The 72,089-nt window shown below is 45.9% G+C and overlaps 3 protein-coding genes across 4 annotated transcripts; 1 reads left to right on the top strand and 2 right to left on the bottom strand.

Moving 5' to 3' along the window:
- The first annotated feature begins 6,400 nt into the window (after positions 1–6,400).
- On the top strand, positions 6,401–19,021 carry LOC132387988 (gastrula zinc finger protein XlCGF26.1-like). 2 transcript variants are annotated; one of them, XM_059960323.1, is made up of 2 exons: positions 6,401–6,426; positions 16,611–19,021. In XM_059960323.1, exon 2 carries the CDS (start codon positions 17,015–17,017, stop codon positions 18,338–18,340), a length of 1,326 nt encoding a protein of 441 aa, XP_059816306.1. In that variant the 5' UTR covers positions 6,401–6,426; positions 16,611–17,014; the 3' UTR covers positions 18,341–19,021. The 2 variants fall into 2 exon arrangements, with proteins under 2 accessions (XP_059816306.1, XP_059816305.1); XM_059960322.1 differs by lacking the exon at positions 6,401–6,426 and adding an exon at positions 15,565–16,512.
- Positions 19,022–31,262: 12,241 nt separating this feature from the next.
- On the bottom strand, positions 31,263–33,323 carry LOC132387989 (ribonuclease inhibitor-like). Its single transcript, XM_059960324.1, has 5 exons — positions 33,164–33,323; positions 32,838–33,008; positions 32,512–32,682; positions 32,189–32,356; positions 31,263–32,027 (listed from the first exon to the last, which is right to left on the bottom strand). The coding sequence occupies exons 2-5, from the start codon at positions 32,933–32,935 to the stop codon at positions 31,940–31,942; spliced, it is 525 nt and encodes a 174-aa protein (XP_059816307.1). The 5' UTR covers positions 32,936–33,008; positions 33,164–33,323; the 3' UTR covers positions 31,263–31,939.
- Positions 33,324–37,204: 3,881 nt separating this feature from the next.
- LOC132387990 (uncharacterized) lies at positions 37,205–62,323 on the bottom strand. The gene is made up of 7 exons (XM_059960325.1): positions 62,218–62,323; positions 57,131–57,303; positions 53,797–53,888; positions 51,798–51,964; positions 45,362–45,533; positions 45,198–45,263; positions 37,205–37,566 (listed from the first exon to the last, which is right to left on the bottom strand). The coding sequence occupies exons 3-7, from the start codon at positions 53,804–53,806 to the stop codon at positions 37,205–37,207; spliced, it is 777 nt and encodes a 258-aa protein (XP_059816308.1). The 5' UTR covers positions 53,807–53,888; positions 57,131–57,303; positions 62,218–62,323.
- Positions 62,324–72,089: the final 9,766 nt, after the last annotated feature.

Raw genomic sequence — 72,089 nt, 5'->3', positions numbered from 1 at the left:
CAGTGAATGAAACATGCAGAAACTATTGCAGAGAAAAAAGACATTGTCCACCCACAACGAGAGGACGTGACAGATCCGGATCTCACTGCCTTGTCTGAATGGGGAAAGATGAAGCTACACGTACACATAGAACAGTGACCCGCAGATGCTGCAGATCTGCGGAACAACATGAACAGGAAACGGGATCAGGTGACGGGTGGAGGGACTCCCTCCTGAACCGGTGACTCTGCTCCTCGCCCCTCACACGCTGTCCTACCCATCCGCCGCATTCCCCACATTATTCCATATTCACCCCAGATACATGATTATTTTTCCACACCATATCTTCCCCGATCCTTTTCCCTCCACCTCCAGGTCACAGAGTCAGCGGCTCAATTCCCATCCAGGTCCAAAACATAATTCAGACGCAAAAAGGAAATGTTCACGTTTCATTTAAATCAGTTCAGTGTTTATAAACACTAATTTCTATTCACATTCCTCCAGAGCCTTGCTGGACAGGAACACTGAAACATCAAGTGAGAAACAGCAGGAGGCAATTCAGCCCCTCATAACATATGGCGGCTGCTCACCCATCTCAGCCACGTGTTTCTCATTTCCTCGATCCCTTCGGACTCCACACATCTGTTTTACGTGCGGACGATCACTGAGTCTTCACCGCCCTCTGTGGTGGGGATTTATAAACATTCACCACCCTCGGAATGGAGACATTTCCCCTCATTTCAGTCCCGCACAGTCTATCCCTGTTTCAGAGACTGAGATCCCTGGTTCAACCGGTAATGATGTTGTGCATTTCAATGTTCACCTCTCAGTCCTCGATTCTCTAAATGAAAGGGTTATCACATTTGATCTTTCTTCATATGATGACCCCACCACCCCAGGGATCAGTCTGGTGAATCTTCATTGCACTCTCTATAACAAATACTCTCTAACCTCTTTGTTAATCCTCTGTGGAATTAACTTCCATCTTCTGCAGCCCCGTGTTGCCCCAACCACTCACCTCCCACCCCTGTCCCTATTTCCACCTTCCCACCTCCCCCTCACCTGGATCCACCTCTCACTCCCCAGCTCTTGCACCATCCCCACCCCTCACCTCTTTTCTCTGACTATTTCCCCTCCACTCTCACTTCGGAGGGAGGGTCTCGGCCCGAAATGTTGACGGTCCATTTCCCTCCACAGATGCTGCCCGACCCACTGAGTTCCTCCGGCAGTTTGTTCTTTGGTCTGTATAACCCGTGTTAGTCTGGGGAGCGGGATTTTACACCATATTCCAGGTACAATCTCAACAAAGTACAAATAATTGTCACTTTGCCCGGACCATTAGCCCCGCTTGCAGGGCAACAGTCTGCCGGAGTTTGCCCCCCATGTGGTGAATCCCTCTGCTCGACACCACCGTGGGCTCAGACATTTCCACAGATGAGCCCCTCCTGTCCCCACCGGGACAAACATCCTGTCCGCCCCCTCTCTCACCATCTTCATCCTTTCAATACAATCCCTCCCTCCCCGGGGAACCGGCATCGAACCGACGGGCCGAGCGGTCTCCTCCTACCTCTCAGCGATACATCAGACTCCGGCCGCAGGAGACGCTTCACAAACGCCCCGACTTCCCTCGGAGGGAAATGGAAATAAATCAGAAAGCGGACATTTACTTTGAGGTTTTCTCCGCTCTGAGGAGGCGGTCGGCGCTCGAGCGGGAGACGAACTCAGCGGGGTAACGCCCACTCGGCTTGTCCGCCTCCGGGATTGGTTGTAACCTGTGATTGACATCGCTTTGCACCAATGGGAATAGCGCAGCGCCTGAATCCTCTGTTGACAGCGGTGGGGGAGGGGCTGGTCACGTGATTATTAGCCCAGCCGTTAAACCGATAAAGCTCGAGCACAGCAGCGCGTGGGTGACGTAAGACACCGCGCACGTGAGGGCAGATCCGGGTGTGGGGAGCCCATGTGTGACGTCAGGCGCGTGGGAGGAGGAGCTGTGTGACGTCACCTGTGGGAGAGCGCTGGCTTTCAAAAGCACCTTAATGGTCTTTTCAGTGGGACAACAACATTAATGACGGGTTTCATCACTGAATCCAGTTTTGTGAGATGTAAAGTCCCCTGTTATGTGTCCGGCTGTGCCGTGTTGTTGGTGGAGTGGGCAGCGTGGTGTTTGTCTCGATTCGGGTCACAACACCAGAATTGCCAGTGGGGTCCACACACAGTGTATTAGTCAACAGAAAACCTCTCGTTTCTGCAGTCTTTGTCTCCTGGTAAACTCAACACCCTGACAGTGTGGACCATAGATACCCCTTCCTCTCAGAGTCAGGGGATCATTCAGACAGCTGATCGCTGAGAGGAATTATATTTATTGGTCATTAAATTTCACCCAGATTCGTTTGGACGGATTTGATGTGGAGTTCGGGGTGTCACAGTGAAAGGGCCGGACGGCCGAACGCTCTCCGTTGTCCAAACATCCTTCCAGGTGAGGCGACACTTCACCTGTGAATCTTCCGGGGTCGTTCGTTGTGTCCGCTGCTCCCGATGCGGCCGGCGCCACACTGGTGACACCGGCTCCTCCGCAGTTGTGCGCAGTAGAGTGTTTATTTATCGGGGGCTCGATGTTATTGTTCCCTTCTGTGCGGTGGGGGGGGGGGGGGGGGGTTGTAGATTGATGATCGGGATGCCGTTCTTTTTTTAAGCTGGGGTTGGGGTGGGAGTTTGATTTTTCTCTCTGAACGACTTTCATGCTCTTACTTTGTTTCTTGGCTCTCTGGAGAAGGGAAAAAAAACTCAACGTGTGTCGGGGTGATGACTTCTTCTCTGGAGGCTGCCTCGATATTATTTGGGATTCGGCCGATCAATGTACCGTGGTCAGCAAATCTAATTAGCGGATTGGAACCCGCCACTGCAGCCCCACACTGCTCTATGTACTGATTGCAAAGCTACGAAATTGCATGTGAATAGCCTCCTCTCCCCCAACTCCTCTCTTTCTGCGTCACCAGCAGACTGGGACATCTCACATCTCGCTGCCTCCGCCAGGACATTAAACTGTGAACAACTGTGGTCAGGGACTGATCTCTGGGGAACTCCAAACGCTACCTCCTTCCAGTCTGAAAACGACCCACTCATCCAGCCGCACACTACCGGCAGTTTATCGATCACCTAATCACCTACTCCCGATGTTCAATAACATTGCTGACTCTGAGATTACCAACGTCAAATGCCGGGAGGGACATAATAATCAGAAAGTCTCTAGTCACAGCCGTGTAAATAAAATGTGATCTCAGTGGGTGTGTGGCGCATGCTCAGAATGCGAAGGAGACGGACAGACTGAGCCAAGTCACAGACTGATGAAGGGGAGGAATGATCCATTTTGACACAGAGAGGGAAGCAGAGAGTTTGATGTTCTGCCTGATGCCGGAACTGTGGCCAGTTAAAACATGAAGCTTTGTTCCTTCAAAATGTTTTGAGTGGTGACAGTGTTTTTATCAGAAGGCACCATAAAGACTAAAATTATCTCAGTTGAATTGTTGTCCTTCACTCACTGACGTGCTTTGTAAACTTTTAACAGTGTAGAAAAGGCAAAGGATTTGTGTATGGGAATCACAAACACAACAGCACGATAGTTCCGCTGTATCTGTCGGTTCACCAGCGCTTGAATGCCGCCGATCCTTGAATGTGGAGGCGGAAATGCTGGAGAAGACAACGCCCCACTCGCGACAAGGAGAGCCCGAACACGTGTCCATGTCCGTGATCTGATTGGATACATCGCCATGACGTTGATAGCACTGTGACGTCATTCACTGGCTCTCATTTTGGAAGGGATTCAGTCGGCCATCGCAGATACACTAACAGCTTCGCACTGGGAAGCGGCCGATCACCTGCTCCGTGTGTGCGAAGAGACTCATTCAGTTAACCCACCTTGTGATGCTCCAGTGAGTTCACAATAAATAGAGGCCATATTTCTGTCCGGAGTGAGCAAAGAGTTTTACTCAATCATCCCAGCTGCTGCAACACCAGCAACTTCACATCAGGGATGAAGTTCAAATCAGCTCCGTGTTAAATGTTTAACCATCACGGTGACTGAAGGCAGCTGCAGGTTCATGAGGGAATGTTACTGTCAGATTCTGCAGTTCTTGCGGCTGCTCATTGCACCCAGGACTGAACCCTGGTCACTGAGCATTGGAGGAGTCTGTTCTGCTGATGTTAGCCTTAAACTAGACTGGTGTTTAATATTGTGGATCTGTGACAGATAAATCAGCTTGTATCAAATCCCTTGTCTCAGGTACTTACTGTCTCTACCACACTCACAGTGTACACCAGAGTGGCCACTCGGCCCATCTGTTTCCTGCCCATGTTTCTGTTCCATATCAGTATATTAAAATCTACCCCAGCCGTTCTTCTCTCACTCTCCCTGTGATGACAGGTTGCAACTAGTCACCACTCCGTGAGATAGGAGATTTCTCTTGAATTTTATAGAATCATAGAAATCTACAACACATGATAGATGTTTTGGCCCATAATTTGTGCCGACCATGTAACTTACACTAGAAACTGCTTTAAAATTACCCTACCGCATAGCCACCTATTTTCCTAAGCAACATCTACCTATCTAAGAGTCTTTTAAAGGTATTGTATTCGCTTCTACCACCATCGCTGGCAGTGCATTCCACACAAACACCACTCTTTGCTTAAAAAAAAACTTAGCTCTGACATCTCCTCTGTCCCTACTTCCAGGCAGCTTAACCTATTGCCCCTCGTGTTAGCCGTTTCTGCCCTGGGAAAAAGCCTCTGACTATCCACACGACCAATGCCTCTCATCATCTTATACACCTGCATGAATTTCCTGCATGATTTTCTCTATGCTGAATAAGACGATGAGCTCTCTGTGGTCTTGACGTTCTTCAGAGCTCTGGAAAAAGTTGGTTAAACTCCTTCTTCCCTGCTCTTTTCAACGTTTTGTGTCATTTTCACCAATTTTAAAGGACTGTGCCTCAGACAGCTGGGTTGTTGCAATTGTTACGTACCAGCAGCAACAGATCACTAATGGAGTCTGGTTTCGATGTTAAAACCACTCTCTTCATTAGTATCGGCTCCAAATATAAAAGATTAAACGAAATAAATAGAAGTTAACCTTGTTGTGCGTATATAGAGCTCCCAAGCTATCAATCTTGGGAAACAATGCTTAAAGTCTTCAGATGGTAAAGTGGAAAAGTTGAGTAATCCACGGAATAAGTGAGTGAGAGGAGAGATTTGTAAATCCACACGAAGATGTAGAGAGAAGGCAATTACGATGAATTCCACACACATTCCACTCTGTGTAAACGAAATAACAGTCGCAGAAGATCGTATCCGGGGATTAGTTCCGAAATACACCTAGAAATATCACCAGGTGACAGTCACAGGAATATCGTCTTCAAGTGGTTACCACAGAACACCCCGATTCCAGGTAAGGGAAATCCACACATATGGATGATACGAAGTGACAGTCACACATCCGTTGTGCACTGCGTGCCGATGATCAACCCAATCTTTTGGGCATAGCAGTGACAAGCTGAAGTCTCTCTCACTCTTTCTCCGTTCCTCTCCCTCTATCTTTCTCTCCCCTCCCTCTCCTCCCTCTCTCCTCTCCCCTCTGTCTCTCTGTCTCTGCCGCGGTGTGTGTGACGTGACAGCCTCTCCTCACTCAGGCACTTAAAGCGACACTCACAGTAAACGAATCTGCGGTCTTGTAACATAATGCACCTCTAAAGTCTGACAGCAGACTAGCGAGTCCAGAGTGGGAAACCGAAGAGTTGCCATCCTGAATCAGGGCTTTGGGTCTCCAGAGAGAGATGGGGTCTAGAGTTTACGAGGAGGAGGAGGAATCAGACCAGCAGGATATGGCTACAAAAGGAAGATCAGAAAAATTTGGAAACTGGTTGACCGAAAAAAAAAGATGGTTAGTTTCTGCAAAATACTGGTGGAAATCAAAAGTTCAGGCAGCAATTGTGGAGAGGAATAAATAAACAACTTTTAGACCGAGCCTCTTCAGCATGCCTAGACTGTGGACTCCGCTGCTTAGTTACTACCTGAACTGCAGAGCTCCTCCACCATTTTGTGTGTTTGCGTCTCTGTATGTCCAGCCACTGCAGAATCTCCTGTGTTTTATATCCACATTTTACTTTGGCATTAAATACACGTTGATATTGAGTATATTGTTTATGTGAGCCGCTTCCTGCGTTAAAAAAGCTGCAGATTTGTTCTATATACCCGAAAAAAATGAGATATGGACATTGAACCGGTGCTTCAAGAACTGTTTAATGGCACCGGTATTACCCAAAAGGCCCTGCCAGAATAATTCTTATCAGGCACTGAAGCGCTGATGAACTGCGCAGGCGTCAGACTGACGACGTCCCCGAGTATCACACATGCGCCCAGGAGACAAGGCCTTGAAAATGTCGGTTGCATGTAAGAGCGATTCTCCGTGTTTTTATCTTAAACACCGACTTCGGGATAATTCCTCTGAATTTCGGAGACCGTCACCAGCAACCCCGGGACAGTCCTGTCCTCTTCCCTCTCTCTCAGCCCCACGATCCGTACACGGACCCCGGGGAGCTTCCGGCTGATGAGGGAATGGGAACCGATGGATCTCTCAGACAGAGCTGAGCTCCAGCTATCTAAATGCAAGGATTAGGAACTCGGAGAAAGGGAACAAAACCCGTCTGTGGACACTCTCTGGAGGTCCAAGATTCGTATGTTACACGACCGCTGGACTAAGTGTGTAAATGTAGGAGTGGACTATGTTGAAAAATAGATGAGCTAGATTTTCTAAAATTGACTTCTTCTACCTTAGGCCACAAACTTATCTGTCACTCCTTATTTATTTATTTATCTATCTATCTATCTATCTATCTATCTATCTATCTATCTATCTATCTATCTATCTTATATATGGAAAAGCAGTATAACATTAGATGATCATCAGCATAAGATGAAAGATTAAACCTTAGCCTTTGTTTTAAATCAGTACTTAGTCTTTTCTGTGATTAGAAAATCGCAATCTTGGCTAAATTACCGGATATAAAGTATGGTGAGGTGCAGTGCTAGCATTGTAGATTAGCAAAAATTCTACTTTGGATTGGACTTCCAGAGCACAGTTATTGGATATCCACAGGACAGTACTGTCGAAGACTAAGACGGTACTTTCAAATAGAATTGGAAAGGAAATGAGAGGGAATTTTTGCAGTGATGCAGGGCAAGAGAAAAGGATTGGAATTGAGAGGATAGTTCTGGTTGATGATCTCCATTCATGCCAACAATAATTTTATAATAATTGTTCTGTGATTCTGTGTGAAGCTTCCCTGGTCATTTGCCACCTCTTCTTGTGATTCTGCTCCTAAATGTGAAGACATGGAGAAGTGAGTTTAAAATTATGCCATTGAACTGGTTGTAAGAATGGACCACACCTATTGGTCCTCATTTGGTTTATTCGGAGCCTTGTCAATAGCATGAATAACTGAATAAACATTTCATTAGAACGGGGTAGATTAAACTGAATATAAACGATCTTTAAAATTATACCCCTTCCCACTTATTATTTTCGCTGGAAAAGAGATGTTGAAATTCTAAGTAATCATGACTACAGTGTAATATGGTTAAAAAAAAGCTCAAGGTCAAATTAGCGTGAAACATTTGTAGAGCATTTTATAGGAAGGGACATTAAAGACATTCATCATTCATGCTGATTTTTCCTCCCAGCACTGCCGCAAATACACAAACCACCCCACCTCCCTTCAGATCCACTCCATGCTGTGCCTGATGAACCAGCCAAGATTAGCAGTTCACCATCTGTGGGAAAAATTGAGTACAAATACCTAATAAGATTGGGATGTGTACATCCGTCTCCCAGTTTATGATGTAGGAGCATTGATATCCAGTGTTAGTGACTGAAATTAGTGTTTGGAAACACTTTGTATCTAGCGATCGTAATAACATAAGATTCAAAGTAAATATGGAAAAAGAGAGGGCTGGACAATGGGTTGAGATTCTAAATTGGAGAAAGGTCAATTCTGATGGTATCAGTAAGATCTGGCAATTGTGGATTGGGACAGGCTGTTTTTCCAGCAAAAGAGTACTTGTAAGTGGGAGTTCTTCAGAAGTGAGGGTGTAGAGTTTGTATGTGCCTGCCAAAATACAAGTTATAAGGTAAATGGTGCAGGGAACCTTGGTTTTCAAGAGATCTTGCGACTTTGGATATTTTGTTCCCCTAAATGCCTCAGACTGTTGGGTGCTACCAAGATCCATTAATGACTACAATATCATGATTCCACACCCTGAGCTCATCTGACTTTTTGTTTAGTCATCTTCTGTTGGTTTCTAAAAGCTTCCCAATAGTTCTTGCTCTTCTGTTTGCTCTCTTTTTGACTTTTATGTTGGATTTGGCTTCTCATTTTAGCCCCAGTTGTGTCCTCCTGCCTTTCAAATGCTTCCACTTCTTTGGAATGTATCTAACACTCAGCTCTTGAATTGCTTCCAGAAACTCCAGCCATTGCTGCTCCGTTGTCACTCCTACCTTTTCCCTTCCAAACTATTTTGGCCAGCTTCTCCGTCACAGAAACATGGAGAAGTTTAGTACAGAAACAGGCAATTTGTCCCATCTAGTCAATGCTGAAAAAACATTCAAGCTGTCTAATGCAACTACCTGCACCGGGACCATCACCCTCCATACACCTACCATCCAGGCTCCCATCCAAACTTCTTTTAAATGGTGAAAGTGAGCTAGTATGCACCACTTGTGCTGGCATCTCATTCCACACTGTCACGGCCAATTCAGTGAAGAGGTTTTCCTCATGTTCCCCATAAATTTTCACCTCCTCACTTATCCATCCCCTCTGGTTGTTGCAGCACTTAATATCAGTTGAAAAACCCTGCTTGAATTTACCCGTTCTATGCCCTTATATTTTGTCTACACAGAAACACTGGAAACCTACAGCACAATACTGGCCTTTTGGCCCACAAAGCTGTGCCAAACATATCCTTACCTTAGAACTACTTAGGCTTACCCATAGTCCTCTAATTTTCTAAGCTCCATGTATCCATCCAGGAGTCTCTAAAAAGACCCTTTTGTTTCTGCCCCCAGCACCGCCGCTGGCAGCCCACTCCACGCACACCACTCTCTGTGTGAAAAAAACTAACTTCTGTACTTCTAACTAATCCTCAAAGCAATGTATTATTTCCTGGTTTATGTTTAGAGCCTTTGTTAGGTGTATAAGATGATGAGGGGCATTGATCGTGTGGATAGCCAGAGGTTTTTTCTCAGTGTTGAAATGGCTAACATGAGGGGGCATAGTGTCAAGGTGCTTGGAAATAGATACCGAGGGGATGTCTGTTTTACACAGAGAGTGGTGAGTGTATGTGGAATGCGCTGCCAGCAGCGGTGGTCAATGCAGATACAATAGGGTCTTTTAACAGCCTTATAGATAGGAATATGGAGCTTAGAAAAATAGAGGTCTATGCACTACGGAAATTCTACGGAGTTTCTAGAGTAAGTTACATGGTTGGCACAACATTGTAGGCTGAATGGCCTGGAACATGCTGTAGATTTCTATGTTCTACGTTGAACAGCAAAATAATTTTTCTTCTTTAATCTGTACAGAGTCCACGATTTTAATGCTGCTTTTCGACACTCCCATAGACCCTTTGAGCATCTCCTGAGTAAACAGAGATTAAAAAATATTTAAGATCTCCCCCATCTGCTTTCGTTCCACACGTCGATTCCCTTTCTGGTCTTCCAGAGAATCAACTTTGTGCCTTGCAATCCGTTTGCTCTTAATCTATCACTAGAATCCCTGAGGATTATCCTTCATCTTTTCTGTGACGGCAACCTCATGCCATCTTATAGCCATCCTGATTTATTTCTTATGTGTCCTCTTGCATTTCTTATATTCCATAAGAAACTGCCTGTCGATCCCTTTTATGCAATTCCATTTTGTGCTTCACCAGGATCTCAATATCTCTTGAAATCCAAGTTTCCCTACAGTTTCTATCTTTACCTTTTATTCTGACATACCCGCTTACTACTTTCAAAATTTTGCTTTGAAGGCCTCCCATTTACCAAGCACACCTTTGCCATAAAGCAGCCTGTCCCATTCTACTGTTGCCAGATCCTAGTGTCATAATTCCAGGTGTTGATCCATCGCTGAACACATCCACCTTTCCTACGCTGCTCCTTGTATTGAAATATACAGGGCTCAGCATATTCACTGCACCATGCTCAACTTTTTCATTCCTGACTTTGTCTGAGGACTGAACAACAACTGTCTCCACAACCCCACCACTATCTGTTCTGTTATTCAGGCTCCCATTCCCCCTGCAACTTTAGTTTAACCCTCCTTACCCCCACCTCCCACCGTGCAGTTCTATCACCCCTTTGGCTTTCCTCTCCCAGATCAGTAAAAAGGAGGTGCATACCAGGTACAGGCAGAGAGGAACAAATGGTGTACATATGAAATACAGGAAATTCAAGTGAACACTTATGAAAGAAATAAAAGAAGGCATGAGGTTTCTCCAGCAGACAAGGTGAAGGAGAATCCTCAGGGATTCTGCAGATATGTTAAGAGCAAAAAGATTGCAAGGGAAAAAAATAATCCTCTGCAAGATCAGAATGGTAGTCCATATGAAGGGATAACATAGACTTGGGGAGATTTTTTTGTGCATTCTTATTTACTCAGGAGATGGGCACAGAGTCTATAGAAGTGAGGCAAAGCAGCAACAACTTCATGGACCTTGTGCAGATGACAGAGGTGGAGCTGTTTGCTGTCTTAAGGCAAATTAGCGTGGATCAATCTCCAAGGCCTGACAGGTTGTTCCCTGGGACTCTGCGGAGGACAAATTCAGAAACTGTCAGGGCACAAGCAGAAATATTTAAATAATCCTCAGTGACAGGTGAGGTACTGGAGGATTGGGGGACAGCCAATGTTGTTCCGCTGTTCAAGAAAGTCTCTAAAAATAAACTAGGAAATTGTGCATTGGTGAGCTTGACATCAGTAGTGACATTATGTGCAGGAACCGGATATACAAGTATTTGGATAGATGTGGACTGATTAAGGATAGACAGCATGGCTTTGTGCATGGTAGGTCATGTCTAACCAATCTTTCTCGAGGAAGTTACCAGGAAAGTGGATGAAGGCAAGGCAGTGGATGTTGTCTACATGGACGTCAGCAAGGCACTTGACAAAGTCTCATATGGGAGGTTGGTCAGGAAGGTTCAGTCATTCAGCATTCAAGATGAGACAGTAAATTGGATGAGACACTGTCTTTGGCAGAAGCCAGAGTGTGGTAGCAGATGGTTGCCTCTCTGACTGGAGGCCTGTGACTAGTGGTTGCCACGGGGATCAGTGCTGGATCTGTTGTTGTTTGTCATCTATATCAGTAATCTGGATGATAGTGTGGTTAACTGGATTAGCAGATTTATGACCACCAAGACTGGTGGTGTAGTGGACAGCGAGGAAGACTATCATGGCTTGCAGTGCGATCTGGACCAGCTGGAAAATGGTTTGAGAAATGGAAAATGGAATTTAATGCAGACAAGTGTGAGTTGTTGCACTTTGGTCTGACCTACCAACGGAGGTCTTTCACAGTGACTGGTCGGGCACGGAGGAGTGTTGTGGAAGAAAGGGACCTGGGAATACAAGTCCTTAATTCACTGAAAGTGGTATCACAGGTAGATAGGGATGGAAAGAATGATTTCAGTCCATTGCCCTTCATGAATCAAAATACTGACAACAATAGATGGATGTTATGTTGACTTGTAGAAGATGTTGCTGAGGCCTAATTTGAAGTATTGTGTGCAATTCAGGTCACCTACCTACAGGAAAGATGTAAAAGAGGTTCAGAGAGTTCAGAGAAAATTCACAAGGATGTTGCCAGATACGGAGGACTTGGGTTATAAGGAAGGATTGAATGGGTCAGGACTTTATTCCTTGGAATGTAGAAGATTGAGGGGAGATTTGATTGTGATAGAGGGGCATAGATAGTGTAAATGCAAGCTGGCTTTCTCCACTGAGATGGGGTGGGACAACAACCAGAGGCCATGGGTTAAGGGTGAAAGGTGAACATGAGGGGAAACTTCTTCACACAGATGGTCATCCGGGTGTGGAATGAGCAGCCAGCACAAGTGGTGCATGCGAGCTCGATTTCAACATTTAAGAGGTTTGTGTTGGTACCTGGATGGTAGGGGGATGGGAGTGGACAGTTTAAATAGTTCAGCACAAACTAGATGGCCCAAAGGGTCTGTTTCTGTGTTGAAATTTTCTATGACTATGACAAGAACAAAATTACAAAATACAAAAATTCACTCAAGTCCTTTTAACAGCTGCGGACCAAACATTCATCTCAGCAGAAATTTCTTATATGGCATTAAAACTGTAGCACTTTAAGTTAATAAAACATAAAAGAAGACCGCAGCTGCATGTCAAGAAAGACTATTTGTGTGAGACTGTTTCAGTTACTGTGGGGCCAGGCACCCATGCAGCTCAGCAGGAACAGGGAATAATACCAATGGAGAGAGTCAAACTGAGCCAGATCACATATTGGAGACGGCAGAAATGCCCCATTACTTAGAAACATAGAAAATAGGTGCAGGAGTAGGCCATTCGGCCCTTCGAACCTGCACCGCTATTCAGTATGATCATGGCTGATCATCCCACTCAGAACCCTGTACCTGCTTTCTCTCCAAACCCCTTGATCCCTTTACCCACAAGGGCCATATCTAACTCCCTCTTAAATATAGACAATGAACTGGCCTCAACTGTTTCCTGTGACAGAGAAATCCACCGATTCAGAAGAAGTTTCTCTTCATCTCGGTCCTAAAAGGCTTCCCCTTTATCCTTAATCTGTGACCCCTCGTTCTGGACTTCCCCAACATTGAGAACAATGTTCCTAGATCTAGCCTGTCCAATCCCTTTAGAATTTAATTCATTTCAATAAGATACCCCGCAATCTTCTAAATTCCAGTGAGTATAAGCCTAGTTGATCCAGTCTTTCTTCATATGAATGTCCTGCCATCCCAGGAATCAATCTGGTGAACGTTCTTTGTACTCCCTCTATGACAAGAATGTCTTTCCTCAGAGTAGGGGACCAAAACTGCACACAATACTCCAGGTGTGGTCTCACCAAGGCCTTGTACAACTGCAGTAGAACCTCCCTGCTCCTGTATTCGAATCCTCTTGCTATGAATGCCAACATACCATTCACCTTTTTCACCGCCTGCTGTACCTGCATGCCCACTTTCAATGACTGGTGTACAATGACACCCAGGTCTCATTGCACCTCCCCTTTTCCTAATCAAACACCATTCAAATAATAATCTGTTTTCCTGTTCTTGCCACCAAAATGGATAACCTCACATTTATCCACACTAAACTGCATCTGCCATGAATTTGCCCACTCACCTAACCTATCCCAGTCACCCTGCATTCTCTTTGCATCCTCCTCACAGCTAACACTGCCACCCAGCTTCGTGTTATCCGGAAACTGGGAGATGCTGCGTTTAATTCTCTTGTCTAAATCATTAATATATATTGTAAGCAACTGGGGTCCCAGCACTGAGCCTTGTGGTACCCCACTAGTCACTGCCTGCCATTCTGAAAAGGTCCTGTTTATTCCCACACATTACTTCCTGTCTGCCAACCAATTCTCTATCCACATCAATACCATACTCCCAATACTGTGTGCTTTAAGTTTGCACACTAATCTCCTGTGTGGGACCTGGTCAAAAGTCTTTTGACAATCCAAATATACCACATCCACTGGTTCTCCCCTATCCACTCTACTAGTTACATCCTTAAAAAATTCTATAAGATTCGTCAGGCATGATTTTCCTTTCACAAATCCATGCTGACTTTGTCTGATGATTTCACCGCTTTCCAAATGTGCTGTTATCACATCTTTGATAACTGACTCTAGCATTTTCCCCACCACCGATGTCAGGCTAACTGGTCTATAATTCCCCGGTTTCTCTCTCCCTCCCTTTTTAAAAAGTGTGGTTACATTAGCCACCCTCCAATCCTCAGGAACTAATCCAGAATCTAAAGAGTTTTGAAAAATTATCACTAATGCGTATACTCTTTCTTGGGCTACTTCCTTAAGCACTCTGGGATGCAGTCCATTTGACCCTAGGGATATATCTGCCTTTAATCCCTTCAATTTACCCAACACCACTTCCCTACTAACAAGTATTTCCCTCAGTTCCTCCATCTCACTAGACCCTCGGTCCCCTACTATTTCCGGAAGATTATTTACGTCCTCCTTAGTGAAGACAGAACCAAAGCAGTTATTCAGTTGGTCTGCTATGTCCTTGTTCCCCATGATCAATTCACCTGCTTCGGACTATAAGGGACCTAAATTTATCTTAACCAGTCTTTTTCTTTTCATATGTATATAAAAGCTTTTACAGTCAGTTTTTATGTTCCCTGCCAGCTTTCTCGCATAATCTTTTTTCCCTTTACTAATTAAGCCCTTTGTCCTCCTCTTCTGGGCTCTGAATTTCTCCCAGTCCTCAGCTGTGCCACTTTTTCTGGCTAATTTACTATCCCTAATTTCCCTTGTCAGCCTCGGGTGCACTACCTTCCCTGGTTTATTCTTTTACCAAACTGGGATGAACAATTGTTGTAGTTCATCCATGCGATCTTTAAATGCTTGCCATTGCATATCCACTGTCAACCCTTTAAGTATCACTTGCCAATCTATCTTAGCTAATTCACGTCTCATACCTTCAAAGTTACCCTTCTTTAAGTTCAGAACCTTTGTTTCTGAATTAACTATGTCACTCTCTATGTTAATGAGGAATTCCACCATATTATGGTCACTTTTACCCAAGGGGCCTCGCACGACAAGATTGCTAGCCCTTCCTCATTGCTCAATACCCAGTCTAGAATGGCCTGCTCTCTGGTTGGTTCCTCGATATGTTGGTTCAGAAAACTATCCTGCATACATTCCAAGAAATCCTCTTCCTCAGCACTCTTACCAATTTGGTTCACCCAATCTATATATAGATTGAACTCACCCATTATAACTGCTGTTCCTTTATCGCAAGCATTTCTAATTTCCTGTTTAATGCCATCCCCAACCTCACTACTCCTGTTAGGTGGCCTGTACACAACTCCCACCAGCGTTTTCTGCCCCTGAGTGTTACGCAGCTCTACCCATATCGATTCCATATCCTCCAGGCTAATATCCTTCCTTTCTATTGCGTTAATCTCCTCTCTAACCAGCAACACTTCCCCATTTCCTTTTCTTTCCTGTCTATCCCTCCTGAATATGGAATATCCCTGGATGTTGAGCTCCTATCCTTGGTCACCCTGGAGCCATGTCTCTGTGATTCTAACTATATCATATTCATTAATAACTATCTGCACATTCAATTCATCTACCTTGTTATGAATGCCCCTTGCATTGACACACAAAGCCTTCAGGCTTGTTTTTACAACAATTATGTTGAAAAGTGACCCTTTTTGATTTTTGTCCTGGATTTGCCTGCCTGTCACTTTTACTTTCCACCTTACTACTTTTTGCTTCTACCCTCATTTTACACCCCTCTGTCTCTCTGCCCCTGCCACATTAGTCTAAATCCTCCTGAACAGCAGTAGCAAACACTCCCCCTAGGACATTGGTTCCAGTCCAGCCCAGGTCCAGACCGTCCTGTTTGCTTCAGTCCCACCTTCCCCAGAACTGGTTCCAATGCTCCAGAAATTTGAATCCCTCCCCCTTGCACCATTTTTCAAGCCATGTACTCATCTGAAAGATCCTCCTATTTCTACTCTGACTAGCACGTGGTCCTACTTTTTAGTTTATCTGCTAACTCCCTAAATTCATCCGTTTTTTTTACCTATATCATTGATACCTGTGTACACCACGACCACTGGCTGTTCACCCTCCCACTTCAGAATGTCCTGCAGCCGCTGAGGGACATCCTTGACCCTTGCATCAGGGAGGCAACATACCATCCTGGAGTCTTGTTTGCGGCCGCAGAAATGCATATCACCACCCCTTCCCTTTCTGCCTGTGTAGTCTTTACCTGCGGTGTGGCCAACTCACTGAACGTGCTATTCACGACTTTCTCAGCATCATGGATGCTCCAGAATGTATCCAGTTGCAGCTCCAGCGGCTCAATGCGGTCTGTCAGAAGCTGCAGCTGGACACACTTCCTGCACACATAGTCGTCAGGGACACTGGAAGTATCCCTGTTTTCCCACAAGCTGCAGGAGCAACAAACCACGGGGCCGATCTCAGCTGTCATGACCTACCCAAATAGGTTGCCTCAACTTTTGAAATGTTCTCCTTCTAAAGGAAATTACCTGGCCTTACCTCACTTGGAGTGAAGCTCGTCCTCAGCCTCTGCTCTCTGAAGCCTCTGGAGAAAAAGCCTTCCTACTCTGTCTCCCTCTATTCTTACAGAGACAGGAAGAGCATCGGGGAATTGATGGTCATTCCAGATACCAGCTCTCTGCCCAGTCAGGAGATGATTTCTCTGTCCAACATGGGTAGAACCTCACTGTAACAGTGTGATACCAGTTCAAACCTTGGCAACTCAAGTAATCTCATCTGAAATGTTGTCCTACACCCTTTGATGGATTTTGTAAATCTTTTTACAGGTTAAAAACAAGAAGGAATTTGTCTCCAGGAAGCTCAAACACGGCACTCCAATTTTCTTGTTTCTGTCTCGATATTTAAGAAGTGGAGCAGGAGATTCAATTGACCTGCTCAGACTGTGGGGAGGGATTCACTCAGTCATTTGACCAACTGGCAAGCCCGTCATTTTACACAGGAGAAAGGCCTTTCATCTGCTCAGACAGTGGAAATGGATTCACTCGGTTATCACAATTGAAGGTACATCAGCAAGTTCACACTGGGCAAGACCATTCACCTGTTCAGTGTGTGAGAAAGGATTCAGTTGGTTTTCCCACCTGTGGACACACCAGTCAGTTCACACCACACTGGGCACAGGCTGGTCATCTGCTGAATTTCTGGGAAAGGATTCACTCAGTCTTCTGACCTAATGGCTCACCAGCGAGTTCACACCAGGGAGCGGCCGTTCACCTGCTCAGTCTGTGAGAAGAGATTCACTCACTCTGCCACCCTATGGAAACACCAGCGAGTTCACACAGGGGAGAAACCATTCACCTGCTCAGTCTGTGGGAAGGGATTCACTCAGTCATCCCCCTTACTGGTACATCAGCAAGTTCACACCGGGGAGAGGCCGTTCACCTGCTCAGAATGTGGGAAGAGATTCACTCGGTTATCCCACCTACAGAGTCATCAGAGAGTTCACACTGGGGAGAAGCCATTCAACTGCTCAGTCTGTGGAACAAGATTTACTCGGTTATCCAACCTAGAGAGTCACCAGCGAGTTCACACTGGAGAGAAGCCGTTCACCTGCTCAGTCTGTGGGAAGAGATTCACTCGGTTATCCCGCCTACATAGTCATCAGCGAGTTCACACTGGGGAGAGGCCGTTCACCTGCTCTGAATGTGGGAAAGGATTCACTCAGTCATCTGACCTACAGAGTCATCAGCGAGTTCACAGTGGAGAGAGGCTGTTCACCTGCTCAGTCTGTGGGAAAGGATTCACTCGGTCATCCAACCTACAGAGTCATCAGCGAGTTCACACTGGGGAGAGGCCGTTCACCTGCTTAGACTGTGGGAAGAGATTCACTCAGTTATCCCACCTACAGAAACACCAGCGAATTCACACTGGGGAGAAGCCGTTCACCTGCTCAGAATGTGAGAAGAGATTCACTGATTCATCCTACCTACTGGTGCATCAGCGAGTTCACACTGGGGAGAAACCGTTCACCTGCTCAGAATGTGGGAAGAGATTCACTGACTATTCCACCCTGCAGAGACATCAGCGAGTTCACACCAGGGAGAAGCCATTCACCTGCTCAGAATGTGGGAAACGTTTCACTGATTCATCCTACCTGCAGAGTCATCAGCGAATTCACACTGGGGAGAAGCCGTTCACCTGCTTGGTCTGTGGGAAGAGATTCACTGATTCATCCAACCTACAGAGACATCAGCGAGTTCACACTGGGGAGAAACCATTCAGCTGCTCAGTCTGCGGGAAGGGATTCACTGATTCATCTACCCTACAGAGTCATCAGCGAGTTCACACTGGGGAGAAGCCATTCACCTGCTCAGTCTGTGGAAAGGGATTCACTCAGTCATCCAACCTGCTAGTCCACCAGCAAGTTCACACTGGGGAGAGGATGTGTACATGCGCATGGTGCGGGAAGGGATTCACTACCTCATCTAAACTGAAGGTACATCAGAGAGTTCACACTGGGGAAAAGCCGTTCACCAGTCTGTGGGAAGAGATTCACTGACTCTTCCACCTTACAGAGACATCAGCGAGTTCACACTGGGGAGAGGCCATTCACCTGCTCAGTCTGTGGAAAGGGATTCACTCAGTCATTCACCCTACAGAAACATCAGCGAGTTCACACTGTGGAGAGGCCATTCACCTGCTCAGTCTGTGGGAAGGGATTCACTCAGTCATCCACCCTACAGAAACATCAGCGAGTTCACACTGGGAGAAGCCGTTCACCTGCTCAGAATGTGGGATAGGATTCACTCAGTCATTCCAACTACTGGAACACCAGTCAGTTCACAATGGGGAGTGACTGTTGTTATGATTCCCTAGGTTTCGTTTGCTGTGGACTGTCATTTTAAGAGAGAGAGAGAGATTAAGAAGGCAAATCAGTCTGACTTGCAGCTTGTTTACTTCGCTCGCAGCTTGTATAGTTTTAACTGAGGACACAGAGTCAGACGGAGAAGAAGGAGGAAAATCGAATGTTGTTGTCACCTTGTTTGATCCGTAGGAGTGGATCTGATTTGGGGTATCCTGTGAAGACCACTGATGTGTTAACCCTTGCTGGGTGAAGTGGGGTAATTCACTGGAAGACGATACCCCTTGTGACAAGTCACTTTCGGTGATAATTCGTATGTGGATTTGGAATGATGGATGAAATCTACAGGAACTGTTCTCGCGTTTTACCACCTTGGAACCTGTGGAATTCGACATAATTGCCTTAGCATTACAAATATCTGCGTCTCATCAACTATTCTGTGGTTGAACTGAACTTTCATACTTTACCATCCAAGCCTTGTTTCCCCTGAGCTCAATAGTTTGGGAGTTATATTTACACACACGTTTATACACATATCACTTCACTTTTGTTTAACTTGTTTAAGTTGCAATATTAAAAGTAGTTACTAATAAAGCTAGTGGTTTTAACATGAAAACCAGTCTCCAGGTGCAGTCTATTGCTGCTGGTTTGTTTCTAAAGCATTATGCTTCATAACAAAATTGGGGCCTGCGTCCGGGATATGAACAAATTTGGGGGCGTATTGATCGATTAATTATCGATTTGATTGGGGAGATCCTTTTTGATTTAGTTGTGTGTGGAAATCAGCTGTAATGGATATTGATAAATTTCTGAATGTGACAACCCCTGAGGCATTAGGAAAAGCCAAAAAGCATGAATTGCTTACTATTGATAATGGGCTGAACCTTAAGGAGTTAAGAATCTGTGAATGACCAGGGGACACATAAAACTGGGAGAGCAGGTAAGGGTGAACAAAATAGGGGTTTTATTACCCAAAATGTTTATAAACTCAACAGAACTGTTCTCGAGTCTAAACCTGAATCAGCTAAACAGAACAGAACTGGGTTCGAACAACATAGAGAAATACTCCTCAAACCAAGAGACACCACTCAGCTCCTGACTGTAGGCTTATATTGGATGCTGGCCAGTCCATAGTAAATTGCAGGGGAGAGAAAACTTTCCTCTCCTTAAAAAGATACGGCATAAATGAAGTAGCTCCAGAGATCGTCCTTCTGGCTGTAGCAGAATGGCATGACCCAATTATCCAGCCCCATCTACTTAGGTAGATGGTGTAATGCAACAGCTCAGTCGTTTACCAGATTATCAGGAGGATGGGCGGCTACAGGACACTTTAATATGGCCGGTTGATGGTGCAGCTGGGAATTGCAGCCGCCACAGGGGGGCTATATGAAAGCCAGAAGAAAATAGTTGAGCACTATATATCTATGAAGTTGTTTGATAAGGAGATGTTAGAGTTTTCCCGTGAGTAAGGAGGAGATCCAGTTAGGACCGGAACAATTGAAGGTTCATGTACTTAAATTAGAGGCTGAAGAGAAAGAGAGACAGAGGTGGTTTGATGCCAGAGAGGCAGCCAAACAGAGGGAAGAGACAGTAAAAAATGCGTTCTGAAGCTGAGGAAGCAGAAACACAGAGGGAAGAAGGAGAAAGACAGAGGCTTTAAGGCTAAGTTAAGGCTCGGGAAAGAAGTTGCTGCCTCAAAGGAGTTGGTTGTACCATTTATTGCCAGCCAAGAAGTTAAATTTGTCCCTCCATTTGATGAGACTGAGTTTGGTAAATACTTCCAGCCTTTTGAGAAAGTGGCTGAAAGTCAAAAGTGGCCGAAAGGAAGCTGGACTCTTTTGTTACAAAGTATAATTAAGGGTAAGGCTCAACAAGTTTATTCTACCGTATGAATTGAAAATGCAGCTAATTATGACATTGTGAAACAGGCTGTGCTGAAAGCTTATAAGTTGGTTCCAGAAACTTATAGACAAATGTTTAGAAATTTGAGGAAATCTGTGAATCAGACGTATGGAAATTGCTTATAAGAAGTTTGTGTGTTTTGACCGCTGGTGCACATATAAAAATGTAAATGATGATTTTAACAGCTTGATAGAGTTGGTTTTAATTGAAGAATTCAAAAGGCCCTGATGACATAAATATGTATTTAGATGGAAATGTTGCTGCCACTATGCAGGAGTCTGCGAGACTAGCAGATGAGTTTTCTTTAACTCATAAGGTTCAGTTTACCCCGAATAAGAGTTTCCAACAGAGTAGCAGGGATAACCAGGGAAAACCAGAAATTAAAGCTGGGACTAGTGACAAGAGTAAGGATGAAGGGAAACAGTTGAAGGAGAAATATTCTGGTCTCACTTGTTACTCTTGTAAGAAAGCTGGTCATATGATGGCTAATTGTTCTGTCCTGAAGAAGAAAAAGGAAAAGGAGACAGTCCCAAATCCCTGTGTTCAATATGTTAAAGCACCTATAAACCCACAGGGTTCTGAACATTCTGTTGAGGTTCAGTTCAGGACTGAGAGGTCTGACCGAGTTAAGAAGGGATACAATTATTTTATGTCAGATGGATTTGTATTAGAAAAGGAAGGGTCTACCCCAGTACCAGTGGTACTGGGGCTTCACAGTCACTTATATTAGACAGCGTTCTAAAGTTTGGTGATGAGACTGACACTGGTGAGGTAAATCTTATTAAAGGTATTGGGGGCGGCATGTTTTCTGTGCCGTTGTACAAAGTAACTTTACAGTCAGGGTTGGTTTCGGAACCTGTTAAGATCAGATTGTGCTCCAATTTACCGGTGGAAGATGTTACTTTGCTGTCAGGGAATGACCTGGCAGATGGTAAAGTTGTTCCTGCAGTGCTGTTGACAACTAAGCCAACCACTGACGACCCACAGATGGATTTTAACATTAATCCTTCCTGCGCAGTAACTCGAAGTATGGCTAAAAAAGTCTGCCGACGCAGACGGTTCTGTGCAGCATGATTCTGATACCAATGATAGCCAAAATCGGGATTCAGGCTATGATGACTTGTCAGGGAATTTTCTGCCTTCAGTGTTTCAACGAGATTCAGGTAGTAAGTCTGATGAGAAAGATTTATCCCTGTCTAGGAAGGAGTTTATAGCAGAAAAGAACCAAGACCCTGAGATTGAAGCTTTAAAAGAAACAGCTCTCTCAGATGTTGAGATTAAGAAAGTGCCAGTAGTATATTATCTCAAGGATGGAGTGTTAATGAGGAAGTGGAGACCACCTGCTGTACTTGCGAGTGAGGAATAGGCAATTGTTCACTAAGTTGTAGTTCCTTAAGTTTATAGGGCTGAAATTTTAACTATGGCCACAGTATGCCTTTTGGTGGCCATATTGGAGTGAATGAAACTGTAAACAGGATTATGATAGAAGTTTGCTGGCCTAATTTGAGGACAGATGTTGTGACCTTTCGCAGAACCTGTCACACTTGTCAAATTGTGGGTAAACCTAATCAGGTCACACCAGTGGCCCCACTGTGGTCTAAAACTGCATTCGGTGAACCCTTTTCAAAATTTATCGTGCATTGTGCTGGCCCATTGCCAAAGACTAAAGCTAGCCATCAGTATCTGCTAACTATTATGTGTACTGCATCCAGATTCACAGAGGCAATACCTCTCAGAAATATTAAAGCTAAAACTGTGGCGAAGACTCTTACCAAGTTTTTTACTTTATCTGGTTTGCCAAAAGAAATCCAGTCTGATCATGGAAGTAATTTTACACATGGATTATTCCAGCAGGTAGTTTATGAACTAGGAACTAAACAAATTACATCATCTGCGTACCATCAGGAATCACAAGGGGCTTTGGAAAGATTTCACGCTACCCTCAAAATAATGATTAAGTATGTCTTGAAAATGTGTAGGTGTTGAAAATGGAAAAGACTGGGATGAAGGAATACATTTGCTTTTGTTCGCAGTAAGAGAGTCGGTACATGAAACACTGGGCTTCAGTCCATTTGAACTTGTATTTGGTCATAGAGTGAGGGGACCTATAACCTTGTTAAAGGAACAGTGGATTGATGGGGATGTACATGTTATATTGTTAGACTTTGTTTTGGAGTTCAAAAATAAACTACACCAGGCCTGTAGTCTACCGAGACAAAACTTAAAGATTTCTCAAAACAGGATGAAGTGTTGGTTTGATAAGCGGGCTTGCAAACGAAAATAGAAGGTGGGGGATAAGGTGCTTGCCTTATTTCCAATGTTGATGAATCCACTTCAGGTGCAGTTCTATGGACCATATGAAATAGCGTCTCAAATTAATGATGTGAATTATGTTATTAAAACACCTGACAGACGTAAACTAACTCAGGTGGCACACATAAATATGACAAAGCCGTATTTTGACAAGCAGGCACCGTCTTTGAGTGTTTTTGTCAAAACATAGGTTTCTTGCAACCCTAAGAAGGCAACAATTGACTCGTCTGAGCCTTTTCACAAGCCAAACATGGTCCCAGTTAGGCTAATGAACTCGGTTGTTCCAGAAAGATTTGATAACAAGTTGTCTCATCAGCAGCCAAAGGAACAGCAACAGCTGAAGGAATTAATTCTGAAGTTTAAGGATGTTGTCCTGATGTTCCCAAGCAAACCACGGTTGTAGTACGTGACGCAGATATTGGTCATGCCAAACTGATTAAACAACACCCATATCACATGAAAGTAGAAAGTGTAAATTAGCTGAGCAATTGTAAGTGGGGAAACATTCGGTAGGTCTCAAAGACAAGGACTTTGGACACATAGTCTTGGTAGTAAAGGATTTTATTTACAGAAGGAAAACATGGGAATATGGCGACAGAAGCAGCACGAACATGCGCACAATTTACAGCAGTTGTGGGGAAAGTCGGATTGGCAATGAAACACACACGGACTATTACTACCGAACGTGGGAAAATCGCCTGGGAACAAAGTACACGCACACACACCCAAGGGGAAGTTCTATACGATATCTGACACCCCTTGACCGAGTGCAGGAATGGCTCTGTGCTATTCGGGACAATAATCGACGCTCCCAACCCTATTCAATGAACAGCTCACTGACACTTTCTCCAGCTCCGTTCCACGGTTCTCAGCCTGGAGTGAAGCAGGGTGGTCCCTCGGATATGGCAAAGGGAAAGGGTCCAGGGCATGTGACACCCTTTATAGTACAGCAGGACTGGCGGGTGCTGCCCTGGTAATTCACGGGGGTGGGGAGGGGGGCAATGGCTCGGTGCCAGCTGAGATAAGCCGATTGCAAAGGCCATTTGCTCGAGGCCAAATACAAGGCTAATTAAAGGGACCAATGGTGAGGTGTGCATTGATGGGTGAGGAGGGGTCAAAACTTGATTGGCAGGTGTCGTGCCTTCCAACCAGGTAGTGGGCAGTGCTGTCACGTGACTGTCACGACCCCTCCGATACAGTCCACCACTCGGAAGCCACTCCACTCGCCAAGCATTACATGTATCAGAGTGAGAAGTAATAAATCTTAATGGAAGTCTTACACTTAACGATTTCTACGGTTAACGCTGTATGTGACTGTACAGAACTAAAGAAAGACAGACGTGCTCTGAATAGTTTGGCAAGCAAAGCATAACATACACACAGCGATGATAACGAGAATGAGTGCAAACGACCAGTGGGTGACAGCTGCCCAGGGATCCAAACGACCACCAGTTTCCCCATGAGGTGTCGTGTTGGAGGAGCTGGTCCCTCGATTTTTGAATGTTAGCCACCGAGTCCCGAATGTGAGCAGCCAAGTGGGTGATGTTAGTCGACTCGTCAGGGATAAACATGCAGCGCCCTTACCAATCACTGCACAGGTACCACCATCAGCCGCCAGTAGGTGATCCGGGGCCAGTCGATTCTGCAGGGCGACCATCCTGACAGCCGCCAGCTCTGCCGCCGTTCGGGCGAGGGCATCTTCGGTGTGTTGCAGTGCCACTGCCGTTCCGTCAGCCGGCGTCTCCAGCACACTGGTCATCTGGATCACCTCACGGGGCAATCGGGCCGTGCCGTATCTGGGAGAGGCTATCATCCAGAACCTCTCCGTCTCCGTAATGGCCCTCTTGTCCCGGTGGCCGCTGTGTGCCGGGTGCTCCCCCAGATCGTTCAGGGGGTGGATGAAGGACTGCACATATGTTGGAAACCAACAGCCGGACCAGCTCGCGGGTGACACGGGTAGGCGCGGTGGCCGCAAACCCAGTGAGTCCCGTTTAGAGTCCAGGGAGCCCCCAGCTCAGCGGCACCATCGGCAGTGGTCACTGGAGCGCCCGCCCGAATATAGCAACTTAACCAGGTTAACAGAAGTTAACAGTGTTATGTGTAGGTGTGTGTAAATATAACTCCCAAACTATTGAGCTCGGCGGAACAAGGTTCATCCACGGAATAAATGATGGGAGAGAGATATTTGTAACCCAGGGTAAAACGCAGAGAGAAGGCAATTACGCCGAATTCCACGGGTTCCACGGTGATAATTAATAAACATCAGTGGTGGAAAATCCTCCGTCGAGCCGTTCCAAACTCACACACGAATTACCACCAGAGTGATCTGTCACAGGGATGCCGTCTTCAAGGGGTTACCACATCACACACCCAGGCAAGGGGTAACTTCGAGAAGCCCCACAGGACATTCCCAGATCCACTCCTTTGGATTATACGGAGTGACAGCCAACATCCGATGTGCTCCGGATCGATGATCACTCCACCCTTGTGGGTGTAGCAGAGTTCCAAATCCCCAGCCTCGACAAGCTGGAACTGCTGCCTTCTCCAGGTTCGCTCCTCTCTCTCTCTCTTCTTCCGACTCCTGACCGTGACTGTCTGTGTCCTTGTTTTAAAGGTAAACAAGCTGCGAGTCGGTCAGTGAACAACATCATAGTCCTGCCTCACTGAAGCGCTCTGTTAAAGTGACAGTCCACAGTGAACGAAACCTGCGGGTCCGTAACAGTGCATTGATGGGCGAGGAGGGGTCAAACCTTGATTGGCAGGTGACCTGCCTTCCGACTGGGTAGTGGGCAATGATGTCACGTGACAGTCACGACCCCTCCGATATACCAGGTCAAGCAACGCCCTCTCAAACCGCCCAACCTCAGAGCGCCGCCTCTTTGTCGACCCACTGGTGTACTCCCGACATAAAAACAAATATCCCCGTCTTGCCTTCCAGGAGACCTAGAACGCTCGGAACAAGACCTGCACCGGATCTTGCAGCTTTTGGATCCGCGACCTCACATATGCACCTCGGGACTGCTGAAGCTGCAGATTCCTTAGTGCGTCCTTTTCCTCCTGGTATTCCTGCCACAGCCGTTGGTCTCCAGCTGTCGGACCAAGACGGTACTCTAGGTCGTAACGCTCTCTCAAGCCGCTCAGTCTCCCGACCCACTAGTGTACTCCCGTAAAAATAACAATTACCCTCCAGGCTGTCCTCTGGTTCTTACAGTGATCGCACCTCAGAGTAGAAGAGGAAGAAGGCCCTGGGCGCCGTCATGACAAGCTTTCTGCACCGATCTTTCTGGTGATTGCTCATCATGTAGCATTCTCCAGTTTGACTTTTACGAGGGTGCAAGGGAGCTGGCTGGATTCGAACTCGGGACCTTTCACTCCGCAGTCCGGCGCTGATGCCACAACGCCACTTCAGAGTGCAGAGGAGCAAATTCCATCCGCACAAGGTGATGGTTCGAGGACGACATTTGCCACATGCAGGTTGCCGTCGCGGGGGAGCTGTATGCTAGAGAGACATAGAGGCGATCTATTCGGGAATCTCTCCCTCTAGATCTTCTCCAGAAGGCTCCAGAGTCAGGATGTAGATCCCGCCAGGCATCCACCAAAACAAAGGAGCCGACTAACTCCGTTAGCTTCGTTGCCGCCGCTGCCTCGCGCTGAGACTGCAGAGGTTCCCCACCTCGAAGGTACATTTGAAGTCCCCAGCCCCAGGACCCATGGAGCTCACTAGAGTGGACAGCTGACGGAATAGGGAATAGGCGCGTCTGCATCACCCCGCCCCTCAGGGCATACACGTTGATGAAATGCAGAGGTTCACCATCCAGGCGCTGAGCCAGATGGAGCAGACGGCCGGGCTCGACATCTTGAGCCTTTACCATTTCTGGATGGAAGGTCGAGGCCAACAGGACCGCCACCCCACTAGAGTTGGAGCTAAGGTGACTCATGTAGACCCCGCCCTGCCACTCCAGGAGCCAAGCGGACTCGACCGCCGGGGTGGTATGGGTTCCCTACAGGAAATTCACCGCATAGCTCCCATCACTGAGGACTGAGAGTTTGTTTTATCTGCGGAGAGAACCATTGCTACCATTAAAATTTAGACCAGCTGGAGTGAGCGTCATGTTGGGCGTTTACAAGGCCTCAGCACCATCACCCTCCCCGCTGAGAGCGATGGCGCCCTCAGCCGCACTATCCCGAAAAAAACCAATAATATTCCTTGCTTTCGGGGCCCGACTGCTACCATCGCTACCCTGTGACCCACCATCTCCCGAAGGAGCGAGGCTACTTCCCACTCTGATGTCCCTCATCAGGTCATCCTGACAGAGCATTCCTCTTCCCCTTCCCCTTCCGTCTGAGGATGACCCTCAGGGACTTCACCAGCCTCGGCATGCTAGACCAGCAAAGCGAGGCTAGTTTAAGCCGGTGCTTTGCACCCACAGAAGAGTGAATAAACTCTCTGATCTCCTCCACAGGTATCAATGGGGATTTCTCAAGAGGGGTGAGGATGTCCATTGTCTCGCTATCAATAGAATCTCCCTCCAAACCCTCACTGCAGACAGAACCCCCATCGTCCTCCTCGTGTGTTCGAACAGACGGCTGCACTTGTGACCAACACTGCGCAGCGGGTACCTCCCTCAAACCTTCCCGCTCCACCGTCGCATCAGTGTTATCCACAGTTACGACGATGGAGGGAAAATCCCCAGGGACTCCCTGCAGGCCATTAATTGATGGGGTCGGGATGCAGAGTATATCACCCTCCCCAGGAGACAAGTATGAGGGGGACCCCAGCACCTCTGATCCAAGGGATTCACCGCCAGCCGGATGCTGACAGTGAGAGAGCTTGGTCTCCTCTCCGCTCATACTGTTTAATACACTTGCCTCCAGGGAGGCACTTACTGCTAAGTCCTGGGTAGAGGGCTCCAGGTCTGTTTTAGTTGTGCAAACAGGCCCAGCACTCGCTTCCTGCATAACCACACGACCTACCACAGGACTGGTAGCTACGTCTGGAAATACAGGGTTAGACACAACTTCCACCCGGATTCCCACCTCTTCCTGGGACTCCACCTCATCTACATTCCCTGCCCTCTTGGGGGAACATTCCCTTCTCCTCTTCAAGCCCGAGGATCACACAGGTGCGGGATTCACCGATGGAGCGTTACTCTCCGCTTCCATCACCCCGCCCGACTGTGCACTTCCCCGAGCCTCCCGCTCCACTTCAGGGCAAATGGGCGTGAGCTCTGCGGTCTCGGGGGCTGACTTCTTCATGTGTTTGGATTTCTGCCTCACTTTCCTTTCCCGCACAGGCCCCACCCCATCCCTCGCCTGAACCTCCCTGCACGTAGCCTCAGGATCACTCGCCTGAACCACAGGGGAGACTGGAACAGACGTAGGAACAGGGACAGGGGTAGAGACAGGCGCAAGGGCAGGAGCAGGGGCAGGCACAGGTGTAGGAGCAGGAATGGGATCAGGGGCAGAGTTAGCTGGGGCACTAGTTCCAGAAGTGGACTCACTGGGTTTTCGGGGGCTAGGACAGTCCCTCTGAAAGTGCCCCACCTCCCCGCACGCATGGCATCGGGGGCGCTCAGAGCTCCAATACACATGATAATCTACCCCCCACCCCCCCGTACTGGACAGTAAACCGGCCCTCAACCTCGTCCTCCTTTTCCAGTTTCATGAATATCTGTCGCCGGAAAGAGATTACGGTCTGGAGGGTGCGTCTCCTGAATTTGTGCCTGATGGCAGTTATTTCTGACCTCACTTGCCCCAAGCGGGCTAATGCGGGAAGCAGGTCCTCGTTGGGGATGAAAGGCTTTACGTGACCGAGGACGATGCGTTGTGTGGGAGCTGTCACTAGCTCCATCTGTAAAAAGATGTTCTCCACCGTGATCCCCCTACTGAGGGCCCGATGCACCAACTCATCATTCCTCAGGTAAAACACTGCCTTCCCGAACTCCTTCTCAGCGGCCAAAACACCATCTCTCCCCAACAAGTCCTCCATAGCTTCCGCGCACTTTTCCAGGGTAGTTCCAGTTCGCAAAATACATTGCACCCCGCGTTCAACTTTCACCGTCCGAAACAGGGCGTTGTCCGAGGCCGGAGAGGCAGCCGCCTTTGCATAACTCCCCGAAGGCCTGCGACTCCCTGTAGACTGGTCCGGCTCGTTGCTTCTGTGTCCCAATCGAGAATGATACGGTGGTGGTGCTGCTTATAAAGTCCTGGAGCGAGTTGAGTAACTGGCCGGAAAAGTTTGTACTCGACGGTACCTTGCTGGCTCGGCGCCAGAAATTCCAACGCCAGGAAAGGCTCCGTTAGTCCTGTAGAAACTTCCAGGCCTTGAGAGGTCGAGACGTCTCAAACGACGTTTCGGCTCCGACACCGAACGAGAATCCCGACGATAGAGATGGAAGGAGGTTGTCCCGATGTCAATGGGGGAACAACGGCGTTTGTCTCCGGTTTTTGGAGTGACCTGGCTTCCTGGCGAGTTGCCAGCGGCCACAGCCGGGAGCTACGCAGTTCGAAGCCGTCAACGGACCCCGTCCAAACTGGCAGAAAAACTCCATACGAAGCTTCCACACTAAACCAGCCGCTCACTCACATGTCCAAGAGATTTTCAAACCACCTCCAAAGTATCCCGCGAACTTTATGCAGCAGTTTTCCCTCGATTTCTTTCAGCTCATTCAGAACAGCTCCACTCTATGTCTGACCCTGGGAGTCTGTGATGGGATATTGGGGAGGGAGATTCAATCTGTTTGTGACCCTGGGAGTGTGTGATGGGAGGCGAGGAGGGAGATTTACTTAGTGTCTGTACACGGGAGTGTGTGATGGGACGGTGTGGAGGGAGATTCACTCTGTGTCTGACCCAGGGAGTGTGTGACGGGACGGTGTGGAGGGAGATTCACTCTGTGTCTGACCCCGGGAGTGTGCGATGGGACAGTGTGGAGGGAGATTCACTCTGTGTCTGACCCAGGGAGTGTGTGACGGGACGGTGTGGAGGGAGATTCACTCTGTGTCTGACCCTGGGAGTGTGCGATGGGACAGTGTGGAGGGAGATTCACTCTGTGTCTGACCCAGGGAGTGTGTGACGGGACGGTGTGGAGGGAGATTCACTCTGTGTCTGACCCCGGGAGTGTGTGATGGGACGGTGTGGAGGGAGATTCACTCTGTGTCTGACCCCGGGAGTGTGTGAAGGGACGGTGTGGCGGGACCTTCAATCTGTGTCTAACCCCCGGGAGTGTGTGAAGGGACGGTGTGGCGGGAGCTTTACTCTGTGTCTGACCCCGGGAGTGTTTTATGGGATAGCCTGGAAGAGATTCACTCTGGGTCCGACCTGGAGGGTGTGTGACAGGAAGATGTGGTGCGAGCTTCTCCCCCGTGTTCAACGCCGGTATTCCATCCCCCATCCCTTTTGTACTCGTGACCTAAATGAAATCACATCTGACATGACAGTTGATTTTTACTGTCCAATAGGGGTAGGGTGGAGGTGAGATACTGGGCACCCAGACTCTGCAAGACCGACTTCGCTCAGCCTGGAGCTGAGACGCTGCTGTCCCAACGTGAGGAGCTCAGACCCATTATAACCGTATAACAATTACAGCACGGAAACAGGCCATCTCGGCCCTTCTAGTCCGTGCTGATGCTTACTCTCACCGACCTGCACTCCGCCCATAACTCACCATTCCTTTCCTGTCCATATACCAAACCAATTTTACTCTAAATGACAAAATCGAACCTGCCTCTACCACTCTCTGAGTAAAGAAATTCCTCCTCATGTTACCCTTAATTCCCCTCATGTTCCCCTTAAATTCCCCCTCGTGGTGCCCTTAAATTCTGCCTCGTGTTACCCTTACACTTTTGCCCTTTAACTCTCCTCAAGTCCTTTTTGAATCTCCCCTACTCTCAATTGAAAAATCCTATCCACGTCAACTCTATCTAACCCCCTCATAATTTTAAATACCTCTATCAAGTCCCCCCTCAACCTTCTACGCTCCGAAGAATAAAGACCTATCTTGTTCAACCTTTCCCTGTAACTTAGGTGCTGAAACCCTGGTAACATTCTAGTAAATCTCCTCTCTACTCTCTCTATTTTGTTGAAGTTCGGTGACCAGAACAGTACAGAATGCAAATTTGGCCTCACCAATACCTTTTGCAATTTTAACATTACATCCCACCTCCTATACACAACGCTCTGATTTATAAAGGCCAGCATACCAAAAACTTTCTTCACCACCCTATCCACATGAGATTCCGCCTTCATGGAACTATGCACCCTTATTCCTAGATCACTCTGTTCTGCTGCATTCCTTAATGCCCTACCGTTTACCGTGTATTATTTCAGTTCACCGGGTGCAGAGAGAAGCAATAACCTGAGGTCATTGTTTCTCCTCTAATGAGACTCAAGTCCAACACCAAGACAGAAAGTTACATCAGTTTATTGATTTCATCATGACAAATATAAATGAAACAATGTGTGAGCTGCTGACGTGCGGGAATAAATAAGCTGCTCCCGACTCACTCACAGTCACACACAATTAACTGACCGGCGACAAGGAGTGACAGTTTGAATAATCAGTCCCGTTTCTCACCGTCACTCTTCATCGGGGAACCGATGATTATAAAATCACACTTCAGGACCGTGTCCGAGATCGCTGCAGATCCAGGGTCACTGACGAGGGATTTGTCAATTTAACATCATTATATCGGCCAGGCTGCTGAATGCACTGTCCTCAGCAAAGGGAGCAAAAGAATTCTCTCCCAGGATTATTCTACCCCGGGATACCGGTGTACCAGATTGAATCCCGGTCCCCCCACACCCCGGCTCCTCCTGTCTGTGTAATTTCCCGGGGTCTCATGTGGGGAGACTCGAACACGCAATCGGGCAGAAGCTGCACCGCTGGACAGCAGGCGGAAATACGTGAATGCGGGACCGCTTCCGATGTTACTGAGCTCGAGACTGGGGCCGATTCCGTTAAAACCGCTGGGAATTACCCCCAGCGCGCTGACATTAAAGGTGAACGGGGAGTTAAAGTGGACAGCGGGAAATCGGCTAAATGTCCCCCTCCCGTGGGCCAGGATGTTCACACATTCAAATGTTCAGATCTGCACTGTCAGTCCGGGTCTCGCTCCCTGCAGTGAGCCCATTTCCTTCTCCCCGGTCTCACTGAACCGATTACCCCCCAGCCTGAAACAGATGGGAGAATAAAGATGAAATAAACAGATTACACAACAGTGTCAGTAACAGGGGACCGAGGTTAATGTTTCAACACTCACAGACAAATATCACCAGAAAACCCGCGGATCCGCTGATATTTTATCACATTGAACATTAACACAAACACTTACCCCATCCACTCCAGACTTGGGAGGGTCAGTATGAGGAGGAGGAGAGAGGGGACAGATCGGTCTGTAAGCGAGTTTGATCCCAGGTACAGATCCATCAGTAATGGGTTTGCACTGAGAGAGGAGACGAGATCATCGACACCAGAATCTGTGAGACTGACATTTTCCAGCCTGGAGATGACAGAGAGTGAGGGTGAAGGACACAGAGAGACAGAAGATGGTACAAATCCCCAGAGTTTATCAGTAACACAATTACTGATCACATTAATGTTCAGTGTCAGACACCCAGTGACTGTATACACAATCTCCCACAGTCTGGTACTTACACCAGTTTCTGTATTTTACACTCCGGGTTCCTCAGAGCCGCAGACACCAGTTTCACTCCTGAATCTCCCAGTTTATTTTCACTCAGATTCAGCTCCGTCAGTGATGGGTTTGTACTGAGAGCGGAGGAGAGATCCTCGGCACCAGAATCTGTGAGACCGACATCCCACAGCCTGGAGATTAGAGAGAGTGAGATTGAAGGACACAGAGAGACAGGAGACGGTACAAATCCCCAGTGTTTATCAGTAACACATTTACTGATCACATTAATGTTCAGTGTCAGACATCCAGTGACTGTAAACAAAATCTCTCACTGTCTGGTACTTACCACAGTTTCTGTATTTTACACTCCGGGTTCTTCAGAGCTGCAGACACCAGTTTCACTCCTGAATCTCCCAGTTTATTATAACTCAGGTCCAGCTCCATCAGTGATGGATTTGATCTGAGAGCAGAGGCGAGATCCTCGGCACCAGAATATATCAGACCAAAATTGTGCAGCCTGGAGATGAGAGAGAGTGAGGGTGAAGGACACAGAGAGGCGGGAGACAGTACAAATCCCCAGTGTTTATCAGTAACACAATTACTGATCACATTAATGTTCAGTGTCAGACACCCAGTGACTGTAAACACAATCTCCCACAGTCTGGTACTTACACCAGTTTCTGTATTTTACACTCCGGGTTCCTCGCAGCCGCAGACACCAGTTTCACTCCTGAATCGCCCAGTCCAGTTCCCCCAAGGCTAAATACAAACAGATAAATTGATGAACAAAGTGATTCAAATCGTGGGCCTGAGGGTATTTCCCTCACTTGGCTGTTTCAGGAAACATTAAACCTTTAGTAAATCGCTGATTGGATTGCCCATCACTGCCCAGCTCCAGGGTATTCACGGAATGTCAGTCATTTAGACTGTCGATAAGACTCTGTGAACTCCAGATATTCTGTCTCATTCCCCAACAGTTAGAAAGTGTTTCTGACATGAGAGGGTGGGAAAAGGAGGGGGGGGGGAACGTGGGAAAAGTCCCAAAAGATGAGATGGGGAAGAGAGATCCCACAGGAGGAAGGGGGACGGGGGGGGGAGAGATCCCACAGGAAGAAGGGGGATGGGAATGGGAGACCCCACAGAGGGAAGGGGGACGGGGAGGAGAGACCCCACAGGAGGAAGGGTGACGGGGAGGAGAGACCCCACAGGAGGAAGGGGGATGGGGATGGGAGACCCCACAGGGGGAAGGGGGACGGGGAGGAGAGACCCCACAGGAGGAAGGGTGACGGGGAGGAGAGACCCCACAGGAGGAAGGGGGACGGGGTGGAGAGTCCCCACAGGAGGAAGGGGGACGGGGAGGAGAGATCCCACAGGTGGAATGGGGACGGGGAGGAGAGATCCCACAGGAGGAAGGAGGACGGGGTGGAGAGTCCCCACAGGAGGAAGGGGGACGGGGAGGAGAGATCCCACAGGAGGAAGGGGGACTGGGAGGAGATCCCACAGGAGGAAGGGGGACGGGGAGGAGAGATCCCACAGGTGGAAGGGGAACGGGGAGGAGAGACCCCACAGGAGGAATGGGGACGGGGAGGAGAGACCCCACAGGAGGAAGGGGGACGGGGGGGGGGGAGAGATCCCACAGGAGGAAGGGGGACGGGGATGGGAGACCCCACAGGGGGAAGGGGGACGGGGAGGAGAGATCCCACAGGGGGAAGGGGGACGGGGGGGAGAGATCCCACAGGAGGAAGGGGGACGGGGGGGAGAGATCCCACAGGAGGAAGGGGGACGGGGGGGGGGGAGAGATCCCACAGGAAGAAGGGGGATGGGGATGGGAGACCCCACAGGTGGAAAGGGGACGGGGAGGAGAGACCCCACAGGAGGAAGGGTGACGGGGAGGAGAGACCCCACAGGAGGAAGGGGGATGGGGATGGGAGACCCCACAGGGGGAAGGGGGACGGGGAGGAGAGACCCCACAGGAGGAAGGGTGACGGGGAGGAGAGACCCCACAGGAGGAAGGGGGACGGGGTGGAGAGTCCCCACAGGTGGAATGGGGACGGGGAGGAGAGATCCCACAGGAGGAAGGAGGACGGGGTGGAGAGTCCCCACAGGAGGAAGGGGGACGGGGAGGAGAGATCCCACAGGAGGAAGGGGGACTGGGAGGAGATCCCACAGGAGGAAGGGGGACGGGGAGGAGAGATCCCACAGGTGGAAGGGGGACGGGGAGGAGAGACCCCACAGGGGGAAGGGGGACGGGGGGGAGAGATCCCACAGGGGGAAGGGGGACCGGGGGGAGAGATCCCACAGGAGGAAGGGGGACGGGGGGGGGAGAGATCCCACAGGAAGGTGGACGGGGGGGAGAGATCCCACAGGAGGAAGGGGGACGGGGAGGAGAGATCCCACAGGAGGAAGGGGGATGGGGAGGAGAGATCCCACCAGGAGGAAGGGGGATGGGGATGGGAGACCCCACAGAGGGAAGGGGGACAGGGAGGAGAGATCCCACAGTGGGAAGGGGGACGGGGATGGGAGACCCCACAGGGGGAAGGGGGACGGGGAGGAGAGATCCCACAGGAGGAAGGGGGACGGGGGGGAGAGATCCCACAGGAGGAAGGTGGACGGGGGGGAGAGATCCCACAGGGGGAAGGGGGACGGGGAGGAGAGATCCCACAGGAGGAAGGGGGATGGGGAGGAGAGACCCCACAGGAGGAAGGGGGATGGGGAGGAGAGATCCCACAGGAGGAAGGGGGAGTACCCACAGGAGGATACTGATGGGAAAATATAATCCCAAAAGATGAAAGGATGCAGAAAGGGAAGGGTTTGTCTGAACTGAGGCCCGTAATGGGGAGAGGAGATGCGCCCATGGGGTCTGGGTATCTGTTAGGGAGCACAGTCAGACAGGTGGATTGATGATGATAGTCACACATGGGGAAGGGCAAGAGAGGACAATCTCACAATGGTATTTCTCCCCTTCTCACTGGGACAGTCTGCTGACAATCCCTTGTCCCTCACCGGGAAGGGGGTGTGAATCTCTGACCCACCTGCTGCAGTCAGTGTCGGTCTGGGTGTCAGTGACAGTGAGAAGGAACATTGTCAATGGACGTGTCACAGGCAGCGAGAAACACAGCCATTCCTGTGATTTACTACCATTAAACCAATGACCGTTGTTCACTGATCTGATGAAATTTTCAACTTCCCTTCACAAGGAAGCATTGAACCATCCCATCCTTGGGTATCTGCTGACCGATCCCTTAGGGGTTTATCACAACCTTCACAATCTGATTTACTACAGTTATAGCGAAATTCCTTTACATTGAAACAACACAATGGAACAGTTTCGCAGTTCAGAGTGAGAGATAAATCAAGTTACACTCCTGGCACTTGTGCAGCCCAGGCCCCAGCCGCTGGATTCCTTCACACTGAATGTGGCAGTTCCCCAGGTCGAGGTGTTTTATTGTATCACAGAGTCCGATGACATGAGACAGGACCGCGCAGTCAATCGGGGTCAATGTCATTCCACTGAATGAAAGTGTATCCACAGATCCCAGTGCGGCCTGAGCCAGTCCACGATTCTGAGACTCAAACAGGTAGTGCAATGCGTTCAGGAGCCTCCTTTTACCACTCTGCCGTTCAAACTCCACCTTCACCCAGTCAATCACCCGGCAGGTTGTTTCATTGGGAAATGGACCCAGAACCTCCTCCAGGCCCCGAGCTGTCATTGGGTTGGAGAGACCAGCAACAAAACGGAGAAATACCTCAAATCGCCCATCGGTCGTGTTGTGGGCTTCAGTGAGGAATTTCAGGATATTCCCGGGATCTGGATTCAGGAATTGTGCGACTGCAGCTACAAACTCTTGGATGGTGAGGTGTGGGAATGTGTACACCACACTCCGGGCAGAATCCTCTCTCTCCAAAAGCTCCATCAGGAACCCGGACAGGAACTGGGAAGGCTGCAAATTGAACTTGATCAAATCTCCATCTGTAAACACAACCTTCTTCTCGGACACTCCTCTGAAGGCCATCTGACCAACCCTGAGTAACACATCACGGGGATTCTCAATCTCACGGCCGTGGTTTTTCAGGATGTTGTAAATATAGTAGGAGTACAGTTGGGTGATGGTCTTGGGAACTCGCTGCGGGTCCCTGACTCTTTTTGTGAAGAAGGGGCCCAGTACCAGAGCGAGGATCCAGCAGTAGGAGGGGTTGTAGCTCATGGTGTACAGGATCTCGTTCTCCTTCACATGTTTGAAAACAGCTGCTGCCACCGTCTGATCTTCAAAATGCCTGATGAAATATTCCTTCCTTTCCTCACCAACAAATCCGAGGATTTCAGCACAGACACTGATCTCAGCCTTTTCCAGTAAATGTAACGCAGTGGGACGGGTGGTCACCAGCACTGAACACCCTGGGAGCAGCTTGCCCTGGATTAAACTGAACACAATATCTGACACCTTGCACTTGAATTCAGGATCTGTGTATTGTGCTTCTGTGTCTCTCCGACCATCAACAAAACTGATTGTGTCCTTGAATTCATCCAAACTATCGAATATAAACAACAATCCCTCTGGGTTCTTCCAGACCTCTTTCAGTAAATTCCCAAAGTAAGGATACTGATCCAGAATCAGTTCTTTCAGGTTTATTCTGCAGTTAATGGCATTTAAATCCCGGAATTTGAAACTGAAGACAAACTGGAACTGTTGGTATATCTTCCCCGTGGCCCAATCATAAACAATCTTTTGTTTTCCCGATCCCTGGGACTCCGGCTACTGCTGCGGATATCCCGGATTTGTTTCCAAAGACAGATCTTTTCAATTTCTGAACAAAACTCCTCTTGAATAACTGATCAGTCCGGATTTTTTCCAGCTTACCACGGAGATGTTTTTCTTTCCAGTCCTCATGGTCTCTGCCTCTTGACAGCAGCTCATGTTCCACCAGTCTCCGATCTCGAACAGTAGAAATGACCGTGAGCTCAGCGTATCGATCAACCAGCTGGAAAACCTTCACCTTCTCCCTCATCAAGATCGTGTTCACTCTCAGTGTTTCAGTTTGTGCCTGCAGAGTCTGCTTGTGTCTCCTTCGAACATCTTAGGATGGGCAGAAATAGGTTGTCAATGCCTGATCTGATGAACATGGAGCATACAACATATTTTCTTTAATAAAAAAAAATACTCGTTAAAGACATTGTTTGAGTGAAATCGGGAGATCAGAGATAATAGTGTCTGAAAGTGAACATTGGCCCGGAAACAATTCAGCTCTGATTGAGATTCGCTCTTAAAGGCTCCACTCTCCCCTCTGTTGGTAGTTTGCCGACTCTCCGGTGTTCCAGCGAGCACCAAGTGCACACATGATTCTGGAGAGGAGAGTGTTGTGTGGAGAGGGTGGTTTCACTGCTTTCACTGCTCAGCTTCTGCTGAACTGAGCAACCCTGCAGAGGGTAACAGTGGGGGAGGGGGGCATTTACTTCTTCTACTGACTTTTACTTTTCTCACAATGGACCCCATGTTCTCGACACTCCTTTAGGATTAAACTGTCAGTACTGAGTCACAGAACAGGGACATAATTTCATTTTCCTTTTCCAGGCTGAGCTAGTCACGATGTGACACACCCCACACTGGTCTACAGTCTCTTATTCTCTGAGGAGCTGGTACATGAACCCAGGCAATTCCCCGATGATGTGCGGAAGAGCTGGAAGCTGAAGAGGATGGCAGTGGTAATGGGGAACTCTGAAGTCAGGAGGACAGGCAGGCAATTCTGTGGACACCGATGGGACTTTGCCTCTCAGGTGCCATTGTCCGAAATGTTTCTGGATGTGCCCATAATATCCTGAAAATGGAGATTGAGCAGCCTGAAGTCGTGGCAAACGTTCGTACCAACGATATAGGAAGAGAAAAGTGAGGAATCGGGAAGACAACACGGGGAGTTAGGAAAAAAGCTGAGAAGCAGGAGCTCAAAAGTAGTGTGTTATGTACCCGTGGGTGTCTTGTACTTCTCACGTGACAGTGGTGTACTTCTCACGTGACAGTGGTGCTGAAGCTATACTGAGACTAGGTGATGGTCTTATGATGGTGGAGTGACGTCATTTTCTCGTCCGTAGAGGTCACGTGACAGTTTTTTTTAAACAGGGTATAAAAGGAGGACCCCTCCCTGTGAGGAGGGGCAGTTCGTGGCTGGATTTGCCATTTTGACTACATGCCATTGCGTGGTCCAATATTATGATGCAGTTTGGTTGAAAGGTAGGGTTTTATTTAATGCCTAAAGTTTAAAAGGTGATTGCCGGCAGTTGCTTTATAATACTGCCCGTTAAAAATCAGTGGAGAGTGAAGATCGGAGTTCGGGAGTTAAAAGATCGAGGAAAGTCGACTTTGACGGTGAAACAGGTTTGACCTTGTTTGATCCTCATTTGGAAGGAATTTGTTGGCTGTGCCCACGTTAGCCCCTGCGTTGAGAGCAGAAAGGGTTTGGTGCACAGTTTCGTCAAGGATAGGTCAGTGTCTTTAAGCCGTTTCATTTTCATCTTCGTAAATTCTCCGGCAAAATTATAGTTCGACTGGGACTGCAGCAACACGACGTGAAAGAGAATTTATATCGTCTAAAAGACTCTCTCCTTTAATGGACTGTAAGCATTTTGAACTTATGCAGTACTACTATGAAGAACTGTTTTCGCTTTATTCCTTTAGGAACTGTTTTTTCTGCTGCACAGCAGTTGATCCCCAGTTGCGTTAGCTGTTTGCTTACTTTTGGGTTTGTTTTCAGTGTTTAATAAATGTTTTATTTGTTCTAAAAGACACTGCCTCACTTATATATTTATTGTTGCTGACTCCGTAATAAGTGATCTCAGGATTGCTCACTGTGCCACAAGACAGTGGCAATAGGAATAGAATGAGGTGACAGAAAAAGGTGTGGCTGAAGATTTGGAGCAGGGGGCAGTGATTCAGATTTCTGGATAATTGGGACCACTTCCGGGGTAGGTAGGACCTGTACAAAAGGGTCGTGTTGCACGTGAATCCGATGAGGACCAATATTCTTACGGGCAGATTTACTGGAGCTGTTGGGAGTGTTTTAACCTAAAATGGCCGGGGGATTGGAACTAGTACAATAGAGCAGTGGATGAACCAGCAGTTTTACAAGTGGGTGTAACATGAATGTAAGGAAGGACAGGCCAATGATTGGATTTAAATACAGACAGAGCAACGTTTTAAATTGTACCACATAGACAAAATTCTAAAGGGCGGGGATGCAGGACTAAACACATTGTATTTAACTGCACAAAGCATTCGGAATAAGGTGGACAAACTCTTGGCGCAGTTAGAGATTGTTGTGGGCATCACTGAGTCGTGCCTGAAAGATGGCCATAGTTGGGAGCTTAACGTTAAAGAATAAACATCTTATTGAAAGGCCAGGCAGGAAGGCATAGGCGGTGGTGGTAAGGCTGTGTTGGTTCATGATGGAATCACATATTTAGAAAGAGGTGACATAGTGTCAGAGAATGTTAAATCTTTGTGGGCGGAGATAAGAAACTGCAATGGTTAAAACAAAAAGCTTTACGGGAACCCTATATTGGCCTGCAAATAGTAGCGAAGGTGTAGGGCTGTGATTGCAAAGGGAGCTGGGAAAGGCGTGTGATAAAGGTAATGACGTAATTGTAATGGGGAACTTTAATATGCACAGGGAATAACTTCAGGAGTCGGATCGCAAGAGAGGGAATTTATTGAATACCGATGAGTTAGTGTTTTAGAGAAGCTTGTGCTTGAGACTACTCAGGAAAAGTCTATCTTTGATTAGGTGTTGTGTAATAACCCTGGTCCTAATGAGGGAGTTTAATGCAAAATAACACTTAAGCGTTAGTGATCATAATATGAGTGAATTCATACTGCAGTTTGAGAGGGAGAAGCGTAACTTACCGTATCAGTATCGCAATGGAATAAACTGAATTATAGAGGCATGAGAGGGAAGCTTTCCCAGGTAGATTGGAGAAGGATACTAGTGAAGATGATGGCACAGCAGAGATGGCTGAAGCTTCCGGGAAAAGGTCACAAGTTGCAGGACAGATATGGCCCATGGAGGAAGAAGTTCACAAGTGGCACGTGTAGATTGACAAAGGAAGATAAGGATGGCATACAAGCCAAGGAAAGAGCATACAAGATAACAAATGTGAGGGAAAGTTGGATGAATAGAAAACTTTTAACATCCAACAAAAGGCAACTAAAAAAGCTAAAAGAAGGGAATAGATTAAACATGAGGGCAGAAAAACCAGTAATATAAAGCAGGATAATAAACACTTTTTTACATTTATATGAAGAGTAAAAGGGAGGTGAGAGTTCATACTGGAACATTGGAAAATGATGTTGGTGAGAGAGTAATGGTGGACAAGCAAATGTTAGAATAGCTTAATGTGCACTTTGCATGTATCTTCACTGTGGAAGACGCCAGCAGCATGCATTGGTTTGCGAGTGACAGGCAGTAGGAGTGAGTGCCATTGCTATTACAAAAGAAAAAGTTCTCGGCATACTGAGCGCTCTTCCGATAGATAAGTCACCTGGGTCAGATGAACTACATCCCAGAGTCCTGAGAGAGGTTGCTGAAGTGATGACGGATGGATAGGTCATGATATTTGAAGCATCCCTTGATTCAGGCATGGTCCCGGAGGACTGGAAGATTGCTATTGTCACTCTACTCTTTAGGAAGTGAGGAAGGCAAAAGAGGGAAAATTATAGGCCAGTTAGCCAAACCTCAGCGATTGGTAAAGAGTTCGAGTCTCTTATTAAGTTTGAGGTTTCGAGGCACTTGGAGACAAAAGACAAGTTAAGTTGTCATGGTTTCTGTTGGAATTCACGGTGGAAGTAAGAAGCAGGGTGGACAAAGGAGAGTCCGTGGATGCCATTTACTTGGATTTTCAGAAGATATTTGATAAGGTGCCGCACGTGCGTCTGCTTAACCAGATAAAAATCTATGACATCACAGGAAAGGTACTGGTTTGTGTAGTGGAATTGCTGACAGGCAGCAGACAGCGAGTGGGAATAAAAGGGGCCTTTTCTGGTTGGCTGCCAGTGTCCGGTGGTGTTCCACACGGATCAGTATTGGGATCGCTGACTTTCAGATTGTTTTTCAATGATTTAGATGATGGAATTAATATATTTGTGGAAAGCTTTGCTGATGATACAAAGATAGGTGGAGGAGTCGGTAGAGCGATTGCAACAGGACTGAGACAAATTGGAAGAATGGGCTAAGAAGTGGCAGATGGAATATAGTGTTGGAAACGTATGATAATGCATTTTGGTAAAAGGAGCTGACTATTATCTAAATGGGAAGAAGGTCCAAGCATCAGAGGTGCAGAGGGACTTCGGAGTCCCGAGCAAGATTCCCAGAAGATTAATTTAAAGATCGAGTCTGTGGTAAAGGCAGCAGATGCAACGTTGCATTTATTCCCCCTCAGTTAAAGAATATGAATGTATTCTAACTCTGACTGCAGAGAAAGCCTTTGATAGGGTGGAGTGGCCTTATTTATTTCAAGTTCTGAAGAGGTTTAATTTTGGTCCGAGCTATATTTCCTGTACTAAATTGATTTACCATACCCCAGTGGCTGCGGTTATAACTAATACTCAAAAGTCTCCTTACTTTAAATTAAATAGAGGAACCCGTCAGGGATGTCCTCTTAGTCCTTTATTGTTATAATTTGGTTTTAGAGCCAATTGCTCTTGCCCTTAGGGATTCTAATGCCGTGCAGGGTAAATTACATAAGGTTTCGTTGTATGCGGATGAGTTATTAATTTACATTTCAAACCCTAGGAAATCTATTCCTTTTATGCTATCTATATTCATGGAATTTAGTAGTTTCTCTGGATATAAACTTAATTTACATAAAAGTGATTCGTTTCCTCTTAATAATTATTCTGATTATTATGATCAAATACCTTTTAATATTGCTAAAAAATTATTTCACCTACCTTAATATCACAATTACTAGAATTTTAAAGTCCTATATAAGTATAATTTTTCCTCTCTCATTGAATATACTCAACATGCGCTTTCTAAATGGTCGCTTATGTCGATGTCATTGATAGGTCAATTAATGCTATAAAAATGGTTATTTTACCGAAATGTTTATATATATTTCAAGCAGTTCCCTCTTTCGTTCCAAAAATAATTTCTGATAAAATAGATTCTCTGATCTTGTTTTATGTTTGGAATAACAAAGGCTCTAGAGTGAATAAACTTTTATTGCAAAGATCAAAAAAAGATGGAGGACTGGCCCTAACAAATTTTAGATGTTATTATTGGGCAATCAATATTCATTATGTTACTTTTTGGATTTATAATACAGATAAATAGGATCACCCTCCATGGTTACATTTGAAGGAAAATTCGGTAACGGAGTTTTCTTTAGCTTCTTTGTTAGGAGCTCCCCCACCTTTTCGTTCTCCAGAATATGTAGACAAACTCTCAACCCTATTGTTAAACATACTTTAAAAATCTGGTTTCAGTTTCGTAGGTTTTTTAAATTAAATGATTTTTTTACTTTCTCTTAATATTTATTCTATGTTTTTAAACCATCATTTCTGGATAAGACTTTTTTAACATGGAAAACTAAGGGAATAAAAACTTTTAAAGATTTGTTCTTACTGGATTGTTTAATGTCTTTTTTACCAGTTAATGGATAAATATGATATCTCTAATACACATTTTTTAAAAGATATTTACAGGTGAGGAATTTTTTATGTGCGTTTTTACCGAATTATCCCTTGGCCTATTCCTCAATTTTGGCCTGCGTTATTTTTCAGCTTAAACCATTTCAGAAAAAATTAATAGCTATCATTCATAAACAGTTAATGAATGCTCACTGGTCGCCTAATGATAAGGTTCAACCATCACTTTCAGAAGATCAATGGAGTAAAATTTATTATCTAGTTAATAATTCATCTATCTGTGCACACCATTCCTCAATTCAGTTTAAGATAGTACATAGTATGTATAAAGATAAATCGGCGCATGTATTTCCTAATATAAGCCCTATTTGTGACAGATGTAATGTAGAGGTGGCTACTTTAACTCATATGTTCTGGTCCTGTGTAAGCTTACATAATTTTTGGAGAGATGTACATCGAACACATTTTTAGATGTATTTAAAGTTATAGTTGTGGACGTTCAGCCCAGTTAACTTATAGCAATTTTTGGGATTATCCCAGAGGAAGTAGGTAGAGTATCTGCTTCTGCTCAACATGTGATAGCCTTTTCAACTTTGCTAGCTAGGAGAACTATCTTGTTACACTGGAAAGAATCTAATCCGCCTACTGTTTTCAATCGGCTCTTCTCCATTATCTCATGTTTAAGCTTGGAGAAAATTGGTAGCCAGACCTTTGACACATCTTTTAATTTTGAGCAAGTTTGGCGACCCTTTATTCAATATTTTCATATGATTCAATTTAATGTATTTATTTATTTTTCTTTATTCTCTTTGGGGAAAATCCATATCCATGAAGGTTCAGAGGAGATTGGAAGGATGTTCTTTCTTTTTCCTTTTTTTTAATTTTTTTTGCTCAAATGGACTGCCCAATTTTTCTTTTCTTTTCTTTTCTCTTTCCCTTTTTTTTGTTTTTATTTAGTTTAGCGGGATTTTCTCCCCTTATATAAATAAAATTTTCCAATTTTTTTTTACGATCTGTTAAGTAGAGTTTTTTTGTTATAATATATATATATATATATATATATATATATATAAAACAGTGCAACATTATACATATTTGATTTTGACAATATATACTTTTCTTTATTGCTTTTTATATTTCCTTTGCGTTATGTTTGCTGAATTTCTCCTCTGATTTGTATATTTTTTTACTGGAAATCAATGAAAACTTTGAAAAATGAAATGACATTTATTTTAAAAGGAATCGAATATAAACGCAAGGAGAAAATGCTGAGCCGTTACAAAACTGTAGTCAGGCCGCACTTGAAGTATTGTCAACAGTTTTGTATCCCGTATCTATGAATAGATGTGTTGTCATTAAAGACAGTCCAGAGGAGATTCAGGAGGACGACTCTGGGATTGAAGGGCTTAACTTTTGAGCTGCGTTTTGGCAACTTTGGGCCTGTACTCACTGGAATTTTGAGGAATGCGAGGGAATCCCTTTGAAACTTAACAGATGTTGAAAGGACCAGATAGGGTGGATATGGAGAGGATGTTTCCCATGATGGTTGTATCCAGAACTAGAGGGCACAGCCTCAAATTTGAGGGGTGATACTTTAGAACAGGTAAGGAGGATTTTTGCACCAGTGAGTCATGAATCTCTGGAAGTATCTGCCACAAACTGCAAAGGAGGCCACGTCCATGGGTATTTTTAAGGCAGAAGTTCCTGACACGTCAGGACATCAGTGGATAATGCGAGACGGAAGGTGTATGGAGTTGAGTGGGATCCGAGATTAGCCATGATGGAATGGCGGAGCAGACTTCAGACTTCGCCCCTACAGTAAGGGGAACGCCGAGGATTCTGTCTGACTGACGGGAATGCCTGTTTATAAAACTCATAGAGGCCTCTGGGTAAAGATCCCGAGACTGGGAAGGTGGCGGGTGTTGTGACAATTGCAAATCACTTCTTGTCCTCTAGCCACAACAAAAAAAAAGTCTCCCAGATCCAGACAGTCTCTAAACAGGCCTCTAAAGACACGTATTCAGACACTCAGAGTGAAGTAAAGACATTGAGATTTCCATTCCATCGCTTACCTTTCAGATGCGCGGGCACTTCAGATAAACCCCGCTCAGTGTCCATGTAGGCGAACTGGCCATCACCTGTTCAAACAGATTAACCTGCATGAAGTCTGTTCCGTGTAATACTGTAAATTCATCAGCATTTACATCTGTAACACACAGTGTATTGTTCACCGTACCTCGCTCCCGTATTTCATTCAATATTCTGCTCAGCTTCGGTAAATGGTGATGTAGTTTCAGAAAGGATTCCCACATCACCCTCCGGGCCCCGGAGCCCTTCTCCATCACCAGATCCAGGAGGAGTTTGGAAGCGCCCGCTCGGTTTCCCTTCTCAGCGAGCTCAGTCACGCTCTGTAATGAACAATGTGGAATATACTGAGGAGCGGAAGGATGGGTACAAATCTACCATGAACATGGACTGACCCAGCACATTCTGCAGGACAAAGATCACTGAGAGCCATTGAAGTGTTTGTTGCAGGAAAGAGATTTTAAAAGAAGTTATCGTGGTCAGTCATGACTTTCTGAACGCCACAGATTGCAGAGTACTTACCCATTTGGCAAGGATTAAAAGGAGCAGACATAGTGTGAGTGAGCCAGAGATAGAGTAGGTTATTGAGGCTTTGTGTCAGAGAGGATTCAGTGAGGAGAGGCGGAGGATTTAGATAGATCTTGGGTAAATTTCCCTTCTCTTTTTCACTGTTAGAACAGTGGGAAAGCCAGGCAGGATAGTGGGATGCTCTTCCTACTGGGTGCGGCGTCAGGGAGACCTCCAGTGTCGCTGACATCTGCACCTTCTGGAATTGCATCCAGCTACAGCTTCCTGCAGTTTGTGCTCAGGAATCGGAGCTGAAGCTGGATGAACCCGGAATCACTCAGGAAGCTGAGGTTGACTGACAATCTGTACGGGGAGGGAGATCTACCCAAGGCGCAGGACACAGGTAACTGGGACACCATCAGGAGTGGTAGAGGAGATAGACAGCCACTGCAGGAAACTCCTCTGTAACAGGTATACGGCTTTCTGTTTCGGGGTATGGCCTCGCAGAGGAAAGCCACGGTGATTATGTCTCTGGCTCTGAGTTTGGCTTTGTGACTCGGAAGGGGTGAGCAGAGCAGACTGCACTAAGAGGGGGAATTCAATGGCTAGGAGAACAGACTGGAGATTCTGTTGACGAGAACAAGAATTCTAGATGGTATATTGCCAAGAGCAGGATATCTCGCATCGAAATTGAAACATTTTCAGGGCGGTGGGGAGCAGCCAGAGATTTCGGTCCACGTTGATACCAATGACAAGAGAAGGAAGAGTGCTGAGATCCTGCAAAGTAAGTTCATGGAGTTGGATAATAAGCTAAAGGCAGGACCTCCATGGTTGTGTTCTCAGGATTGTTTCCCATATCAAGTGCCAGCGAGACCTCAAATAGGACGTGAATAGAGTCTATCATGTGGCTGATGAAACGGTGCATGACCGAGGACTTCAGACGTTTAGATGATTGGGCTCTTTTCTGAAGAAGATGGGACCTGGACAGACATGATTGTTTTCCACCCGAACAAGAGAGGGACTGATACCCGCTTATTAGCACTGCATGGGGAAAGCAGATGTGTTAAACTTGAGTTGCAGGAGGATGAAGAACTAGAGTGGATAATTGAGTGGTTGTGTGTGAAAGATGTTGGTAAGCTGACATACAAAGTCTGGAAACTAAAGGATTAGTTTCACGGTAAAACTAACGATTTGAAATGCGTATTATGTCAATGCAAGGAGTGTTGTAGGAAAGGCAGATGAGCTTAGAGCATGGATCAGTTACCTGAATCAGCATTGTAACCAATAATGTGATTTGGTTGGAAGAGTTGCTGGACTGGCAGCTCAGTCTTCCAGGGTTCCGTTGCGTTAGACACGATTCAATTGAGCGGAAGGGATTACAGAAGGAGGGGTGGCATAACTATTCAGAAAAAAAATGTCACTACATTACTCGGACAATAAAAACTTCATAGCTGGTCCAATGAGACTCCATGGGTGAAACTACCGGATAAGAAATGGAAAACCATGATTATGGGATTATATTATAGAGCACTGAATAGCCAATGGGATTTAGAGGATTAAATTTGTTGAAAGTTCATAGACAGTTGCAAAAAACACAAGGTTTTCATGGTAGACAATTCTAGATTTCCTTTTATTGACTGGGTCACCCATATTCTAAGGACTGGATGGGAGCGTGATGGTCAAAGATATCCAGGGAAGTTTCCGTACTCAATATATTGAGGTCATAACGTTAGGCAGTGCGTACTGGAATTCCACTAAAGAACAAGACAGGGCAGGTGACAGATGTGTGTGCATAGGAACACTTTGGAACTATAGTTTGATGATCATTATGGAAAAGGATAGTTATGGTCCTCAGGTTAAGATTCTTAATTGGAGAAAGATCAATTTTAATGGCATCAGAAAGGATCTGACGAAAGTGGATTGGGACTGGTTGTTTCCTGGTACAGATGTGACTGGTAAGTGTGAGACGTCCAAAACTGAAATTTTGAGAGCACAGAGTTTGAATGTTCCTGAAAGAAGAAAAGGCAAGGGTAAGATGTTTAGGGAACCTCAAGTTTTGAGAGATATTGACGCCCTGAGCGCATGGCCAGTACAAGGTCGAAGGATCAATTTCATGAGTACAGGATATGCAAGAGTTACAAAAGGAGGAAATCAGGAGGGATAGAGTATGGCATGAGTTTGCTTTAGCAGACAAGAAAAAAGAGAACACCAAACTCTTCATCAAATATATTTAGAACAATTGCATACCAATGGATAAAACTTGTCCTGTTGATGTTCAGAGTGGGCCTTTATGCACGAAGCTGAACACGGTGTGGTAGATTTTAAATTGATTCATTTGCATTTATATTTACTGAGGAGGCATACAGAGTATTTACAGTGAGGCAAAATAGCAGTGAGATCATAGACTCTATGCAAAGTACAGAGGAGGAGATGTTTGGTGTCTTGAAGCAGATTAGTGAGGGTAAGACCCCAGGGTTTCCTTCATACCTTTTTTGTGGCTAGGTCAGAGATTGCAGGTGATCCAGTAAAGATATTTAAAATGTTAGATGTGTTGGTATTGGATGGTAGCGAAAGTTGATTTGCAGTTTGAAAAGGATGTAAGAATAAAACAAGGAAATTACAGGTCTGTGAGCCTGAAACAAGTGGTGATAAAGTTATTGACAGGTATTGTAAAGAACTGGGTATGAGTATATGGACGGACAAGGATTGATCAGGCATAGTGAACACCGATCTGATCCTGGTAGATCCTGTCCAGCCAATCTTACAGTGTCTCCAAGAAGTTCTCAAGCAAGTTCCCAAACAAGTAATGACAACAATTGAATGTCAGTGGATGTTGTCTTCAGCAAGGCCATTGACACGATCCCTCATGGATCGATGGATCAATCCCTTATTTGCTTGGTTAATGGTGATTGATTAATTGGTGATTAATTCGCTTGGCATTCATGACATTGTAGTAACCACATAACCATATAACAGTTACAGCACGGAATCAGGCCATCTCGGCACTTCTAGTCCGTGCCGAACGCTTACTCTCACACAGTCCCACTGGCCGGCACTCAGTCCATAACCCTCCATTCCTTTCCTGTCAAATTCCTATCCAATTTTACTTTAAACGACAATACTTAACCTGCCTCTACTACTTCTACAGGAGGCTCGTTCCACACAACTACCACTCTCTGAGTACAGAGATTTCCCCTCTTGTTACCCCTAAACTTTTGCCCACTAACTCTCAACTCATATCCTCTTGTTTGAATCTTCCCTAAACTCAATGAATAAAGCCAATCCACGTCAACTCTATCTATCCCACTCATAATTTTAAATACCTCTATCAAGTCCCCTCTCAACCTCCTACGCTCCAAAGAATAAAGACCTCTCCTGTTAAACCTTTCTCTGTAACTTGGGTGCTGAAAACCAGGTAACATTCCAGTAAATTTCCTCTGTACTCTCTCTATTTTGTTGACATCTTTCCTATAATTCGGTGACCAGAACTCTACACAATACACCAAATTCGGCCTTACCAATGCCTTGTACAATTTTTTACATTACATCCCAACTCCTATACTCAATGGTCTTATTTATAAAGGCCAGCATACTAAAAGCTATCTGCACCACCCTACCCACATGAGATTCCACCTTCAGAGAACTATGCACCATTATTCCCAGATCACTCTGCTCTACTGCATTCTTCAATGTCCTACCATTTACCATGCCTGTCCTATTTGGATTATTCCTACCAAAATGTAGCACCTCACACTTATCAGCATTAAACTCCATCTGCCATCATTCAGCCCACTCTTCTAACTGGCCTAAATCTTTCTTCTAGCTTTGAAAACCTACTTCATTATCCACAATGCCATGTACCTTAGTATTATCTGCATACTTACTAATCCAATTTACTACCCCATCATCCAGATCATTAATGTACATGACAAACAACATTGGACCCAATGCAGATCCCTGAAGTACACCATTAGTCACCGGCCTCCAACCTGACAAACAGTTATCCACCACTACTCTCTGGCATCTCCAATCCAGCCACTGTTGAATCCATTTTACTACTTGAATATTAATACCTAACGATTGAACCCTCCGAACTAAACTTCTGTGCGGAACCTTCTCAAAGGCCTTACTGAAGTCCATATAGACAACATCCGCTGCATTACCCTCGTCAACTTTCCTCGTAAACTCTTCAAAAAATTCAAAATATTTGTCAAACATGACCGTCCACGCACAAATCCATGCTGTCTGTTCCTAATCAGACCCTGTCCATCCAGATAATTATATATACCATCTCTAAGAATACTTTAATTTAATTTACCCACCACTGACGTCAAACTGACAGACCTTTAATTGTTAGGTTTATTTAAAGCCCTTTTTAAACAATGGAACCACATGAGCAATACGCCAACCCTCCGGCAGCATCCCCTTTTCTAATGACATTTGAAATAATTCTGTCAGAGCCCCTGCTATTTCTACACTAACTTCCCTCAAGGTCCTAGGGAATATCCTGTCAGGACCCGGGAATTTGTCCACTTTTATATTTCTTAAAAGCTCCAGTACTTCCTCCTCTTTAATTGTCATATTTCCATAACTTCCCTACTTGTTTCCCTTACCTTACATAATTCAATATCCGTCTCCTCAGTGAATACTGAAGAAAAGAAATTGTTCAAAATCTCCCCCATCTCTTTCAGCTCCACGCATAGCTGTCCACTCTGATTCTCTAAGGGACCAATTTTATCCCTCACTAGTTATTTGCTATTAATATAACTGTAGAAACCCTTCGGATTTACTTTCACTTTACTTGCCAAAACAACCTCATATCTAAGATGAAAGATGAAAGGGAACATGAGGGGGAACTTCTTCACTCAGAGTTTACCGAGAGTGCGGAAGGAGCTGCCATCGGTATGGTATATGTGCATTCAATTTGAACATTTAAAAACAATTTGGATATGTACATAAATGGGAGGGGTATGGATGTCTCTTGGCGGTGTGCAGATGACTGGGATTCGACATATAATATGTCAGTGCGAACTTGATGAGCTGAAGAGCCTGTTGCTGCACTGCAGATTTCGATGACTATGACTAGGTCAAACTATGACAGGGTGACTATTGATTTTCTCCTGGCTACTCCCTGCTGAACCACAGCATGTTCACACATCAATGCCAGGCTCCATGAGGGTCCAGTGTCAGCCTACAGCCAGGAATTGACAGTGAGGAGCTACACGATTTCAGGGCGTTTATGCATGTGTGAAAGACCAAAGTCAAATGGCAGTAATTCAGCGAAGGAAGTTTGGATTGAAATTGTCAGCTGTCTCCTGTGGATTGTTAGGGTTAGGGATAATGTTTGGCTCTTCACTAAAATTCATTCTGGAGAGCAATATGGTGAGTGTGTCCCAGTAACATGAGGATCATTATAAAGGTGTTTCTCGGCAATTCAGTGTCAGCTGCAGAAGCTTGGAATATTTCTAATTGTATTATTTTGCAGTTCTCTGTGTTGTGGTAATTATAAACTCCAAATGGAACAGTCACAAGAAACAGAAGGTAACTGAACCCTGAGGCATGTTGGGATACTTGATCAAATGCAAGAGGGTCAGCAATTGAAAAGAGAGACGATATTCAGTACTGCCTGTTCAATTGACGATGGGGTTGAAGGTAGACTCGAGAAATTAGCTGATAATTAAGTCACTATATATTCGACTTTTGGGAAACCCGAGGGTAATCAAGAGAGTCTGGTGATGGCCATTAAGGTCGAAAATTGGGAACATGATGTGATGTCAGACTGAGTGGTGTAGAGTGGTTCTCTGTCCACTTGCAATGTCCGGCAAGTGTCACATCACTAGATTCACCTCTCAATCATTGCCTGTATCCTAACCTGTCTAAAAGTGAATGTGTTCAGAAATATGGACAGAGGCTTGTATTGGTTAATGAAAGTTCAGGGTTTCTGAAAACGAAAAATCTTTTCTTGATGTTGACCACAAAGATTACAGGATTTTCACTGCCCAGAGATGCCATTACACCGTTCTGTCGGTCTGTGATAGATTCAGTAGAATTTACACTTAGTCTATGTTCCTTACACTTACGTGATACTCTGGCCCGGAGAAGTGATCCTCGCCCATTAACATGAAGCTGACTCCCTCCACACCCTCCTCAATCGCCTGCTCCAGTCGCTCCTTGTAGAATCTCGTCAACCGGAACAGTTGGTGATCCTCACAATTTGACAGAAAGGCGGAGATGGTGGAGTTCAGATCTGTAGTCAATCATAGAACATAAAATAGTAGAATGTACCATGTGTATGCAGACATGATGCCAATTTAAAACAATCCCATCTTCAGGAACCTGGTGAATGTCCCTCCGTTCCCGGCCTATTCATGAGTTCAAACGCCTCTCAGATGCTGCTGAGTATCTGTTTCCAGTCCCTCCCTCGGCAGCTCATTCCAGACACCGATCACTCTCTGTAAAAAAAAACTGCATCCTAAATCCCCTTTAAACTTTACCCCCTAATCTTAAATCTATTCACTCCAGTACTTGATATTTGCACCAAGTCACAGACTATCGAACTGTGCCATGTCTTTCATAAGTTTATGAATTCTCTGAGATTGAGGCCTCAGTCTCCGTCACTCCAGAGAAAGCAATCCAAGCTTGATCAACCTCTCCCGGAAGCCAATATTCTCTAATTTGGGTAACCGAGTATCTTCTGTGATCGTGGTGAACTCGTCTGCACCCTCGCCAGAGCCTCCACATCATCCTCGTGATATGGCTACCAGACTTGTGCACAATACTGAGATGGTCTCTTAACCAAAGTTCATCCAGTTCCAGCACAGCTTTGGAAAAAATACAGACTCACACATCAACTTGTCGTTAGCACGCTGTGAATTGCATTGCCACTTTCAGGGAGCTGTGCACCTCCATCACAACACCCGTCCGTACACCAGCTTTCCTAACGTTCCCAGCATTCGCTGCGCACATTGCTCGCGAACTTGACCTCCCAAGGTGCAACTCCTTACATTTGCCCGAATTAACTGCACTTGGTGACTATCTGTTCATATCTCTAATTGGATGCTGAATATTTTGACAACAGTCGAAAATTTACACAACTCGGCCGAGTCTGTAAATCGACGAATCAGTCCACCAATGTTATTCTTTCTATATTATCATTTTGAGTAACACATAGTTTATTATTAAGTTATTTACATCACACACGACGCATAGCGACCCAGTGATCCTTGCAGAGAATACTGGTCACAGACCATCACCCAGAAGAGTGATCCTCCAATCCTGACTCTATTTTATGTGACCAAGACAACATTGAAATCAATGTACAAAGTCTCTGATGAAGATTCCTCAACCCGCAACGTTGATTGTTCATTTCCCTCTATAGATGCTGCCTGACCTGCTGAGCTCCTCCACCATTTTGTGCGTTGCCCTTTCTACTTAGTCTCTTGTTTTACTTTAATCTTATTCGCCAGGGACATTCATTGTCTCGGTAGCCCATTCGATTTTCTGTTTAAAATTTCTCCTGTTCACTGTCTCTAGCACCCAGCCTGTTCTCCCACAGTATAACGTTCCGTTACTCGGCCACAGAAAACAGATACCAGGAAACTCCCCTCTTCTCCACTGAGCAAAAACCCGAAAATCCAGGGAGATTTCACCACTGACCTTCCAAAAGATAAAACAACATCTGTTTCTCTCACTGGCTGTCGGAAGCATTTCCCACATCAGGATTGTACCAAGTACTGACAGAGATTCTGTCTGGTCCCTGGACTGTTACATTGCCCGCTCTTGTATTCCTATCTGAGTTTCATTCACATCCACTGTATTTTCAGAAGCTCCTTCCCATTCACTCAAGCGAAGATTTGTATGGTGAGCGGAGTGATTCGACCATTCCCGCTGTTAGGCCCCTGCACAGGAGCTCGTAAATTGTTCCAGTGCTCAAGGTCACTTTACCAGTAGAATCAATGATGGCAGTTTTGCAGTGCCCCTTTATTGCCCAATTCTTTGTTCCCTCAGAATTATTGATGATTTGACTACACGTGTACCGTAAGGACAGAGTTTTAATGAGAAAGAGCCCAGTGAGCATACCTGTGTCCATTCTGACTCTGACTGGGGTTGGTTGATTGTTGTCTGCTTGTCTGCCGTCCGGGTGGAATTAAGCACCTCCTGCTGGCAATAATCTGAATTACACAAACAAAAAGAGTATGATTCAGTTACTCTGTCCTTCAAATCTGAAACACTTTTGTTAGGTCGCTGCTCAGTCTCCTACATTCCCGGGAGTAAAGACATAGAGTGGCATCCTCTCCCCAGGACTGAGGCCTTCTGGCCCTGACAACACGCTCACAAATCTCCGTACTCTTTCCACTTTAACCATGCCTTTTCAAATACACAGCGGCTAGAACTATACTTTCTACTACAAACACACTATCACCAATGCCTTGGACAACGGCTCCATAGCGGTTAACACAACTTTTTACAGTTGGAACTGCCTGGTTGAAATTCTCTCCGCTGCCTGTATAAGTTTGCAGGTTCTCAAGGTGATCGCATGTGTTTCCTCCGGGTGATCTGGCTGTCCCCACCCCCCATAGTCTTAAGAGGTACCAGTGGGCTGGTTAGTTTGTCATTGCAAATTGTCCTGTGACAAGACTAGCGTCAGATTGGAGGACTTATTGGGCAGAGCGGCTCGCTGTATCTGAGTAAAAAATAAAATAAAATAATGTCCCAACTCCTGCACTCAGTACCCTGACTGTTGAAGAATGGCATGGTAAACTCTTTCCACACCACCCCGTGTTGCTGCATTGAGCGATCTGTGCACTGAATCTTTTCACTCCCTCTGTTCTACATCAATCTCAGACCATGAGCTGTTTGTGACAATATTCAGAATGAAACTGAAGAGCACCAGGAAAACCAACGCACCAGAGAAGTTTGACGTTGACAGTGTCCCTCAGGAATATGCCACAGAGGTGAAGAACAGATTCATGGATTAAAGCTGGTAGAGAGAAAGCCAGAAGAGCTATGGATAGAAGTAAGGAGCTTTATAGAAGAGGTGCCAACGAAAACTATTGCAAACAGTACGAAGACCTGGAAAGCAAAATGGATTTCTCCGGAAGCTGAGCAATGAAGGGGAGTGACGGTCAACGGAGATGGAAATGAATACTTCCAAATGAACACAAGGTTCAAGCAGGTAGAAAGGAGAGATAAGGAAACTTATTTAAAGGAGTGATGCAAAGAAGCTAAAAAAAAAACAACGGAATTGGAAAAACAAGAGATCTATGCAAGAAGTTTGGAACAATTGTGTGTGTGTCAGTGTCGAGACCTCTGTGGTTCATTATTCATGCCACTGATTTGTATATGGATGGACGTGGCACGATTAGCAAGTTTGAATTGGATTGAATAAAATCGTATCGATTTATTTCATCCTTCACATACACGATGAGTAAAAATCTTTATGTTACGTTTCGGTCTAAATGTCTAATGCGAAATCAAAGACATTTATAATAATTTACAGGCGGAACAGAGGTTGAACAAGATGGTCGATATATATCACTGAGGTGGTGGGATACAGACTGGGCAGAGGTTGAATAAGGTGGTTGATATATATCGTTGAGGTGGTGGGGAACAGGCTGGACAGAGGTTGAACAAGATGGTCGATATATATCACTGAGCTGGAGGTATACAGGCTGGACAGAGGTTGAATAAGATGGTCGAAATATATCACTGAGGTGGTGGGATACAGGCTGAACAGAGATTGGATAAGATGGTTGATATATATCACTGAGTTAACCTCTTTGTTTATGGAATTAAATTCCATCTTCTGCAGCCTCGTGTTGCCCCAACCACTCACCCCCCACCCTTGTCACTATTTCTACCTTCCTACCTTCCCCTCACTTGGATCCACCTCTCACTCCCCAGCTCTTGCCCCATCCCCACTCATCACCTCTTTTCTCTGACTATTTCCCGCCAATTCTCAGTCGAGGGGGAGGGTCTCGGCCCGAAATGTTGACGGTCCATTTCCCTCCACAGATGCTGCCCGACCTACTGAGTTCCTCCGGCAGTTTGTTCTTTGGTCTGTATAACCCGTGTTAGTATGGGGAGCATGATTTTACACCTTATTACAGGTACAATCTCAACTACGCCCAAAGAAGTGAAGTCATGTCACTCCTTTACACAATAACATTTACAATAAGCACAATGTACCTTCGACCTAACCCCCTACCCACTGCCGAAAATGTGGAACAGTCCTTGTTCCAAGCCTGCACCGGTATCGCTTCCCAACTCCTCTGACACAACACTGCCGAATGCATTGGTGCTTCTTCCTGCGCCTGCTGTCAAGTTTACTTAGTCCATTTACTGACTCGTCGAACCCTTTTCTCGAACTATCTTTCTTCATCTCAGGAGGTCGTATATCCACTGACATCTTGTATAAACTCAGTGATTCTCTCAGCTACCTGCACTGTACCTATTCCATCCCTTCTCTCAGTTCCTCTGTCCCCGCCGCATCTGCTCTCAGGATGAGGCTTTTCATTCCAGAACTAATGAGATGTCCTTCTTCCTTTCTTCCCCAGCAATGCTGCCCTAATCCGCATTTATTCCGCCCATTTTGCGTCTGCCCTCAGCCCATCCACCCGTGGCTCCACAAGGGAGAGGTTTCCTCTGGTCCTCATCCACCACACCACCAGGTTCTGCGTCCAGCGCCCAATTCTCCGTAACTTTCGCCATCTCGAACGGGATACTAGCAACAAACATATCTTTCCCTAAACCCCCAACCCCACACTTCCGCACCCTACGCGACTCCCTCGTCCATTCTTCCTTTCCCGCTGATCGCCCTCCTTGAGGTTTTCCTTGCGAGCGTCACATGTGCCAGACCTGCCCCCAGGAAGCACAAGTTATTAGATACTGTCTAATCTTGCTGTTAACATTGAGTTTGTTACAGGGCCCCAGAGTCTGCAAACAAATGATTGTTAGGAAGCAGAAGCTGACGGTGAGAAACTGTTTCTTGGACTTGATTTCCGTGCTTAGTGATGTTCCCGGGGTTACACCTATTCCTACTTGTCTTGTATATCGATAATTTGGTTCAGAAGATAATGGATATGGTTAGTCATTCGCACAAATTAAGTTCAAGCAGTTACATTTCTGAAAGACAGTAAGTATAAACAAACCCCTCTTATTTCCGCTCCCCACTCAGAACTGACCAAAAACTACTTCAAAACACGCAAAAGCTTGAAAGGAGCAAACACCGAGGGCATGTGAGTGGCTTTAAAGAGCCGGGCTGCGGAGAACACATTACCACACTTGGAGTGATTGCAACCGGGTCTGACAGAGGAATAACTGGCACAGTCAGTCTCATTCCAATTGCTTCCTACCTTCCTTTGTATAGATATGTAATGTCTAAAGGACCAGTGTTTGACTAAATGAGACTCACCAGACTTTCTGCTGACCGAATCAATGGAAACTCTGAGTCAGGAGGGTTCTGTCCAGTTGATGCTCTCAGTCTTCGGGCTGGTTCACTTGTTGCTGTCCCTTCGTTTTCAGTCGTGGTTTCCTTCCAGTTGGGTTTTTCTTCCAATAAATCACTCACCGCAGGTCTAACTTTAACTAGACAGATAATAAAGCACATTAACAATACAAATGAGAAAAAAACTATTTCCGTTTATCGAAGTTTAATTATTGAAGACAAATATAACGATCTCAAAGAACAAATCTGAAATTGCCCCTCGCACTTCCCAATGCCTGATATGGGATACGAAGGAGTCATCGTTCAGCTGTGGTCCGACACAAGATGTAGGAGGAGAATTCGATGATTCTGCCCATTGAGTCTGCTCCACCATTCAAACTTGATATTTAGTCCAACACCATATTCCTGCCATCACCCTGCAACCCTGAAGCTACTGAGCAATCACGGACGTATTAATATCTGCCATAAATCTACGCAAAGGTCAGCCTCCACCACCCTCTGTGGCAACAGTTTCCACACAGCAGCCATCCTTTGGCTGAAGAGATTTTCCTCAAGCAAGGCTGCAGGCCCGGATGGTGTCAGGCCCAGGGTGCTCAAAGCCTGCCCCCCCCCCAGCTATGCGGAGTACTTCAACCTGAGCCTGAGTCTCCAGAGGGTCCCTGGGCTGTGGAAGACGTCCTGCCTCGTCCCTGTACCGAAGACACCGCGCCCCAGTGGCTCCAATGACTACAGACCGGTGGCATCACCTCCCACATCATGAAGACACTGGACAGTCTTGTTCTGGAGCAGCTCCGGCCTATGGTTAGGCCACACTTAGACCCCCTCCAGTTCGCCTACCAGCCCCGACGAGTAGTTGAGGATGACTTCTTCTACCTGCAGAACCGTGTCTATGACCACCTGGACAAGCCGGAGAGCACTGTGAGGGTCATGTTTATTTACTTCTCCAGTGCGTTCAACACCGTCCGCCCTGCTCTGCTGGGTGAGAAGCTGACAGTGATGCAGGTGGATGCTTCCCTGGTGTCATGGATTATTGATTACCTGACTGGCAGACCACAGTACGTGCGCTTGCAACACTGTGTGTCAGACAGAGTGGTTAGCAGCACTGGGGCTCCACAGGGGACTGTCCTGTCTCCCTTTCTTTTCACCATCTACAGATCAGACTTCAACTACAGCACAGAGTCTTGCAATCTTCAGAAGTTTTCTGATGACTCTGCCATAGTTGGATGCATCAACAAGGGAGGTGAGGCTGAGCACAAGGCTACGGTGGGAAACTTTCTCACCTGGTGCGTACAGAATCATCTGCAGCTTACTGTGAAAAAAAACCTAAGGAGCTGGTCGTAGACCTGAGGAGCGTCAAGGCACCGGTGAACCCTGTTACCATCCAAAGAGTCAGTGTGGACATGGTGGAGGATTATAAGTACCTGGGGATACGAATTGATAATAAACTGGACTGGTGAAAATACACTGAGGCTGTCTACAAGAAGGGTCAGAGCAGTCTCTATTTCCTCAGGAAACTGACGCCCTTTAGCATCTGCCGGACGATGCTGATGTTGCTCTACGAGGCTGTGGAGGCCAGTGCTATCATGTTTGCTGTTGTGAGCTGGGGCAGCAGGCTGAGGGTAGCAGACACCAACAGAATCAATAAACTCATTCGTAAGGCCAGTGATGTTGTGGGGGTGGAACCGGACTCTCTGACAGTGGTGTCTGAAAAGAGGATGCTGTCCAAGTTGCATGCCATCTTGAACAATGACGCCCATCCACTCCATAACGCACTGGTTAGGCACAGGAGTACATTCAGCCAGAGACTCATTCCACCGAGATGCAACACTGAGCGTCATAGGAAGTCGTTCCTACCTGTGGCCATCAAACTTTACAGTCCTCCCTTGGAGTGTCAAATACTCTAAGCCAACAGTCTTGTCCTGGACTTATTTCCACTGGCATAATTTACTTACTATTATTTAATTATTTCTGGTTTTATTTTGCTATATTTCTACTCTATCCTTGGTTGGTGCAACGGTAACGAAACTTAATTTCCCTTGGGATCAGTAAAGTCTGTCTGTCTGTCTGTCTGCCTTTCTGTCAACACAATTTTAAAGGTAGGCTTCTTTATTCTGAGACTGTGCTGTCAGATCACAGACTCTCTGTCTAACGGAAGCATCATCTCCATGTCCACTGTATCCAGGCCTTTCAGCATTCGGTAGGTTTACTTAACCATACATGCGCCCCACCTCCCCTACCGTCCCTCTGAACTCCATTGCCCATAGGTGCAAAACCATCAAATGCTCCTCAAACATAAAGCCGATCATTCCTGAGATTATTCATGTGAACCTTGTTAGCAACAACTTCACTGAACAGTTTCCCAGGAACAACAGGCAAATGGATACCAGAACAAGTTAGTGCCATTTCCATTCCCAGGTTAAATCAGGTCCATTTCAGGAAATATAAACCAGTCCAGGGTGAATGTAATAAAAGGAAACTGGAATTACCAGGAACACTCAGCAGGTAAGGAACAACTGTGGGGAGAGGAAAAAAAATTGACGATTCAGGTTTACACCTTTCGTCACAATTAACTTCAAACATTTTCAGTTTTTACTGCAGATCTCCAGCATCTTGAGTTTCTGTTAGATTTCCACTGTCTGGCAGACGTGTGACAGTAAGGGGGAATTTACAAACACGGTTTGAAAAATGAACCCACAGACCAGAAATACTCACTCAACACCTTATAAGCCTGGTCAAGTTGACCCCCGGGTCCATTTTACTTGATCTAAAACTATGATATCCTATGACCCAACCTCACAGGGTCACAGAGATGAACCTGTCACTTACAGACGCCAGAAGCCTCGCACATCGTCCACACATCTCACAGCAAGTGGTGTATTCAGGGATATACCCACAGCCAATGTCCAGATGCCCGAGACCTCTGAATCATTTGGAAGGAGGAACATCGTGTCCCATCTGTATAAGTTCTAAGAATTACAGCCCAAACCTCAACTCTGGGACTCCTTTGTTACCGGTATAACGATGCAGTGTTTCGGCCGATCAGAGTTCAGAAACTAACACTCAATCAACCTATGGCCGAACAGGAACCTGATTATCATCTGACTGGACCAATGATCGGGCTGGAAAACATGGGAGTGAGTCACCAGATACCGGGGTACGTTTCACATTGTCTCCGGCAGCTAAACTGAACACAATTTATCATTATCTTATAGTTTAAAGAGGTCTGGCCCAGCACAATCGGCCATCAATTTCCTGTAGGCTAACAGGAATAAAAGGCTTTTAATATAAAATTGAAATGATAGTGCTGGAAACTCGTTTCTTCAGATTAGATCTGAGGGAAGAGAAACTGTGGAAGACCCAGTATCAGGACTGGCACTGTCCAAGATGCTGCCCGATCTGCTGAACGTGTCCAATGTTCTCTCTTTTTACTTTAATTGATGCACAACTATTGACTGATTACAAGATGTTTGTGACGGCCTGAACAAAGTCGCACAAATGTAAGTCCCGCATTGTCACTTTGTGTCTGACCACGGGAGTGTTTGATGGTACCGTGTAGAGGAATAATCACTCTGTGTCTGATCTCGGGAGTGTGTGTTGGGACGGTGTGGATTGAGATTCACTCTGTCTGACACCGGGAGTGTTTGATGGGACCGTGTAGAGGAATAATCACTCTGTGTCTGAACCCGGGAGTGTTTGATGGGACCGTCTAGAGGAATAATCACTCTGTGTCTGACCCCGGGAGTGTGTGTTGGGACGGTGTGGATTGAGATTCACTCTGTCTGACACCGGGAGTGTTTGATGGGACCGTGTAGAGGAATAATCACTCTGTGTCTGACCCCGGGAGTGCTTTGTCTTTGTCTTCATTCCAACACAGGGATAATACAGTCAATACAGTCAGTGCTCAAAATCCTCCCCACCCCACTATCTGACTGTCACATCTGCTCCCGAGGCCGCTGTCTCTCACTGAGGGACCGTGACCAGAGAGCGATAAAAATGAGCACCACTCCCTGCAAGTCACATGGGCTGTTACCCTGGCAACAGAGAAAGTAGCTCCCCAAAACTGAAAGAAATAAATTAAATAACAGACTCACTTTAAATGCTGTCAAGATTAACACTTCGCCATTTTGTAACGTTGAACCTAAAATTGTAATTATTGATGCGATACAGACTGTCATTGATGCGATACAGACTGTAGGATACAGGCTGGACAAAGTTTAAACAAAATGCGCGGGGAATAAGCAGATGGAACCAGATGGGAAAAGGGATCATCAATAATTTTCTCTTCATTCCAACACAGGAATAATTCAGTACACGCAGTCAATGCTCACAGCATCACCACCACCCCTTTATCAGTCTGTTACATCTGCTCCTGACGCCACTAACTCTCACTGAGCAACGGTGACGAGAGTGCGATAAAAATGTTTACCACTCCGTACCGGTCACATGGGCTGTTATCCTGGCAATGCAGAAAGCGGCTCTCCAAAAGTGACCGAAAATGTAAACAGGGTCAATTTCAAACGCTGTGAGTCTCGTTATGACAATGTTAACATCATTCAATATTGCATGTACTTGTTCAAAATAAGTCTGTGAACCTTGGCTTTCATTAATTGATGTGACCTCCCCCCCCCCACTCCGCCGCGCCCCCAATCCCCCGTACAGCAATAACTTCAACCATATGCTTCCGTTAAATGTTGATCTTCCTGCACATCGGCTTGGAAGAATTTTATGTCATTCCGACTTACAAAACTGCTTCAACTCTGGGATGTTGGTGAGATTCCTCGACGGAACTGCTGCTTCAGGCCATCCCAAAATATTCCAATGGGATTAGCGTTAGGACTTTGACTCGGCCATTCTAATTTCCTTTTGAAATTATTTTCTTATTGATTTACTGTTGTCTTTTGGATCATTGACTTGTTGGGTTATCCAACTTCAATTAAACTTCAGTTGACAGAGTGCTACCCTGACATTCTCTTGTAAAGTGTCTTGATATAAAATTAACACATAGTTATTTTATAACGTTGAAACTAAAATTGTAATGTTTGCCTTTACCTTACCTCAGGCTGCATTCAATAAATCCTCTGCCATTCTTAGGTAACAAACACTGATATTGAGGCAAAAAACTTCACAATGAAGCGACAGTAATAGTTTCAAGGATTACAGCTCAAACAGCAACTCTCCCAGGACTCCTTGCTACCTGTAATATGATGCAGTGTTCCGGCCAATCAGAGTTCAAAAACTAACACTGCGTCAACTTATGGCAGAATGGGAACTTGATGGTCATCTGACTGGACCAATGATCGGGCTGGAAAACCTGGGCGTGAGTCACGAGATACTGGGGATACGTTTCACATTGTCCCCTGCAACTAAACCGAATTCAATTTATCATGGTCTTTTTGATAAATCAGGTCTTGCCCAACACAACTGGTCATCACGTTTCCTGTAGGCTAACAGGAATAAAATGTTTTTAATATAAAATTGAAATATTAGTGCTGGAAACTTGTCTCCTCAGATTAGATTTGTGGAAAGAGAAACTGTGGAAGACCCAGTATCAGGACTGGCACTGTCCAAGATGCTGCCCGATTTGCTGAACGTTTCCAGCATTTTCTCTGGTTACTTTAAATTATGCACAATTATTGACTGGTTACAGGATGTTTGTGACGGCCTGAACAAAGTTGCAGAAATGTAATGCCCACATTCATTAGTTTCGTCTTCATTACAACACAGAGTTAATACAGTCGTTACATTCACTGCTCACAAAATCCTCCCCACCCCACTATCTGTCTGTTACATCTGCTCCCGAGGCCCATGTCTCTCACTGAGGGACCGTGACCAGAGAGAGATAAAAATGTGCACCACTCCCTGCAAGTCCCATGGACTGTTACCCTGGTAACGGAGAAAGTGGCTCTCCAAAAATGACAAAAAATGCAATAACAGACTCACTTTAAAAGCTGTCAAGATTAACACTTCCCCATTTTGTAACGTTGAACCTAAAATTGTAATTATTGATGCGATAAAGACTGATCAGAAATTGACAAGAAGTTTGATATATATTTCATTGAAGTGAGGGCATACAGACTGGACAGAGGTTGAACAAAATGGTTGATACATATTATTGTGTTGGTGGGATACAGGCTGGACAGAGTTTGAAGAAGATGGTTGATATATATCATTGAGATGGTGGACACAGACTGGACAGAGGTTCAACAAGATGGTTGATGCATGTCATTGGGATGGTGGGTTACAGGCTGGACAGTGTTTAAACAAGATGTGCGGGGAATGAGCAGGTGGAACCAGAATGGAAAAGGGATCATCGTTAGTTTTCTCTTCATTCAGTACACACAGTCAACGCGCTTCAACTCTGGGATGTTGGTGGGATTCCTTGCCTGAACTGCTGCTTCAGGCCATTCCACAACATTCCTATGGGATTAACGTTAGGGCTTTGGCTCGGCCATTCCAAAACGCGAAATTTTCTTTTGAAATTACTGTCTTATTTATTTACACTTGTCTTTCGTTCATTGTCTTGTTGCGTTATCCAACTTCAATTAAACTTCAGGTGACAGACTGCTACCCTGATATTGTCCTGTAAAGTGCCTTTATATAAAATTAACACAGCTGCCATTTCATACCGTTGAAACTAAAATTTGAAATGGCTGCCTTTACCCTACCTCATGCGGCGTTCAATAAATCCTCTTCTAGTTCTAGGTAACAAACACTGAGTGCGGTAATAACTCAGTGAGGCAGAATACTTCACAATGAGGTGAGAGTAGGAGAAAGATTGCTGATGTATAATTATTGATAAGATACAGGTACAATATGAACAATACAGCACGGAATGAGCAGATAGATCTTGATGGAAGAAGACATCAAGGACAATCACTGATGGTCCTACAGAAATAGACAGTTACTGAATTAACAGTATAAATGATATAAATGATCCTAAAGTGAAAAAGCTAGAACGAACCAATGTACACTTTGCATATGCCCTTTGAAATTATGCATGCCTTGTAATCAAGGAAATTTCCTGGTAAAGCTCGTCTGCAATCGCTCCAAAACCACGACATCCTTCCGAGAATGAGGTTACTAGAACTGTATGAAATACTCCAGATGTGGTCTAACTCGTGCTTTAACATAACTTCCTGACATTTGAAATCAACGCCTCGGTTATAAAGGTAAGCATGCTATTTGCATTCTTAACCACTCTGTCGATCTGAGTCGTCTCTTTCAGGGAGCGGTGATCTTGGACTGCAAGATACTTCTGCTCATCAACAATGGTCAGGTTCTTGTACTTAACAGTGTTCTGTCTCTACATTTGACCCACTGAGATGACAAGATGATAATCAAATCTCACTGAGTTTTGTGGGGTCCTGTTGAATTCATTACGAAGTGCACAACTACGGGAAGGCCCAGGTACAGAGAAACACTGAACTGCAACAGCATCGCAGGCAAGTACATTCAGATAAAACACGGAACACAAATTAAACAATTGTGCCATTAACAATATCGAAATGTGTTTTATGTCATTAAATACAGGTTCAATGAAATGATATAATATATATTATGCATCAATAATATATAATATAATATTATGTATCAATAACAGACAGAAATCCCATCAACAATGTAGAGATATAAGTTTTAGGTCCTTAACAATATCTTAATATACATTTGTGTCATTATCAGTATATAACTATACTTACATGTCTACAACAGACTTAGAAATGTTGGATTTGGTCCCTCGGTCAGATTGCTGATAGAGTTTGTAAAAAACTGGGCTCCAACCACCGGTCATTACAACACACACTGAAACATCTCACAGACCCAGGAAGGATTTGGTTATTCCATCTCCTTAAAAACAGAGACAACAGGAACCGGAGCAGGCCACTCGGCCCTTCCAGCCTGTACTGTCATTCAATAAGATCCCGGGCCAGTCCATCATTGTCCCACAACACCACTCCTATCCCCACTTTTCCCAGACCATTGGCCCGTCCTGGAGGTCAACAGTCTTTCGGTGTTTGTCCTCCAGCTCACCACCACCATGGTCTTAGACAGTTCCACAGCTGAACCCCTCCTATCCCCATAGGGACAAATATCGCGTTTGCTCCTTCTCACACCACCGGTATCCTTTCAATAAAATCCCCCTCCCCTCCGTCTTCTGCCGGGATCCCTAACTCCCCGGGAGCTGATTCAAGCTGATGGGCCGAGCGGTTTCCTCCAAACTCTCAGCGATACATCAGACTCCGGCCGCAGGAGACACTTTACATGCGCCGAAAATTCCCTCGGAGGGAAATTGAAATACATCAAAAAGAGGGACATTTCCTTTGGGGTTGGCTCCGCTTTGACGGGGTGCTCGCTGAGGGAGCGGGGTTACCGCCCTCTTGGATGCTCTCCATCCGCTATTGGGTGTAACCAGTGATTGACATCACTTCGCACCAATGGGATAGCTCAGCTCCAGAATCCTCTGTTGACGGCAGTGTGTGGGTGACGCCACTTGAGAGCTCGTATTTAAAAACACCTGAATGGACGATTCTTATGATTTCAGTGGGACAACGATATTAATCACGGATTTCATCACTGAATCCAGTGTTGTGGGATGTTAAGTCCCCTGTTATGTGTACGGCTGGGCCGTGTTGTTTGTGGAGTGGGCAGCGTGGTGTTTGTCTCGATTCGGGTCACAACACCAGAATTGCCAGCTGGGTCCACACACAGTGTATCAGTCAACAGAAAAACTCTCGTCCCTGCAGTCTTTGTCTCCTGGTAAACTCAACAACCTTAACATGTGGACCATAGATATCCCGTCCTCTAAAAGTCAGTGAATATTTTGGACAGCTGAGCGCAGAAAAAAATTAAGTTTATTGGTCATAAAGCCTCGCACAGACTTGGTTGTATGGATTTAGTTTTGAGTTCGGGGTGTCACAGTGCAAGAGCCGGACGGCTGAAATCTCTCCATTGTCCAAACATCCTTCCAGATGAGGCAACAGTTCAGTTGCGAATCCCCCTGTGTTCGCCTAATTCGATGCAGCCTCCTCTACACTGGTGACACCAACTCCTCCACATTTGTGCGGCGTTAGGTTTTACTTTGGGGGAGAGGGGGTGTTGATGTTCTTGTTGCGTTTTGTGCGGGGAGAGGAGTTTTTTTGAGGTTGACGATGGGGTTGTCATTCTATTTATATATGTGTGTGCGTGTGGGGGGGGGGGGTGATTTTATGTTTCTCTCTGAACGGCGTTCATGTTCTTTCTTTGTTTCATGGCTGTCTGGACGAGAAAAAAATCTGAGTTGTATATGGATACATGCATTGATAACAAATTAAACTTTGAATTATCTGCTATGAGTGGGACTTCTGGACACTAGACACTCGAATACTACAGCACAGTACAAGCCCTTCAGCCCTCGATGTTGTGCCGACCCATATATTCCTTTAAAAATGTACTAAACACACACTACCCCGTAACCTTCTATATTTCGTTCATCCATGTGCCTGTCCAAGGGGCTCTTAAATACCCCTAATGTTTTAGCCTCCGCCAACATCCCTGGCAAGTCATTCCAGGCATTCACAAACCTCTGTGTAATAAACTTACCCCTGATGTCTCCCCTAATCTTCCCTCCCTTAACCTTGTACCCGTGCCCTCTGGTGTTTGCTATTCGGGCCCTGGGGAACAGGTGCTGAATATCCATCTGATCTATACCTCTCATAGTCTTGTAGACCTCAAGCAAGTCCCCTCTCATTCTTCTACGCACCAAAGTGAAAAGTCCCAGCTCTGCTAAACTTGTCTCATAAGACTTGATTTCAAACCCAGACAACATCCTGATAAATCTTCTCTGTACTGTCTCCATAGCTTCCACATCCTTCCTGTAATGAGGTGACCAGAACTGAACACAATACTGTATGTGTGCTCTCGCCAGAGGTTTGTAGATTTACAACATGCCCTCACTACTCTAGAACTCAATCCCCCTATGATCCGATAGCCGTTCTTATCCATCCTATCAACCTGTGCAGCGGCATTGAGGAATATATGGATTTCAACCACAAAGTCCCTCTGTTCATCCAGTCTCTTAAGTAACCGACCAATAACCCTGCACTCAGCCTTCTGGTGTGTCCTTCCAAAATACATCATCTCACACTTCCCCGGATTGAACTCCATCTGCCGCTATTCAACCAATTCTGCATCCTGTAACCTTCGATAACCTACAGCTCCACCCACAACTCCTCCAATCTTCGTGTTATCTGCAAACTTCCATCCACCTCTTCATCCAGGTCATTTATAATAATCACAAACAGCCGGCATCCCAGGACAGATCCTTGCGGCACTCCACCAGTCACCGACCTCCAGGCAGAATACTTTCCTTCCACTACTACACTCTGCTTTCTTCCTGCAAAGTAGAAAAAATTTGCCCACGGCTATATAGTTTAAAGGTATCCCATAATGTTCCACTGGAAATTTCTTCCGTTGAGTTAGTTGATAAGAAAAATACAATTTGTTCTTTAATGAAATTAACAAAAATTAAATCCTGAAGCAAAGCAGAGTTGAGCCACCAGGGTCGATTGGACCTCTTGCGCGTACTAGGCGCTGTCTCCGCGCCGGCTTTCGAGTCTCCGTATTTTTCTTCTCGGGTGTGTTCGGTTCCTGCCTCCAACGCTGGAAATTGCCCAGTGTGTTCCGTTACTAACAGGACTCTGTATGAGAGTTTCATCATACCACTCTGCGCTTTCGTTACAACAGCAGTATTTTGTGGTCACAGAGACGGGGAGGGAGGATGAATATCGCGAAGACAGGTCGAAGAAAGTGAGATCGCGGATACGGTGTGGGAAGGACTCGGGTCAAGCAGGCGGGGTGGGAGAGGTCAGAGAAATGGCACGGGTTGCTTGTTTCAGAGGGACTATAGAATGTAAGCGCTGTAATCCCAGAATACCCCGCAGGTAGGAAAGTCAAAATCGCTCAGTGTATTTATGTACAGTATTCTCTGACTCACAATTCCCTACCTCATCCAAGTCTCTCTCTCTCTCTCTCTCTCTCTCTCTCTCTCAACCCCAGTGTCTGTTTCCCTCCCCAGCTCTTATAATATTCCGTCTCCCTGTATTCACCCATCTCCCCAACTCCTCTGGCCACCAGTACCTAAACCCACCTCTCCCTCTCTCCATTGACTCCCCAATCCTGGTTTCTCCCTCACACGAGTTTCTCTCTCTACATGCCGACACACCTACTCTACCCATCACACAGCCGCGTCTCGGAATCTCTCCTTCTGAGTTCTCTTCGAATCTCCCTCCACACCCCGATTCCCAAATATCGCTCCTCACCCCAGAACTCTCGACTTCCCCTGCCCCCTCCCCGTCGATCTCTCTCTACTTCACCGGTCTCTCTCCCAGACTCTCCCCTCAGTCATTTCGTCCCAAGTCTCTTGCCTCATCTCTGACATACAATTCTCACTTTACCCCGCCCCACTCTGTCTCGCTCAGTTTCCCTCTACTTCTGCCGTTCTCTTCTCCTAGAATCTCGGCGGCATCTCTCTTCTCCCACCCCCACCATCCTTCTATTCTCAGACACTCGCCGCCGTCTCTCTACATTCTCCAGTCTCTTTCTCACCCCACCAGTCTCTCACATTCTCTCTAACCGATCACTCCGTAACCGCGGCCTCTCTTTCCTTGCCTCTCTCTCTCTCTGTCTCTACCTACCCCAACCCTTCGACCTCCTCTGGAGATTCACTCCGCAAATCTGGTTCTCATTCAGTCATTTTATCGGCCTCTGGTATCTGCTGCGTCCCCCTCTCCGTCGCGTTTCTCTCTCCCAGCTATCCCCCTCCCGCTTTCTACCGACACCAAATTCCCGACTCCGATCTCACTCCACATCTGATGTCAGTCTCGAAACCCTGATCTCTCTCTACATCAGATACCTCGAACTCCCCAGGGTCTTTCTCTGCCATCCTCTTTCTCTCGCTACCTCACCAGTCTCTGTCCCCGTCTCTTTCTCCCGAGTCCCTCTCTCTGGCCAGCCTCGAATCGGTTCCCGGGTAATGACTTTTCTGTTCATTGACTGCTCATGGAGTGTCGCGGAGTAAAGACAGCGTCTGAACCTTCGTGTTTTATAGTTGAAATAATAAAACATACTTGCTGATAAGTGCAGATTCTCTGTACATCACTTATCATTATTACAGGGATGATTTTTGTAACAGTGGCGTCCATCACTAAAGTTGCCCACCAACAGGACATGCCCTCGACAGTGTTACCACCGGGAGGGAGATTAATTGTACCGCTACCGTGAAGTTAACAAATTTCACGACGTGTGCCTGTGATATTAAATTTGTTTCTAATTCTTTTTCACTTGCAGTGGGGATGTGTCATTCTGAATGAGTTGAAAGTATGTTACAACCTCGTGAGACGAAGGGTTGTACAATGCCGTAATATTCTATGTTCTATGCTCTATCTACTGTACCGCATCTCACTATTTAAGTCCAGTCGATTATTTATTTAAAGCTACGACACCTTCGTTTCCAGACTGCTCTCAATGCGCCTGATAATATTGCAGGATCATTTAACTATAGGCCATAACTATCAGTGACAGCCACAGGATGATAGTGATAGTTTTGCCGCGAAGGGAGTCGTCAAGTTCTACGTAAGGAGGAATTGTCCTCGGTGTTAAATCTACGCTGGTCCTGGGGTATGAAGGGAAGTATATGAACAAACAGGAACATTAGCGATAGTCGGGATGGGCCAGTGTGTAGTAGGTCATGTCTACCGAAACGTACAAGGTTTTACGAGGTAGTTACCAGCAATGGTGTTGACGGGAAGGCAGTGGATGCCGTCTGCAGGGACTTCAGCGAGGAACTTGAAAGGTTTCACATGGGAGGATGCTCGGGATGGGTCAGTCGCTTGGCTTTCACAATGAGGAAGTAAATTGGGATCCTTGCAGTGTCCGTTGTTATTTGTAATCTATATCAACGATCTGGATAATCATGTCATCAACTGGATCAGCAAGTTTGCCGATGACAACAACATTACGGGTGTAGTCGAGGGCGGAAAGAGTACCGGAGCTTGAATCAGGATCTGGACCAGCAGGGAAAATGGGTTGAAAACTGTCAGATCGAATTTAACGCACACAACTGTTAGATGGTGCACTTTGGGAGGACCAGCCAGGGTTGGTCAGACACAATGAGAAAGAGGGCACTGAGGAGTACGATAGAGCAAACGAATCTGGGAATGCAGGACCATAATTCAATGGAATTTGCGGCACAGTTAGAGAGCGTCTTGAACTTTTCGCACGTTGGCCTTCCTGGACCAAAGTACGGAGTACCGGAGTTTGGATCTTAGGTTGCTGTAGCTTAAGGCTTTATTGGGGCTTAATTTGGAATATTGTTTACGGTTCAACTACCTGCAGGAAAGTTGCAAATAAGATTGAAAGAGTACAGGAAAAATGTTACACGGCCATGGCTGGGACTGAATGTTTTGAATTAAAAGGAAAGATTACATATGTCAGCACTTTATTTCCGAGCGAGTAGAAGACTAAGGGGAGATTTGATAGAGGTAGACAACAGTATGAGGCGAATAGAGAGTGTAAATGCAAGCGGGCTTTCTCCACTAACGTTGGGCGAGAATACGACTGGAGGTCATGGGTGAAGGGTGAAATGTGAAATGTTTAATGGAAACATGAGCGGAGGGTTCTTCACCCAGAGGGTCGACAGTGTGTAGACAGTACTGACAACACAAATGGTAAATGAGATACCGATGTCAACGTTTAAGAGATGATTGGAGAAATACACGGATGAGAGTGATTTGCATGAACTGATGTGAAATTAGAAGGCCGCATATCTTTCCAAAATTCTCTGAAGTGCTGATGTATGTGAGCCTCAGCTATGAAGCGTTAGTGTTGGTGAGGCTCAGATCTCCACATCTCACTCTCCTAAGTTCATTAGAATAGGTGCTGAGGCCTTTTGTTTTGGAAGTTGTGGATGGCCACGGTCCGGGCCGTAAAAAAAAAACGAAGCTTTTGACTTCATTTGACTTCATAGGCCAATGTACTGAGTACAGGAGTGAGGATGTTATGTTGATGTTCTTTAAGACATCATTGTTGTCTCATTTGGAATATTGTGTGCTGTTGGGCTCATCTACCTACAGGAAAGATGTAAATAGGTTTGAAAGAATACAGAAAACAAATGAAGACTTTAGTTCCCTGCTGGAGGAGGGTGTGACAGTGGTCTCAGTGGTGTTAGTAGGTAAAAGGGATGATTAGCCTCGATACTATACAACAAAGGGTCATTTAATCCGAATCCTATCCTTGGTCAGAAATTGGAGGTCAGTAATCCTGCAAGTCGTTGGAGGTTTGGAGACGTCATGTTCTAATTGTGTTGAATATTAACTCGTGGAGGACACGTTACCTTCTGCGCCTCCTTGTCTTAGAGTCGAAAGGCTTCATTACATTGTTTATGATTGCAATTACAGATGTTTGTTAACGATTGAACAAATAAGAGCATGTTACTTTCTGAAATATTTGGAAAATATGAATGCATTGTAGCGATTTGCATAACATTTGCCACCTTTTAATCTTCTAGTTCTTCTTCCGTGGTCAGGGAAAAAAGAAATATCCTGTCCGGAATCTCAGCAATGTCTCCGTTTCCCTTCCCAAATCAGCAGAACTGTATCCATTCCGGCACCGGGGAATCATCTATCATAGTGTTTTCCAAGTTTCCAGCGCATCCTCATTCTCAGCGCCGGCACTTTCGAGCATGTCTGCCTTTTGACGCTCTGTTCACATTCATTAATGTATTCAGTGAGGAGCTTGGACTACAGACGCAAGATTTCCTCTTTTTCCTCTGATCTGCCCACACTGTCTCCAGTCTCCTCCTGTTCTTCACAGTGCAACTCGCCAAGGATTTCTCAAATCTCCTTCTAAATGTTCTAAATCCATTACTAGATTCTCTTCTGTGTGCATTGTGACC

The sequence above is a fragment of the Hypanus sabinus genome, unplaced genomic scaffold (genome assembly GCF_030144855.1).
Source record: "Hypanus sabinus isolate sHypSab1 unplaced genomic scaffold, sHypSab1.hap1 scaffold_248, whole genome shotgun sequence".
Lineage (NCBI taxonomy): Eukaryota > Metazoa > Chordata > Chondrichthyes > Myliobatiformes > Dasyatidae > Hypanus > Hypanus sabinus.
Note: the sequence above shows the minus strand (reverse complement) of the source record. Positions and strands in the feature narration are given on the sequence as shown.

Coding starts and splice junctions, on each gene's coding strand:
- LOC132387988 (XM_059960323.1), top strand. CDS start 17,015: ATGGCTCACCAGCGAGTTCACACCAGGGAGCGGCCGTTCACCTGCTCA.
- LOC132387989 (XM_059960324.1), bottom strand. CDS start 32,935: ATGGAGCTGGACCTGAGTTATAATAAACTGGGAGATTCAGGAGTGAAA. Junction 32,683..32,837: donor TGTAAAATACAGAAACTGTG/GTAAGTACCAGA, acceptor TCTAATCTCCAG/GCTGTGGGATGTCGGTCTCA. Junction 32,028..32,188: donor CCAAGTCTGGAGTGGATGGG/GTAAGTGTTTGT, acceptor CATCTGTTTCAG/GCTGGGGGGTAATCGGTTCA.
- LOC132387990 (XM_059960325.1), bottom strand. Junction 45,534..51,797: donor TCTCCGGGCCAGAGTATCAC/GTAAGTGTAAGG, acceptor TGTTCATTACAG/AGCGTGACTGAGCTCGCTGA. Junction 45,264..45,361: donor GAATGAAATACGGGAGCGAG/GTACGGTGAACA, acceptor CTGTTTGAACAG/GTGATGGCCAGTTCGCCTAC.